Raw genomic sequence first — 72,089 nt, forward strand, 5'->3', positions numbered from 1 at the left:
CAAATACCTTCGTTGCTTTCGACCTTGCCATGGAAGGATGAACAATAAATGACCACAAATGCCTCTAGATTATGAGTAAGGGTGGTTCTATCTTTAGTGGTTTTTGTATCTGCATTGTTTCTCGTGTTGATTTCACTGGTACCTGATTTTGCTTGGAGCAGCCACAGGGACGAGGATGTTATATTGCTGCAACTTGGTTTGCTAACTAGCAATGTTTTTTCTTGTTAGATGGGCAAACTTGTATCTCAGAACCTTCATCATTTGATCAGCTTATGTGGAAACTACTAATTTGCATTGCCTCTGTACACACGCTTGTATATTTTTTCTTCATGGTGCTTATTGGCAATGGCCCTTTCATTGGCACAACCTAGAATAAAACTAGATTAAATATGTATTTTTCTTGATTAGATACAATGGTGACTCTAAGATCGAGATAACTGGCGTATTATGGCAGTTATATAGTTTAAGAAGTCATGGATGTGATAAATGAAAAACAATTTTGTCTATTATACATGTATATCTATATTGCACTGTGGATGCTGGCGAGTTTTGGTGATGACATTGGTTGTCGAGATGCACTAGCAAGGTGTGCATGGATGGCCATAGACCACAGTTAAATTTTCTTGATGAATTGATTTTATGTCAACTAGTTAATGATCAATTGTGTTTGCTAAGCAATGGACATGTGCCTATTAATTTAGAAAGCACAATATTTCCAATCATTTGTACGAGTCATTGTTGTCATCAATGATAAAAGAATGAAAGAATTATCTAACGTAAAGCGGCTGTAATAGACGTCAACTAAACAATGTGCATGCATATCATCCGGACTACACTAACAGCATCTACATCTACGCAGGCAGTATGTTACTTTATTTTTCCTACTATCACACACATCTGCATGCATTTCAGTATTTCCAGTTGATTGGGGGCGCTTCAGGTAGCTGCAACTGCAAGTGTGCTCATTTCACCTCTCATCTGCAACTACACCATGAGATTTCAACTGTTTTAAAAGTAAATTTATGTTATGATAGAATCATTAATATTCATAAAGAACATATTTAACCGAGACGTGTGTTGCACGTGCAAGCTTACTAGTGAAGACAAAAGAGAAAAGGCTGAAGATTATTTAGCAGAAAACGTGTCACTTAAAAGTTTTTTTTATTTGACAGACGGTGCATAGGAAAAAAAAAGGTAACACGCGCGGATGCAGCGCGCGTATCGTGCATGGATTATACACGATATTTACTTTTTTTTTTAGTAGTACACGATATTTACTTGACTTGACTGACGGTGCAATTAATCGGGCCCCAAGGTGATACTGATATGTGCGGTTATGTATTTTTGGAATATTACCCCTAAAAAAAAGTATTTTTGGAATATCAATCAAGAAACCCGTTCGTCGGCAACTATTTCCTATATATATATAGGGATCAATCGATCGATTTCGGTGTTAACCCTAGCATAGCTAGCTAACGCCATGAGTTTCTTTACGTACCTGGAAGCGAGCCATGCATCACGCGAAGCATCAAAGGCCGGCGCCAGGTGCGACGAGAGGCTCGTCATGCATCGCGTGACCAACGGCGGCTGCTTGGACGACTTCACAAGGCCATGGAAGTGTGCCGTCCCCAAGCCACGACCGTCGTTGATGTGGAGGCGTGCGTCAAGGCCACGGCCGTGCTGCGCGAGTGCTTCGCCGGCAACCCTAAGGCGTTCAAGCACCAGTACCTCCGCCGCATCGACGAGGGCCTCGACCAGGACACCAACCCATCGCAGCGGCAGATTTATAAAGATGAGAAAGCCGTCTTCAGGTGGTGGACTAACTTGAGGAGAAGCTAATAAGCCACAGCCACGCTATGCTATGCATCGCTTATTAGTACATAGATGGGTTAATTAGATCGATTAGTATCTTAGCATAGTTATATATATATACTGGATATAATAGGCACGAGCTATTTTGGTGTTGAATTTGCTTTTCCTTCTATATAGTATCTCGGTATAGACCTCGATTACATGAGCGATCAAGTCAGTATTTCTGGATGTAACAAGCACAAGCTATTTTGGTGTTGAATTATCGTTCTGTTTACTTGTGGATGGACGTCTCTGTGTTGAATTATCTTTCTGTTTAATTGTGGATGAAGTTTCTCATTATGTTCACGATCAGTACTTATACCTAGTTCATTGTTCACACTTCGTTCGTGTTCCCTCACTGCTAGTACAAAATCTTCCGGCCAAAATAGCATAACTGAGATATTTAATAAAACCCTTCACTAAGCATATGCAAAGAAGTTGATGCCGATAGATCTTAGTGGCCACGCGATTAGACCACGCTAGCTGTCCGTTTTTTGTGTTGGCTGGGTGTGTGAATTGGCCCCCACAAAAACGTTTTTTACAACAAGTTTCCAACATGCTATCTTAACTCAAACTCAATGAGAAAGTATGCTCTAACACTACATGTAACGGGTAAGTTTGTAGTAATTGTATGATAGCGAAGTTTCTGAATCTATACTTGAATCTTGTAATCAGGACACAAGTAGACACAGAAGTACGCATTCTGGTAGTTAGGCATGGGGGAGAAACCAAAAGCAGAAAATATTGTCATGGTTGTTGTACCCCTGTAAGGAAGACTATCGAACAAGAGTCCTTCGCTATTGGGACTGAACTCACTAACACTGGGTAATAATACTATAGTTCAAAGTTGGTAGGATAATCTCTAGCAATCACCTTGAAATAATTGGTACTGTTGAACCTATTAGACTTGTATTGCAAATATCCATTAATTCTGAAACTCAAACCTGAATGCTAACTTGCTAAGTTCATATGAGATTTCATTGAAATCTGAATGGCATACTGATGGACATGGCATTTAACTTTTTATTGCAGCTTTGTTGATTTCAAACCTAAAATTGGAGGCTGGATACTCAGTGATTGCTTGTTGTAATGGCTATACTTAGAAGCTTACGGTGTAAGATTCAGAGAATAATAGTTCCTGATGTCTACGACAGTTAGATTACTGTTTAAGAGTATGGCTTCTAGCTTCTTAGTGAATACCTGCTAAATGATTATTGATATTTGCATCCATTATTATATGTTAGGAATGGTATGGCTTCTGAGGTCTATGTCTTCTTTTAAGATCCCACGATTGAGTGTTGGTATAAACACTTTCTTAGCTCTATAATTTTGCATCCTACGTCTGACCTAGTTGCAATAATTTCTGTTTTTTGTATCCTCGACATTGTATGTAATGGTATACTTGAAAAGGCTGGTCTGCAACCAACACTCAAAGCTCTTAAAAATGGATGATAGTAAATAATGTGGTATATACATTTTGAAATTACCTGCTTCAGATTTAATAATAGTAAGGCTCTTTGTATTTGTTATCCATCTCATCCGGCACAAATCATATTGTTTCTGTGCGCAAACTGAATAACTTTATTTTTTATTGGCAAAAGGCTAGGATCATTCACAAGATATCTACAACTATTCAGGTTTTGTAGCATGCCGCTCTCCAAATCACCATAAATTGTACATTCGCATACACATTATAGCGTTCTAATACACTTCATTTGATATTAAAAACAACTTTGGAAGAGGATCTTCTTCGCGCTTGAACATTTTACTCCAAGGTGCTCTAATGAATAGATTATGAACTTCGAGTGTAGTGATGTGAAGTTGCTCGTGCTTGGAATTGGATTGATGAACCTACTATTCTCAATTGAAGCCATGCTTTCCTCGGTCAAGCAGTTACATCACCCCTTCTCCCTTACTCCCTCTCCAATAATATGGTGTGTCTATTTGATCCATGGAGTTAGTCGTGTTTGATTGCTAAGATACATGATGAGTCTAAAAAAACAGGTGCTTTTGAACATGCCTTCATGGAAATAAAAGGCTGAAACATTGACTCAATTTTCATGTGCTAGATACAAAAATAAGTCCAACTTCCCATATTCGTCTTTCAGAAATTCGGTATGCTATGCTTGGTTTCTGATCTTAATATAGGATATGGAAACTAATGGAAAGTACGATATTTGTGTTGAGTAAATAGGTATTTTTTTATTAATTTAATCCAAGAATAAATGATGACATGACGCAAACTGTACTAAGCACATACTGATATTTGGCCATATTATCGTGTACTAGACAGATTGTAGAAACATCCACACATATCACTAGTATAGCTTAGACAATAATGATCAGGAGCGAGAAAAACGAATTATACCCTCTGTTTGGTCAGTTGGCCGTTGCAGCAATAGTAGCGGCGATAGCGTCCTCGGGTGCCTTCTTGACGGCTTGGATCTTCTCGGTAGTGGCAAGTTCAGCATCGGGGGACATGGTGATGATGAACCTATCGCCCCTCTCTCATACAGGATCCGAAGAGGCGGGGTTTGGAAGGCCTGCTCTCCCGTTCACCGTGTATGTGGTGAATGGGAAGGAATCGTCGGTGACAGTAGAAGCAAAAGGAACGATAGAGGCGGTGCGCGTGGAGTAGATGTGATATGTTCTTGTGACGGCTAGGGCTGGAAGACGCCTCACATATATAGGAGCAGCCGCACAGAGAGACATGGACTGAACCCACACCCGAGCACATAACATCCCACGATCTCACGTCTCAGATCGTGGCCCATCTGTTAAAAACTCTATGTTCCTGACCATAAAAAATAAGTGCATATGTGTGAGATCGGCTAGGCTTAATCCCGCAACCCATGACACGTACTGACGAGGCGTGGCGAGGAGGGTGGCGAAGGAGGGGTGCACGAGGATCACTTCTATTCTCAAGCTCTCATATAGTACGTGGAAGAGAATCCCTTACAAGGAGGTCCAACTCCCCTCCAACTCCCGGGGTGGTATTAATGTTCCCACCATCCCCTTTTCATGACACCTACATTGGCCCTTAGAGATTTTCAAAAATTGTTGGATGGGCCTAAATCCCATTCCATACTTGAATAGTCGTCCACCAGATTTAGAGGGCTCATTATGTCTTTTTTTTCCAATCATTGTTTCAATATACCCGTATTTTAGTGAAGACCTATTAAGGTTGAACTTCACTTAAAGCAAGTGTAGCTACACTCCTTTAACAATTAAACAACGGACTATGCCTTGAATTGTCAATTTGGCATAAAGAAGTTTCACCACATCTCTTACTACTACAAGGATGCCGAAGGCGGACCTCTCGGGTGGAGCATAATAGTGGCACTCCTGGCCTATTCATGAGCTTCTCGAAATCACCGAAATATCATACAATGTGACCAGAAGTCGAACTCATCTACATTTGTTCCTCCAAAGATCGCTCCGTAGGATAAAATCTTGCTTATATAAGCTATGGAACGCGTTAAGACAATAGTCAACCTAACATATGTTATTTCCGAGAGTATTGCATCTTCAACTAAGTTGGGTAGTAAAGTTACTCTCGTGAGTTCACCACTAGCTTCTTTTTGCAGGGCCTACTTCGTTGGGTTTCCGATCACGTACGTTGGGTTAGCACAATGGAAACTTATGTGGGTCTCATACCCATCTCCATCTATGCATTTTCTATCACAACATGTGATACCCCTTTAATAAAGGGATCTACCATATTCTTGGCCGTTTGTATATAATCCAACACCGGCGCTCTAGAGTTTCTTAAACGTCTAACACATTTCAGTCTCATTCTTATATGTTTGTTGGACTTTATGTTGTCCTTTGAACTGTTTACTTTGACAATAAATGTCCAGTTATCACAACTCATAAGCATAGCCGGAATCCACATCTCAACAACTAGCAAGTCTATCAAAAGATCTCAAAGCCATTCTATTTCGACACGAGATGTGTATAATGTTGTTAATTCTGCTTTCATTGTCGATCTTGTTAAGATCGTTTGTTACAAGACTTCCAAGATATAGTACCCAATTGTGGTCTTCATCACATCAGCATCAGAGATCCAATTCACATAACTATACCCTTCAAGAACCGAAGGGTACCCAGTATAGTGAACTCTATAGTTCATAGTACCTTTCAAATAGCTTATATTTCTTTCAACAACATGCCAATGTATATCACCCGGATTATTCAAAAACCGGCTCAATTTTCTCACGGCAAACACGATGTCAGGCCTCGTTGCGCTCGCAAGATACTTGAGTGAACCAATTATTTGAAAATATCTCAACTAATCTTTAGTTGTTCCACCAAACTTTCGAATGAGCACACTAGGATCATATGCTGTTCGAGAAGTTTGGCAGGCCGAATATCGAAAACGACTCAAAATCTTCTCAACATACTGGGATTCCAGAAGTGTAATCCCGCTCTCATCATCTCTTAGTAAGTTGTTGTTTAAGATAAGATCAACCACCCCAAGGTCTTTCATCTCAAAGTTTTGAGATAAAAATAACTTAACGTCCTCAATCATCATGAGGTTAGTTCCAGATATCAGTTCATGAACATACAAGCACAATATAACTCCTTCGCCCCATCATGGAGATAGTATACACATTTATCAACTTCAGTAACAACGAAGCAAGAGATGTTAGAGTTGTATTAAATTTCTCATGTCATTGCTTAGGTGCTTGTATCCGTCCATATAAAGATTTCAGCAATTTAGAACCCTTTCCGTCTTGACAATCTATTACAAACCCATCTGGGTATTGCATATAGATTTCCTCGTGTATCTCTCCATTTAGGAAAGCTATCTTAACATGCATTTGTTGGATGAGAAGACCATGCAAGGCCACCAACGAGAATAATACTCTAATGGTGGTCAATCTAGCCACAAGAAAAGAAGTATCAAAGGAATCTTCTTCTTCTTTCGCTCTTGGCATAACCCTTGGTCACAAGCCCGACCTTGTAGTTTTCAATTGTACCATTGGGCTAAGCTTGTTTTTCAAGACCCACTTACATCCCAATGGTTTGCAACCATAGGGACCCTCAGTAATTTCCCATGTCCCATTAGCCATGATGGAATCCATCTCGTTGCAGACCGCATCTTTCCAGTAGTTAGCATCTAGAGATGCATACACTTTTGAAATGGAGTTGGGACTATCGTCCATGAGGTTGACCAGGAAATCATCACGAAAGGTCTTCGCATTCCTTTGTCTCTTACCCCTACCATGGGTTTCTAATATGTCTCCAATGTATCTATTATTTTTTGTTGTTCCATGCTACAATATTATCATTCTGGGATACTTTTTGCGTATTTATTTGCTGAATCATATTAATTGTTAGCACTAATCTGTTAACCGAATGGCAAGTGCTAGTTGTTTCTTTCTACATGTTTTTGGATTTTTAGGTTTACAATGCTAAACAATTCCAAATACCACGAAACCTTTTGATGATATTTTCTGTACCAAAAGAAGACCTCGAAGTTTTGTGGAGAAGTCTGGAGGCCGCATGAGGGCCCCACAAGCCAACAGGGCGCGCCCTGGGGGTGGACACACCCTGGTAGCTTGTAGGCCCCCTCGGCTCTCCTGACCTTGTTCTATGGCTTATAAATTCTCGTATATTTTAAAAACCCTAGGGGAGCTCCCACAACACTCTCTCCGCCGGTGCCCCATCAGAGGGGGGATCAATCAAGGAGGGTCTCTACATCAACCTTGCTTCTCCCATGGAGATGTGTGAGTAGTTTACCACAGACCTACGAGTCCATAGCTAGTATATATATGGCTCTCTCTATATATACCTTGTTCAATACAAAGGTCATCGCATCCTTGCGATAATCTATTCGATGTAATCACTTTGTGTGGTGCATTTGTTGGGACCCGATGAGTAGGTTAATGTTCGGATTATTCATGAAAAGGATTTGAGTATTCTCTAAATTATTAATTGATTCTTATTTGGATGATTATTATAGCTTTGTAAATCTCTCTGATTTATTGATTTGGTTTGGCCAACTAGATTTAGCTATCATCAACGAGAGGGGTACGTTGTAGTGGGGTTTAATCTTGCGGTGCCCAATCCAAGGGACATGACAGGTATTTGTATTTCTACCACTAAGAATAAAATTATAGGGTTGATTCATATTAATTGGATTATCTTTGTGTACATCATGTCACTATTTTCCTAACATTACTTTGTTTTACTTAATATTCTAGATGCAAGTTGCATAACGGTCGATAGGTGGAGTAATAGTAGTAGATGCAGACAGGAGTCGGTCTACTTGCTTATGGATGTGACGCCTACATACACATGATCATTGCCATGAATAAATATTGCATAACTATGCACTTTTCTTTCAATTGCCCAACACTAAATTGTTTACCCACCGTATGTCTTCTTCGAGAGAGATGGCACTAGAGAACACTATGGTCCGAGGTCTATTCCCATAAAAATTTACAAACGTTACTATTTGCTTGCTGCCACTATTTCCTTTTTATTTATTTTACAATTTATATTTATTCAACTATCATCTATACTACTTATTTACTTACAAGTAGCGAGTTCAGAGGATTGACAACCGTCTTGCTCGCATTGGGTGCAAGTGTTTGCTCTTTTGTGTGTAGGTCTTGAAGACGGGAGTTGTGTGGTCCTCTTATTGGTTCGATAACATTTTTTCCTACTGAGAAAAATACTTATCTATACTGTCTTTCTGTTGGGGAACATTGCATGGGAAACAAAAAATTTCCTACGCACACGAAGACATATCATGGTGATGATCATCTACGAGAGGGAGATCGGATCTACATACCCTTGTAGATCGCTAAGCAGGGAGCGTTAAGAAACGCGGTTGATGTAGTGGAACGTCTTCGCGATCCAAATCATCGCTGTCCCACGATCCGTCCCGATCTAGCTCCAAACGGACGACACCTCCGCGTTCAGCACACGTACAGCTCGATGACGATCTCCGCCTTCTTGATCCAACAAGAGAGACGAAGAGGTAGCTGAATTCTCCGGTAGCACGACGGCGTGGCGGTGATGATGGTGGAGCTACTCTGGCAGGGCTTTGTCGTGTCGTACCGATCTAGCTACGATGTGTCACGAAGTAGTGGAGGAAGAGAGGTTTGAACAAAGGCTTGAGGTGCTAAAACCCTCTCAAACCTCCACTATATATAGGAGGAACCAAGGGGTGGATGCCTTGCCTCCTTCTTATAGTAGGAGGGGTCGGCCGAGCCAAGGAGGAAGGTCTCCTCGTCCAATTCAGTTTGGTGGAGGAGTCCTTTCCTTCTTGCCCACCTCCTCTCTTATTTTTCTTTCCTTTCCTTTATTTTTTCTCTAACCGAAATAGCCCTATTGGGCTGGCCTCACCAGCCCACTAAGGGCTGGTGCGACACCCATGGGCCTATTAGGTTCTCTCCCGGGTGGGTGGCCCATCCCGGTAAAACCCCGGAACCCATTCGCCACTCCCGGTACTTTATCGGTAATGCCCGAAATCTTTCCGGAAGCCAAATGCAACAATCGTATATATCAATCTTCGCTTCCGGACCATTACGGAGACACTCGTGATGTCCGGGATCTCATTCGGGACTCCAAAAAACATTCGGTTACCAACATCAATAATCCAACTATACCAAAAATGTCGCCGAACCTTAAGTATGCAAACCGTGCGGGTTCGAGAAGTATGTAGATATGACCGAGACATTCTCTAGCCAATATCCAATAGTGGGACCTGGACGTCCATATTGGATCCTACATATTCTACGAAGATCTTATCATTTGAACCTCTATGTCAAGGATTCACACAATCCCGTATATCATTCCCTTTGTCCTTCGGTATGTTACTCGCCCGAGATTCGATCGTTGGCATCTCCATACCTATTTAAATATCGTTACCGGAAAGTCTCTTTACTCGTTCCGTAATACAAGACCCCGTAGCTAACTCGTTAGTCACATTGCATGCAAGGCTTGTTTGTGATGTTGTATTACCGAGTGGGCCCGAGATACCTCTCTGTCACACGGAGTGACAAATCTCAGTCTTGATCTATCCTAACTGAACAGACACCTTCGGAGATACCTGTAGAGGACCTTTATAGTCATCGAGTAACGTTGCGACATTTGATACACACAAGGCATTCCTCCGGTGTGAGTGATTTACATGATCTCATGGTCATAGGAATGTATACTTGACATGCAGAAAACAATAGCAACAAAATGACACAATCATATGCTACGTTTATAGTTTGGGTCTTGTCCATCACATCATTACCTTAATGATGTGATCCCGTCATCAAGTGACAACACTTGTCTATGGCTAGGAAACCTTAACCATCCTTGACCAACATGCTAGTCAACTAGAGACTCACTAGGGACATCGTTTTGTCTATATATCCACACATGCATTTATGTTTCCATTCAATACAATTATAGCATGGATAATAAACGATTATCTTGAAACAAGAAATATAGTAATAACTATTTTATTATTGCCTCTAGGGCATATTTCCAACAGTTGCATCATCCCCTCCTCTTCGGGGAAAAACGCAATGCAGATCACAAGTACTTATTTACTTGTCATCCTCCATAGGATTTTCATCATGTGTTTGTTCATAATATTCCATAGGAACCGCAGGCTCGGGAGTCTCCTCCGATTCCTATCTAGAAGTTCTTTGGATATCTCTGATTGAAAAATATCCTCAAAGAATGTAGCATCCTTAGACTCCCTACCTTCATGTCAGGTACCTTAAATTTCTCTACTAGAAATATATAGCCAACTCTTTTCTTAGCATAGCCCAAATTATCATAGTACATGCTTAGACTTTTTGGGGATCGACACATTGCTTTAACCAAACAGCCCCAAGTACGTAAGTACGAGAGTTTCATTTTCCTCTTCGCTCATTTCTCATAAGGAGTGATCTCATTATCTTTTGTCGGAACATTATTGAGGACATGACATGAAGTAAACATAGCCTCCCCCACCATTGTCTTGGATAAACCCGACGTATCTAACATGGCGTTAACCCAATCAGTTAGAGCACAATTTTTCTGTCCGACAACCCCGTTTGATGGAGTGAGTAGTGAGGCATTCTCTCATGAATAATACCGCGTTCCACACGAAATGAATCAAACAAAATTGAGAAGTACTCTCCACCAGGGTCTCACTAGACTCGTTTAATTTGCCTTTTAAGTTGATTCTCAACTTTTGTGTTATAGATTTTAAAATAGTGTAGAGCCTCATCTTTAGTAATTAATATATACATAGCAATATCTAGTGGAGTCATCTATCAGTGTCATGAAATGTTTCTTTCCATCATTAGCCAACACACACTTCATCTCACAAAGATCAGAATGTCTGAGTTCTAGTGGCGTCAAGTGTCTGTCCTCCACATCCTTGTGGGGCTTGCGAGGTTGCTTTTCTTGCACACATGAATGGAAGTGAGAACCTTTGGCTAAAGTGAAACTTGAGATTAAATTCAACTTAGCTAGCCGCGTCATAACACTGAAACTAGTGTGAAAAAGATGTCAACGCCAGACTTCAGATTCATAAACACTCAAATGAATATTGTTCACGACTTTATTACAAAAAATTGCGATAGAAAAGCGAAACAGTCCTCCGCATCCATAACCTTTTTCAACAAAAAGTCCATATTTCATAGCAGCTAGTTTATAAGACTCGAAGACCAATTTAATCCCTTCTCTACATTGAAGGGAGCCACTAACAAGATCCTTCTTGATGACGCGGACATGTTGCACGTTCTTCAGCTGCACGGTCCTCCCCGAAGTAAACTTCAGATCAACCGTGCCAACACCTAAACAGAAGCACTCGCACTATCCCCCATCAACACAGACCCGTGACCTATAGCCTGGTAATAGCCTGGTAAGAAGAAAACAGTGACATGTCAACACACATATGAATATTCGCACCTATGTCCATCCACCAACCGGTGGACTCACAAACTAAAAATAATTACCGTACCCATATGCACCACTCTCATTGTTGCTCACAATTATATTGGCAGACTTAGTGCCCTGTCCTAGCTTCTTTTACTCGATTGGCCACTTGTTGGCCCAATGCTCCTCCGAACCACAAGTGCAACAACCATCTCCCTTATTATTATTCTTGAAGGTCCTCTTGCCCTTACTCTTCAAGTCGGTATTCGGTTGTACATAATTATTTTCCTTGGACTTGTGGGAATTGAAGATCCTATGGTGCACCATATTGGCGACAAAAGTTCCTTCAGTCTCTTTTCCGAGCGAGTCATTTATTCTCAATTCTACTCAACACTCAGATGGCCAATGACATCCTCCACCGATAATTCACTCCTCTGATGTTTCAGAGTAGTAGCAAAGTTTCTCCAGGAATTCGAGAGATTAGCGATGATGCACCCCGCAACAAATTTGCCCGATAAATCGCACTTCAGAAGCTCAAGCTCCTTAGCAATGCACTATAGCTCATGAGCCTGTTCCGATATTGAACGGTTCTCGACCATCTTGTAATTGTGGAACTTCTAGATGCATACATCTGGCTGCCAACATTAGTATCACCCAATTTACATTTCAGGGCCTCCCGTTAGTACTTGGCAATCTGCATATGTAAATATGCGTGAACCAACTTATCTCCAATCACGCTTAGAACTTGTCGGACAAACTAGTATGCCTTCTTCTGTTCAGGGGTGATCGTTCCTATGGGAGTAGCACCTGCTATCAAGAACGCATTCATTGCCATGAGTTATAAGGTGATTTTGGTCTGCCAACGTTTAAAATATGTACCGGTAAACTTATCCGGTTTTAGTGCAGCAGTAAAATCATAACTCCAAAAAATCCTACAGATGTTAGGTTTTTGGATTGTTGAGCAAATAGGCTATTTTTCAATTAAATTAATCCAAGAATAAATCGTGAACATGACGCAATCAGTACTAAGCACATACTGATATTTGACCATATTATCACGTATTAGACGGATAGTATAAACATCTACACATATCACTAGTACTGCTAAGATAGTAACAATCAGGAGCGGGATAAACGAATTATATCCTCCGTTAGGTCAGTTGGCCGTAGCAGTAGCACTGACGGCGGCAGCGTCCTCGGCTTCCTTCCTGTCGGCTTCGATATTCTTGGCGATGGCACGTTCGGTCTCGTTAGACATTGTGATCACGAAGGCAACGCGGACATAGACAAAGAAGACGAACGACGGTGAGCAGTCGCGTGAGATCGCTCCCCAAAACCTAATCACCCCTCTCTTGTATAGGTTCCGGAGAGGCGGGGTTGGCCGACGCCTCCCATATATAGGCATAGTGCACGGAACGATCTGACGTCTAAGATCTTGGCCCGGCTATCAAAAACTCTTTATTCCTGACCGGAAAAATTAACATGCATGCCCACTTCTAAAAAACCTCACGGAAAAAAATAATATATTTGCCATCTTGTTTCAAGGGAGTGTGCATGAGTGAGAGAGAGGGAGGGAGAGAGATGCCTTAGAACTGATCACATTCAAATATGTATTCTTTGTGTGAACAGTGAGGCCACCGTCCGTAACATAAATATGATGTCATGTGAAGACCTGAACCTATTAAGGCCTTAAGCATGATTATTGAATTAAAAGCGTGTGTTATTTTTACTTACGTTGAAATTGCACGGACTCTTTTGATACTTCAAGTAAAAGCCAATGCCCGAACGACCAAAATCGCGTATTGGAGACCGTGTGTTCATAGGAAACTACTAGTAAAAATACCCGTGCGTTGCACCGGAAGAAAAAAGAACATCACATCCTGTAACCTATAACACGAGTAATTGTTTGATTTATGACCCACATTAACAATTCTCAACATGAAGAATTATGCTATCGGCCTTGCCATCTTTGTAAAATGGCTAAAAACGTTTGCATTGTTTGGTTTGCGGCGATACTATTTTATTCTCACCGTCTCTATTGTAGGTATTTCATTCAGTTAACATATGTCCGGCTTAATAAGACATATCTTAATTTAATAGAAAAATGGTCTTAAAAATGATATATTTTTTGGTTCAAAAAATGCCATTCATGAAAAGAGTTGGTGTGCATCGCAATAGGGCAAACATCTCACTTTCCCATTATTATTCTCTTTAAAGGTTCATGTTGTCTGGGATTACAGATTAAGCCATCTTATGTTCCTTGTCATATATGTATATTGAATGATGGACATGTTCACGTGTTGTAAGAAATTTTCCAATGAAATTGGTTGTAAGATACATAAGGATCCACTTTATGAAAATTCTATTGTATTCCAAAAGCTCGTAATCTTCTTCTGTGCTAATAAAACTTACTCCTTCAACTCACTCTAAATAAACTGGATTATTCGTAGTAAGTTGTTGATATTCAAAAATCCTAAATAAAAATAATTACAGAGATCTAAACAGTTATAGATCTGATAGATCAACAACTACTTCTTTGATGCGAAAGTAATTGTGCGTCATTCACATACCTGTAGCAGCTTCAAATAGACCATATATTAATATTTATATCTAGCAATTCCAATTAACATTAATTTATATTTATACTTTTCACTTCCAAAATATGACTGCCGGAAAGTAAAGAGTTTAGAAGGCTTGGCGCTCTTTTATTGACACATTGCTGCCAACATTAGGAGCAGACCCTCCACGCCAACATGACCACTTCCCCGGACATTATCATCGGGGCTCGATGTGAATCGGGATTAAGGCACTTAGAGCTGTCGGATAGATGGTACAACTAAGGGGAGTTCTCCCCCTTCTGAGTTGTCGTGCAAGGCTTGGTTCAAAGATTCTCACACCAAACAAAACTGGTTTTGCACATCTGACCTGACCAAAGTTGCTGAGCTAAAATGCAGTAAAAAAAGACAATACTCCATTGATGATTTCGAGCGCGTGTACAGCCACAAATCAGAGCTTATGTACCTACCTTCCTTTATCTGTCGGGCCAAACCCACTGCGACGAACGCCGAAAAGCCCTCCGACGACGAACGCCGGATGGAGGTAAAAGACGATGAACAAAACACACGTCCGACGACGAACGCCCGGGCCGACGAACGGTTTGTATGTTGGCTTCTATTCATCTCAACTTCCTCTAACATGCATACACTGAGGTACACACGCACACACTCGACACAGCCTAGGAGAACTATCACATTGACCGGGTACGTACACACCACAGTCCCAACAAAGACTACATCTTTCTTAGATCCTTCTTACTTGGCTCGACAACCCACCGGCGCCTACAGCTCGGCACATACCGGCGCTCGGTAACACACGCCGGGGCTCTTACAAACAGTACACACGGGAGGCTTTTATAATCAGGTACACAAACCAGCACACGCACGCACACATGACCTAGCCACCACAACGCCCACTAACCCATGCATGCATGCATCACACCCAGCCAATAACTATGACCGGTTTTGTAGCTAACGGGGCGTAGCTCCCACGCGATTAGCCTCCGCTGCCCACGCACACGCGCCCGGCGACTTGCTGTGTGCCGTTGCTCACCCGCGACCTAGAGCTGCTAGGTCATCATCGTGTGCGGGCATGGCTTAGTGTCGACATTATCTACATACACCGGCACCGGCACCGGCACCGACAGCCGGCGTCCAGAGAAGCAGTCAGTAGCCGCTGTTCATGTGAAAGCCGTAGGGCGGGGAGCCGTCCATCTACACATCGCTGAACCCGTTGCCACCGGCGAAGTACAGGTCCACGCTCGGCTCCGGCACCAAGGCCGCCTCCGGGCGCTGGTTGTTGCCGCTGCGGTGGTACGACAGCCCGTCGTCCCCCGCGCCGTCGCTGTCGAGGAGCAGCCGCGGCCTCTTGACCTCCGCGCCCTCGCCCGGGCCGCTGCCCGAGCTGTCCACGAGGCGGTGCAGCACGTCGGGGTCACCGACGACCCTGAGGACGAAGGCGAGCATCTGCTTGGGCCGGCGCTTCGCCTCCTGCACCTGGCGCCACATGGCCGCCACACGCTCCTCCGTGGCCCTCTGCTCGTTCCTCAGCCGGGCCACCTCCATCGCCAGCATCTCGCTGCTGCTGCTCTTGTCCTCGTCGTCGTCCTCAATGTCGCCCTTGCCGTGCTTGGTGTTGCTCTGGTGGCGCACGATGTGGCGGAGGATGTGCGTCTGGCCGCGGAGGAAGGAGGCGTGCGCGAACTCCCAGCGGTCCGGGTCAACCTTGCGGAAGCCGTAGGTGTTGAGCTGCCGGACGAAGCGGGAGAAGTTGGCGGGCTTGAAGTGCGGCGGCAGCAGCATCTTTGAGAAGGCGAATGAGTCAGCGGCGACGAAGCTGTTGCCGGCCGGCCCCCATGCGACGACGGCGTCGGTGGCCCGGTCGTCCACCATCCCATACGTCTTGGCCACGAACGGCGCCGCACCAGAGAAGAGAAGATGCTTGCTTGTTGCTGCTCGCTGGTTGGGGAGCGAGCGGCGAGTGGATGAGTGCGACTGGGAGATGAGATGTCCCTGTTGCTCTCTCTCTCTCGGCTATGTAATGTACGTATAAGAACACGCTGACCAAAACGCTGACCAAAAGTGAAAGGGGGAGGGGAGGACTGCGGGTTCAATTATCAAAATAAACAGACGCTTTTCTGTAAAACGTTTCTAACTGAACCATTTTTATACTTAAAAAGAAGTGCGGGTTGAATACTGAAAAACGCAGGGGCCTTTTTGGAGAAACACCGGCGACGTACGACAGAAGCGATCGGCGCTTTATTATTACTAGCAAAAAGGCCCGTGCGTTGTAACGGGAGAAAAAAATACCACACGCTTCTAATCTTTTTTATAATTATTTTGATTTATTATAAAATAATAAGCTAACTAACTAATCTAGTCAGTCCTATCCTATTTTGTTGAGAAGTCAACACGTCCATTGTTAATTCCACCATGATGAGAAATTGAGCGGGACAAGCAAAAGCAAAACAAAGAGGCTACGTGAATTGATCAACAGACTGTTATCTTATTTCACTCATGGGGTAGAGAATGTGGGATCAGATGACAAACTGAAGGTGGTGTTCCATTCTCTGTCTCTACAACAATACAATCTTACATTCAATACATTCATTCATCAGCAAACAAATCCCCATAAAACAAAATTTCTTGCCGGGCACACGTTTGGAGGCATGGGGAGGGGATCTCACCAGATGATGAGTTCTTTCCGGAGGAGGAGATACGATGAGGGGAGCAAGGATTAGGCGCCTCTATCCGGCCATAAGGAGTCGCTGTTGCCACGCCATAACCTCGGAGTTCTCCGTGTGAGCCATGGAGGCCCGCCTCCACCTGCAAGTACTTCGCTCCACCGCGCCTTATCTGCTCGCCGCCGTTGTTCTGCATCTAGCAGATGCATCATCCCCAGTCACTATAAATGTCGCGTTGATTTGATCCAGAAGTTGTGCTCGAGCGTCAAAACGGGGGCAGCAAGCGGGCAGAGGTACAGCCGCGGAGGAGGGTGACTTGAGATCGACAACAGTGGTGGTTGAGGTCGGCCGCGGCGGCGAGTGGTGTGGCAGCGGCCCGGGCATAGGCCAGGGTGGAACAGGGTCGATGCGATGCGCTCGAGCGCTGCAATGGGGGCAGTGAGCGGGGAGAGGTACGGCCGCGGAGGAGGGTGGGTTGAGATCGGCAGCGGTTGAGGTCGGCCGCGGCGGCGAGTGGTGTGGCGGCGGCCTGGACACAGGCCAGGGTGACCCAGGGTCGACGGGAGGAGGCGATGCGTACGGGTATAATTTTTGCAGCGAATCATTTTTTCCTTTTGCGTTGCAGATAATGATGTAGCGTGGGTTGAATACAAAAATTATAGGGTTTTTTTTATAAAAATGTTGTGGTGGGTTTTTCGACGAAACCAATAGCCGCTTATTATTAGGTATAGATTAGGGAGAGAAATCAAAACGCCTCTGGACATTCCTTGCACGGCAAGCCTCCGACCTGCACGCACGTACTTATACAGTATATGCTTGCAACGGCGGGTGCACATTGATCCGAGCTATCGAGAGTAGGTTTAGAAGATATGGTTAAGTTTGCGTGCATTTCCATAACACACAAGGTTTAAGGCGTATTGCATTTACTCCTAACAGCTAATTAGTACTTCATTATACTATTTCTATATGCATGCATAGTGTGAATGTTATTTTTCAACTCATTTTACAGTCAATCAATAACAACCTAGGGTCTAGAGAATTTTCATGCACACCTTTTAAACCGTAACGAAGGGAGTACAGTAAATTAATTATATATATCAACCGGTCGAGAGTAACACATAAGTTACCGCCGGCACCTCATGGGGACCGAGTGCGACTTCAACGTGGTCTTGCACCACGTGGAGAACGGCGGGTGCCTCGAGAAGTTCATCAAGGCAACGAACGAGTGCAACCCCTTGGACAGGGAAAATGGACGTCCACGTGTCGTCAACGTCGAGGCGTGCATCAAGGCGACGGCGGCGCTGCGCAAGTGCTTCGGCCGCAACCGCCGGTGGTTCGAGCACCAGTACATCGTTCGCATGGACTACTTTCTCGACGAAGATGTCAAGCCGTCGCCGGAGGAGGTGGAGGAGGAGGACAGTACGCGGTACAGGTGGTGGACCGGCATGAGGAGAAGCTAGATTGCTTGTAGTAATTCCATGCATGTTTGATAGTGATAGTGATTCTTGCAAGTTTGATAGTGATAGTATTGCATCGGAATCGGATACGATAGATCGATCGTTTTTTTCGAAAAGAGATCGATTGTTTGGTACCATCCATGCTGCCTCTCGGTCCACTGTAAGGAATCAATTAACTGAACACATTAGGGATGAAATGCTAGCTCATATCTGTTTGAGGTATAAGACAGAAGGTCTCAAAGACTGAAACAGAAGGAAACATTGGATAATATGTCCAAGGTGTTAGGTTGAACTCTCGTTCAATGACTCAACGGTCCATTGGAACCTTGACCCACGCCTTGATCGGGGGCGTCCAGCCCAAACAAGGCTGGTGGGCCCCTGTCGCGCAGTGCTATATAGAGAAGGTGGGGACCATGACACAAGAGACGAGGTTCGCCGCCGCCACTGGTTCCCCACTCTCAACCCTAATCCGATCCAGAGGGTAGCACTGAAGCGATGGGAAGTCCATCACCGCCGCTACCGCATCTCTCTCTGCTTTCCCACCGTCGCCACCACGTCACGATGGACGCTGGAGGGAGCTCATCGAGTGTACAACAAGGTAATAAATCACCACTCACACCGAACTCATCTAGCCTTGACGATCAACGGGATCTATCAATGGTATCATGAGCCACGAGGCTTTTGATGTGTTTTCGGTTTAAATATGTACAAGAAAGCATTCCCCTCCCCGACATGAACCCGAGAGGGGCAAAATTCAAAGAGAAGAAAGAATTCACCGGAGTTATCTCCGGCAAAGAAGCGCCGCCGCAAAGCCGTGCCTGTTCCTCTCGATCCCCACACGCATCGGCATGCCGAGGTGTGGGGAAGAAGAACCAACCTCTCCAGTGGCAAAGAACGGACCTGATTGATCCAAAAGGCTAACAAAAAAAGGGGGGACATGCAAAGGAAAAACCCCAAACAGGGCAAAGGGCACCACCACCACGCCCTTGACGGTGGCGCGTTCACCTTGAAGGTGCTTGCGCGCGCCGGCAAAGGAACGGAAGTGGAGCCACCATGACATGTGATTGCGGGACCGAAAGAAAAGTGGCACCACGGCCGACCCACTCGATGGCGGCGCGCTCACCGCAAAGGGAACGCGCAACCGGCGAAAAGGAAGGCCACAGTGCCATGAAGTGTTGCTCCACCGATGCCCATTACTCTCTCTGTCCACGTTTCAGAAGGGGGGAGGGGCTGGTCGAGCTAAGGCAAAAGAAAGGGAAGAAGAGAACCGGCTATGTGGGGTTGTAGCCCCATGCCGGCGGCCAGATCCGGGATCACCTCGGCAGGGCAAGAAAACCACCACGCAATGGAGCGCCGAAGATGCAAGGAAAAGGGCTCTGGGAGCCAAAGAGCGCCGCTCGAAAGACAGAGAGCAGCGCGAAGGGAAGGGGGAGGAAGAGCCGGCGTCACAGGCAACAGAGGTGCGCTCGGCGCGGCGCAACAGGTCCCTGCCGGCGCCGGCGACCAGAGCCAGCCGCTCGAGCGCAACACCTCGCGAGACGAAAGCGAGCAGGGCACGCTACAGAGAAGAAAGGCCAGGAAGCCGCCGGCGCAAGGAACAACGGCCACCGCCAAGGGGCGCGAGGGGGAGAGCCTCGGCAGACGTCCTCTCCTGCCAAGGGACGCGAGGGGGAGAACCTCCTGCCAAGAGACGAGCGACGAGAACCTCTCTGTCTCGCAAGCAGAATGGTGCAGCCAGATGAGAAAGCGGCGTGGAGGAGAGGGATTTTATCCCAGCGATAATAGCGCCCGGCCGTCGGATCTAATCCGACGGTCCAGGGCAATGACCTAATGCAGATGCGGGCCACCAGGTCGACTCGGGCCAATGGGCCACACAGAGACACGCAGCGCCAGGCCTCAGGCCGGCCGACGTGAGGCCCCTAGGCCGGAGGTAAGGCTAGCCCAGGCCAGGAAAAGGTGGGCCTCACGGGCTGCAAGGGGGCGCTGCCAACAGCGCCAGGCCGCCAGCTACACAATGTTTTAAAGGATTTTTGATTTTGTGTCTACTTTAGGGAGATTTAAAAATGCTTTTTCTATGCATTTTTTCCTTACGAAAATATGTTTAGAAAATAGAAAGGAAAATGTTCAAAGTTTATGTAAAAATAGATAGAATAGTAACACTATTTTTCTGAAAAGAAAAGTAAAAGGTTCTGGAAATAAAAGAATATTTTCAGAATAAGAAAAGTTCATGAATTTTATGAAAGGGATTATAAAGTTCATGAATTTTATTTTATTTTCATTTTAGCATAATATTCTTCTGTAAAGGTGCATGAGTTATATTCATGTTTTTCCGCTACAAAGTAAAAAGGTTAATGCTCCAATTAAATTGGAACCAACGGAAAAATTTAATTGGAAGAGCTTTTCAAAGCAATGTTTTTTCCCTTTTGGGTAAAATAAGATTAAGATAGTTTTCGCTATGACAAAAGAAAAATGTTTGTTTTAAAGTTAAAATATGGTATTGTTGTTTTCTGACCAACGTTGATGATAACAATGCTATAATTGTATGAGTCATCTTATGTTCAAAGCTTAAATCTTTGATAAATTTTGTATCAAAGTGATCAATTTTCATAGCACAGATAGAGAAATGCATATTTATTTTTCTACTGTAATATGGTTAATGCTGATGATTATTTCTTAGCAAAGTTGTTCAATAGAAATAATATCATCACATTGTTTATGAGTTACATGCATTATTTCCATTTCTGCCCAACGGTGACATGGAATTAATGTAGAAGGATGATGTTTTATTCTAATTCTGCCACAACGGTTATTTAGAATATACAAGAAAGTTTTAAAAGGTTTAATGTACATAATATTAACCAGACCAACGTAGTGTTATTTTATGCTCATTATTGTCTGTTTATTGCCTAAGCTCTCCCAGACTAAAAGTTTTTTTTTCATGCTTTCATTCATGAAAGCGAATGGTTGGGTACTAGTGACCCGAAAGATGAAAAAGAAAGGTCATAACTTGAGGGAATATATTCTCTCTAAAGAATGGATTCACAAGAAAATAACTCTTGGATATTAATTCAAGAAAAGAAAAGAGATATATCATTGAGAGTCTTGATTGACGAATGTCTTTCATGTACTCTCTATGAAGAAGTGTCATTTTCCAGTCAACATGATTGAGATGAAACAAGCAACATGCATGTTTAATTTGACCAACGTCAGATCAAGCATGTGTGTCGAACATAATTCAGATTTATTTCTGAATTTGATGATTGAATATGCAGTCAAAAGAGCCAATTATGGCATTTATGTCCCTTACAGTGAATTACCCGCATGGCGCGAAAAGTCTGGGAAAAATACCTACGTAACTGGGTAAAATTGACATTGTATTATGTCAACAATCCGTGTATGGCGGGAGAAATTTTGGCAAAGGCCTTGTCCTGTATGACAGGAGAAAGTTATGATGACTCATGTACGGTTAATGTGTCCCACTATGGGAGAAAAGTATGGAGTAGTTATTAAGCTTTCCTAGTATCGACCGTACACCTTATGTGTAACGGTCATTAGGCAATCACTAAATCCAAAGAAAATAAAAGTAACAGACGAACCTATAGACAAGAATGATATGCAAGTGTGACTTGCAAAGGTGACAATTATAAAGAACTCTGTTTGAGTTTCTGAAATGAAATGAGGAAAAAGTACTCCCATACTAGTTAACATATAACTTCATTTTGCATGAAGTGATAAGATGAATGAGCTAGATAATCGAAGTTTCCTCAATTCACAAGAGCTATGAATGGGTTTCGAAACTATGGCAGAAAAGTTCTTGCCACATTTCGAGGGGGAGAAACAGACATGAAATACATTGTAGTGTATTTCATGTCTCCTCTGTACTTTAGATGATGTGATGCACATTACTCCTCTGTACTTTAGATGATGTGATGCACATTATGCATCTAAAGTGATCCGTTAATGAAGAATGTGATTGTCAAGGGGAGTACGACAATCATTAGAATACCGTCATTATGATACCCCTAAAGAAAAGAAACAGTTGCATTTCCGGATCGATTAGAACAAGAGACAAAAAGATTCGATTGCAAGATCTAAAGATATACCTTCAAGCGCTAACCTCCCCGGCAACGGCGCCATAAAAGAGCTTGATGTCTAGTACGCAACCTTCTCCTTGTAGACGTTGTTGGGCCTCCAAATGCAGAGGGTTGTAGGACAGTAGCAATTTTCCCTCAAGTGGGTGACCTAAGGTTTATCAATCCGCGGGAGGCGTAGGATGAAGATGGTCTCTCTCAAGCAACCCTGCAACCAAATAACAAAGAGTCCCTTGTGTCCCCAACACACCCGATACAATGGTAAGTTGTATAGGTGCACTAGTTCGGCGAAGAGATGGTGAAACAAGTGCAATATGGATGGTAGATATAGGTTTTTGTAATCTGAAATTACAAAAACAGCAAGGTAACAAGTAACAAAAGTGAGCACGAACGGTATTGCATTGCGTGGAAACAAGGCCTAGGGTTCATACTTTCACTAGTGAAGTTCTCTCAACAATGATAACATAATTGGATCATATAACTAGCCCTCAACATGCAACAAAGAGTCACTCCAAAGTCACTAATAGCGGATAACAAACGAAGAGATTATTGTCGGGTACGAAACCACCACAAAGTTATTCTTTCTGATCGATCTATTCAAGAGTTCGTACTAGAATAACACCTTAAGATACATATCAACCAAGACCCTAATGTCACCTAGATACTCCATTTTCAACTCAAGTATCCGCGGGTATGATTATACGATATGCATCACACAATGTCAGAATCATCTATTCAACCAACACATAGAACTTTAAAGAGTGCCCCCAAGTTTCTACCAGAGAGTCAAAACGTGTGCCAACCCCTGTGAATAGGTTCCCAATGTCACAAACCCGCAAGTTGATCACCAAAACATACATCAAGTACTCACATGAATCCAACGTGTGCCAACCCATATGCATAGGTTCCCAATGTCACAAACCCGCAAGTTGATCACAGCAGATAGACACGTGCAAGACATACATCAAGTGTTCTCAAAGACTCAATCCGATAAGATAACTCCAAAGGGGAAACTCAATTCATTACAAGAGGGAGAGGGGGAAGAACATCAGAAGATCTAACTATAGTAGCAAAGCCCATGGTACATCGAGATCAAGACATCTCAAGAACAGGAGAGAGAGAGATCAAACACATAGCTACTAGTACATACCCTCAGCCCTGAGGGAGAACTACCCCCTCCTCGTCATGGAGATCGTCGGGATGATGAAGATGGCCACCGGAGATGGATTCCCCCTCCGGCAGGGTGCTGGAACGGGCTCCAGATTGGTTTTTGATGGCTACAGAGTCTTGCGGCGGCGGAACTCCCGATCTAGGTTTCTTTCTGGAGGTTTCTGCATTTGTAGGAATTTATGGCGGTGGAATTACGTCGGTTGGGCCCACGAGGAGGTCACAAGCCTGGTCGCCACCACCTAGGCGGGTGGTGGCGGTGTCAGGGCTTGTGACTCCCTCGTGGCTCTTCTGGCCTTCTTTCAAAGCTTCGGGGGTCTCTTTTGGTCCCAGAAAAATCATCGTAAAGTTTCATTCCATTTGGACTCCGTCTGAAAATGGGCCAAAAATGCGGAAAAAACAGAAACTGGCACTTGGCACTGAGTTAATAGGTTAGTCTCAAAAAAGATATAAAATAGTATATTCATGCATATAAAACATCCAAAGTTGACAAGATAATAGCATGGAACCATCAAAAATTATAGATACGTTGGAGACGTATCAAGCATCCCCAAGCTTAACTCCTGCTCGTCCTCGAGTAGGGAAGTGATAAAGAATGAATTTTTGATGTTGCATGCTACCTAGCATAGTTGTCCTTTGTAACTTCTCTCACGTGACATGAATGTTCAGATCCGTTAGATTCAAAACAATAGTTTGCTATTGACGTGGAAACAATAATAATTCAAGCAAACTAGCAAGGTAATCATGAACTTTCAAAATAACAAGGCCAAAAGAAAGTTATCCCTACAAAAGCATATAGTCTGGCTATGCTCTATCATCATTACACAACGAATTTAAATCATGCACAACCCCGGTATTGGCCAAGTAATTATTTCGCACCTTTACTTTCTCAAACCTTTTCGACTCTCACGCAATACATGAGCGTGAGCCATTATTTTAGCACTATAAGTGGTGTGGAGTGTGGTGGAGGTTGCAAGGCAAACAAGGAGAAGATGGTCACATTGACTAGGCATATCAATGAGCTATGGAGATGCTCATCAACAGGTATCAACGTGAATGAGTAGGGATTGCCATACAAATGATGCACTAGAGCTAGGAGTATGTGAAAGCTCTTAAAGAAAACTAGTGGGTGTGCATCCAACTTGCTTGCTCACGAAGACCTAAGGCAATTTTGAGGAAGCCCATCATAGGAATATACAAGCCAAGTTATATAATGAAAATTTCCCACTAGCTATATGGTCGTGACAAAACGAGAGACTCTCAATCATGAAGATCATGGTGCTTAATATGCACAAGTGTGGAAAGGTGGTAGCATTGTCCCTTCTCTCTTTTTCTCTCATATTTTTTTTTGGTGGGCTCTTTGGCCTCTTTTTTTTGGTGGGCATCTTTGGCCTCTTTTATTTCCTCACATGGGACAATGCTCCATCAATGATGCTCATCACACTTTCAACTCAAAACTTAGAGCAACGATGACTCTATATGGAATGCCTTCGATAGTGTACCGTGGCAATGATCTAGCATGGCATAGACATTAATGGAAACATCATGCTAGCTATCTTACGATCATGCAATGGCAATGTAGACGTGATGGCACATGTCATGGTGGTAGTTGCATGGCAATATATCTCGGAATGACTTTGAAAAAGCCATAGTAGGTAGGTATGGTGGCTGTTTTGAGGGAGGCTAATGGTGGGTTTTGTGCACCGGCGAAAGTTGCATGGCACTAAGAAGATAGTCATTGTGGAAGGTGAAAGTGCATCTACACCATGGACTCAACATTAGTCATGAAGAACTCATATACTTGTTGCAAAAGTTTTATTAGTAATCAGAACAAAGCATTCAACGCATACTCCTAGGGGAAGGGTTGGTAGGTATAAACCATCGCGCGATCCCGACCGCCACGCAAAGGATGACAATCAATAGACTAATCATGCTCAGATTTCATCACATAGCGGTTCACCATACGTGCATGCTACGGGAATCACTAACTTCAACACAAGTATTTTTAGATCCACAACACCTTACTAGCACGACTTCAATATTACCAAAACCACAACTCAAAACTAATTGAGATGAATCAAACTTCTCTAACTATTCAATGCACATGAAGGTGGAATTTTTCGTATCCCTTTGGATAACTACCCCTTTTGAGACTACTTTCAAATCATAGATCAGCCACGCACCGTTGTGCTCTAAAAGATATAAGTGAAGCACATAGAGCAAAAGTATCTAGCTCAAAAGATATAAGTGAAGCACATGTGAGCTGAATTGTCTATCAAAAGATATAAGTGAAGCTCGACAAAATCACGGTGAGTGCATGTATCTCTCTCTAGGTGTGCAGCAAGGATGATTGTGACACAACAAAAATAAAAGACTCCTACGATACAAGACGCTCCAAGCAAAAACACATATCATGTGGTGAATAAAAATATAGCTCCAAGTAACATTACCGATGGATTAAAGACGAAAGAGGGGATGCCTCCCCGGGGCATACCCAAGCTTAGGCTTTTACGGCATCCTAGAATCTCTTGGGGTGCCTTGGGCATCCCCAAGCTTGAGCTCTTGCCACTCTTTATCTCTTTGTCCATAAGAACTTCACCCAAAACTTGAAAACTTCACAACACAAAACTTAAACAGCAACGCGTGATAACATTAGTATAAGAAAACAAACCAGCACTTCCTTAGGTACTGTAGCAAACTTAAATTCTACTTATGTTGATGTTGGCTTACTGTATTTTAAATACTCCATGGCTAATACCCCGCGATACTATCCATAGTTTCATCAAAATAAGCAACCAACTCAACAAAAACAGAATATGTTAATAGCAGACTAGTCTGTAGCAATCTGTATACTTCGTATACTTCTGGTACTTAACAAAATCTGAAAAATTATGACAGTCCGAAGACTTTTCGTAGAAATCAGAAGCAAAAATAATCAACTCAAAAGCTCTTACAGAAAAAAAAAATGAAAATTCTTTTCGTGAGCAGAAAGTTTCTGTCTTTTCCAGCATGACCAAACAATCATCCCCAAGACTAATCAGAACTGTTTTGCTTAGCACAAACGGAAAAAGAAACACAAAAAACACAATCATAACAGAATTATGAAAGTGTGGAAAACACAAAACATAAAGAAAAAGGATAGATTCGTCGGGTTGCCTCCCAACAAGCGCTATCGTTTAACGCCCTTAGCTAGGCATTGATTTCAATGATGCTCACATAAAAGGTAAGGATTGAAACACAACGAGAGCATCATGGAGCAAATGGTAGCACATTTGAGTCTAACCCACTTCATATGCATAGGGATTTTGCGATCAAACAATTTATTGGAGCAAGAATCAACTACCATAGGAAGGCAAAACAAGCATAGCTTCAAAAATTTCAACATATGGAGAGGAAGCTTGATACTATTGCAATAAGTAGAAGCATATGATCTTCTCTCATAGTAATTTTCAGTAGCATCATGAATGAATTCAACAATATATCCAGCACCTAAGGCTTTCTTTTCATGATCTACAAGCATAGAAATTTTACTACTCTCCACATAAGGAAATCTATTCTCAATAATAGTAGTGGGAGTATCGTAAAAGACTTGAGCACTACAAATTGTGTCCACAATGAAAAAGCAAGGTTTAGCAAAGGGGTTTTCGAAAGTATGACAAGTTTTATCATCCCTCTTCTTCAAAGCATAAGTATCCTCACAATAATCATCATAGATACGGGGCATGCTTTCATCAAAATGATTTTGATCATTCAAAGTGGAAGAACTAAAATGATCATCTTCATCAAATATAGCATCCCCAAGCTTGTGGCTTTGCATATCATTAGCATCATGGGTATTCAAAGAATTTATGCTAACAACATTGCAATCATGCTCATCATTCACATATTCTATGCCAAGCATTCTATATAATTCTTCTTTCAGCACTTGAGCACAATTTTCCTTCCCATCATGCTCACGAAAGACATTGAAAAGATGGAGCATATTAGGCATCCTCAATTCCATTTTTTTGTAGTTTTCTAGAGAAAGAACAAGAAACAAAAAGATTCGATTGCAAGATCTAAAGATATACCTTCAAGCGCTAACCTCCTCGGCAACGGCGCCAGAAAAGAGCTTGATGTCTACTACGCAACCTTCTCCTTGTAGACGTTGTTGGGCCTCCAAGTGCAGAGGGTTGTAGGACAGTAGCAATTTTCCCTCAAGTGGATGACCTAAGGTTTATCAATCCGCGGGAGGCGTAGGATGAAGATGGTCTCTCTCAAGCAACCCTGCAACCAAATAACAAAGAGTCTCTTGTGTCCCCAACACACCCAATACAATGATAAGTTGTATAGGTGCACTAGTTCCGCGAAGAGATGGTGAAACAAGTGCAATATGGATGGTAGATATAGGTTTTTGTAATCTGAAATTACAAAAACAGCAAGGTAACAAGTAACAAAAGTGAGCACGAACGGGATTACAATGCGTGGAAACAAGGCCTAGGGTTCATACATTCACTACTGAAGTTCTCTCAACAATGATAACATAATTGGATCATATAACTAGCCCTCAACATGCAACAAAGAGTCACTCCAAAGTCACTAATAGAGGAGAAAAAACGAAGAGATTATTGTCGGGTATGAAACCACCACAAAGTTATTCTTTCTGATCGATCTATTCAAGAGTTCGTACTAGAATAACACCTTAAGATACATATCAACCAAGACCCTAATGTCACCTAGATACTCCATTGTCACATCAAGTATCCGCGGGTATGATTATACGATATGCATCACACAATCTCAGAATCATCTATTCAACCAACACATAGAATTTCAAAGAGTGCCCCAAAGTTTCTACCAGAGAGTCAAAACGTGTGCCAACCCCTGTGCATAGGTTCCCAATGTCACGAACCCGCAAGTTGATCACCAAAACATACATCAAGTACTCACATGAATCCAACGTGTGCCGACCCATATGTATAGGTTCCCAATGTCACAAACCCGCAAGTTGATCACAACAGATAGACACGTGCAAGACATACATCAAGTGTTCTCAAAGACTCAATCCGATAAGATAACTCCAAAGGGGAAACTCAATTCATTACAAGAGGGAGAGGGGGAAGAACATCATAAGATCCAACTATAGTAGCAAAGCCCATGGTACATCGAGATCAAGACTTCTCAAGAACACGAGAGAGAGAGAGATCAAACACATATCTACTCGTACATACCCTCAGCCCCGAGGGAGAACTACCCCCTCCTCGTCATGGAGATCGTCGGGATGATGAAGATGGCCACTGGAGATGGATTCCCCCTCCGGCAGGATGCTGGAACGGGCTCCAGATTGGTTTTTGGTGGCTACAGAGTCTTGCGGCGGCGGAACTCCCGATCTAGGTTTCTTTCTGGAGGTTTCTGCATTTATAGGAATTTATGGCGGTGGAATTACGTCGGTTGGGCCCACGAGGAGGTCACAAGCCTGGTCGCCACCAACTAGGGGGTGGTGGCGGCGTCAGGTCTTGTGACTCCCTCGTGGCTATTCTGGCCTTCTTTCAAAGCTTCGGGGGTCTCTTTTGGTCCAAAAAAATCATCGTAAAGTTTCATTCCATTTGGACTCCGTCTGAAAATGGGCCAAAAACACGGAAAAAACAGAAACTGGCACTTGGCACTGAGTTAATAGGTTTGTCCCAAAAAAGATATAAAATAGCATATTCATGCATATAAAACATCCAAAGTTGACAAGATAATAGCATGGAACCATAAAAAATTATAGATACGTTGGAGACGTATCAGTTTCCTCATTCATGAAAATGGTGTGGAGATTGATCCCAAGAAGATAGAATCTATACAAAAATTGTAGGCTCCAACATGCAAGAGAGATATGCAAAAATTCCTTGGCAAAGTCAACTATTTAAGGAGATTCATAGCCAACTTATCAGGGAAAGTTGATGCATTCACTCACATCCTTCGGTTAAAGAATGATGCCAATTTTACTTGGGAGTCAAAGCAGCAAGAAGAATTTGATATGATCAAGAATTATTTATGCACTCCTCCAGTGATGAAAGCACCCTAGCATAGGGAGCCATTTAAGCTTTACATTGCAGCGGAGGGAGGTGTTATTGGTGTTGTTTTGACTCAAGAGACCAAAGGAAGCATGCTATTACATATTTGAGCTGACATTTATTGGCGGCCGAGACAAGGTCTACATTTATTAAAAAAATATGCCTTTGTTTATATTATGCTTGCACGAAACTGAGACATTACCTAGTGTTGAGTGCTTGCATAGTAGCTTGTCAAACCGATGTCATTAAGTACATGTTGCATAGGCCAATTCTAAGTGGTAGAATTGGCAAATGGGCTTATGCTTTGATTGAATATTATCTGGCCTATGAATCTTTGAAATCCATGAAAGGCCAAATAGTTTCTAATTTCATTGTCGAGCATCGGATTAATGACAAGCACAACATTGATATAAACATTGTCTCGGTAATACCTTGGAGATTATATTTTGATGGTTCAGTTTTTAGCAATGGCCAAGGTGTTGGTATTGTTTATATATCTCCTCGTGCTGCTGTTTTTGAAGACTCATGTCGATTAGAATACTTTTGCACAAATAATCAAGCCCAATATGAAGCATTGTTATTCGACCTAGAGATGTTGAGGCTTTTGGTGATTCGTTATTAGCGGTACAACAAATATCCAGAGTTTTTCAATGTTTTGTCGTATCACTTAATGTTTATCTTGATAGATGTCTATATATAAATTCTTATTTGGATTCTTTTAGCATTGCTCATATATCTAGACATGACAATTTGAGAGCGAATGAATTGGCACAACAAGCATCCGCCTATCATGTTTATCATGGCATGTTTCATATTTCTCAAAAGCTGATGTCTAGCTTTGCCAATATGAGAGAGGCCGAACTAGAACATACATCTTCGGCCACTAACAAAAATTCAAGTACAAGTGAAAATCTAGACTCGAGGAAGCCCATTGTTGATTACTTGCGTGATCCGAGTGAAAGGGTGGACAGGGTTGTTTGGCGTATGGCTTTCAAATACGTGACTAGGGATGACGACCTTTATCTCTGAACAATTGATGATATTCTTTTGAAGCGCTTGGACAAAGACCAAGCTCGAATTGCTATGGGAGAGGTACATGAAGGTATTTGTAGAACTCATCAGTCAGCTCCCAAGATGAAGTGGTTATTGCGACCTGCTGGGTTTTATTGGCCGACGATGATTAACGACTGCTTCAAATATTATAAAGGATGTGAAGCCCTTCAAAAGTTTGGTGATATTCAATTGGCTCCTATTGCCCGTTACATTCTATTATCAAACCGTGGCCCTTTATAGGATGCGGTTTAGATTTCATTGGAGAAAGCCATCTGTCTTCTTCAAAGGGTCATCGGTTCGTATTGGTGGCAATCGATTACTTCACTAAATGGTCTGAAGTGGTACCTCTCGAGAACATGACACGTACGGAGGTAATTCAATTCGTAACCGAGCAAATTATTAATAGATTTGGTATTCCGCAAACATTAACTATGGATCAAGGTTCATCTTTCGTGTCACATCAAGTTAGAGAATTTGCCGAATCTTATAAGATAAAGTTGCTCAATTCCTCTTTGGTATTATGCCCAAGCTAATGGACAAGCTGAGTCTAGCAATAAAATATTAATCAAGCTTATCAAAAAGAAGATTGAGGATAATCCAGGGAGATGGCATGAGCTGCTGTTTTAGGCCATGTGAGCACATATAATCTGAAAATGCGGTGCAACAAAAGTAACCCCTTATGAGTTAGTATATGGCCAAGAAGCCGTTTTACCAGTGCAATTAATTTGAGTGCTTTGCGAATAGCCAGATAAAACGATTTATCGGTCGTGGACTTTTATAACTTGACGATGGACAATATTGATGAAGTTGCCGATAAAAGTTTGGCTGTTTTAAAGGCCATAGAGAGAGACAAGCTAAGAGTTGCAAGACCTTATAATAAAATGTCAAATTGAAGAATTTTTTAGTTGGTGATCTCGTGTGGAAAGTGATCCTACCGATTGGTTCAAGAGATAGAAAATTCGGGAAGTGGACTCCAAACTGGGAAGGTCCTTTTAAGATTGCAAGAGTAGTTCCTGAAAACTCGTATTTGGTGGAATCAATTTAAGGGATAATGCTACCTCGATCTATCAATGGCAAGTATATGAAAAAATACCACCCGACTGTGTGGCAAGAACCTTAAGTAAGCAATGCCCGATATACGATGATCGCCCTTAGCATAAAACATGGCTGATATATGATTATCGTCCTGAGAAGAATAAATGGCCGAAGGAGTGTTGACATCGTCCTTAGAACAAATACATTACGGATTTTTTTGGACATACAAGCTTTGCCGAAAAACAGGGGCCATGTGTTGACACCATATTTTGGCATGCAAGAAAACATAATTAAGATAGCTTAAATTAAATAAGTGCCTTACATGAAAAAGTTCCATAGTGTTGATATGAGCATCTTTCAAGTTTGGGCCATCGCCTTTCGAACTCATCTCGAAGGCCGAAATTATGCTCAAAGTACAAAGATTTCATATTCAAAGTATTGTTCGAAAGATTAAGCACCTAAGACGACTTCGTATGAGAAATTTTTCTACACAGAGTTGTCTTCCTCTCATCGAAGCCATCTACTTTTATATAACGATTATCTCAATCGAAAGTCGTATGCAACCCGTGGAGCTAAAACTAGACCAACAACAGAAGCTGCAGAGTCATTTCGGATCCACCGAAATATTTGACTCGGTGACACCGGGTTGACTCGATAATTCCGAGAAAAATCACTTGGAAATTCCGAGTGAGATGCAGAATATTATAGAAAGTTGCTCACGTTAACTCGATGGGACCGAGAAAAATCACTTGGTGGCTCCAAGTTGGTTCGGAAAATTCCTAAAGTTTCCTGTCCGAAATAGGTTCGGGTTTTTGTTGTTTTGAACGGGATTTTTAGTCCTTTTCTCGTACGGGAAGTGCAGCCATCTCATATATATGTGACAGGTGACGGCCGAATTAACAACACACAATCGACAAACCAATATGTCATATTTTACCTTTACTTTTACCTTCTCCCTTGTTCTTCTTCCTCCTCGTTCTTCGTTTGGAGGGCAGCGATCCACGAGGCCCTAGGGGTAGTCACGCCGACCTAGGACAGCCCATAGCCGTCGTGCGTCCAGACGGGGTCCCTCCCAGGCGTGTGGGGTTTCGGGTCCTCAAAAGCACATGCTGGATTGCTTGCGTACCGCATTTCCGGATGGTTCTCCTTCGACGTGAGCTGTTGTGCATCACCCTCGGCGTTGGAGGTACACGGTGACGTGTCCGTGTGCGAACAAAGATGTCAGATGGAGCAATCTATGGTAGAGGGCAGGGCTATTTGACAACGAATCGAAAGAGTACTTGATTAGGGGAAGGAGGTAGATGTGCCATCTCTCATGCGGTGATGCCTCAAACGTTGAAGATGCGAAGAGAGATGATAGGGGAAGGGAATATCACCGTTGGTCGGAGCAGCTCTTCGAATTCGGAATTGCACGGCAGCGACGACGCTGTTCTCTCGGATTGGAGATTTTTTCGGGGGGAGAGGAGAGCCGAGGAGGGGTGGAGACTGGACACGAGATTGGAGGAGATTGATGGAGTGTTGCAATAGCGTAGCGAACTCGAAATTATTTTCATCCATGAGTGCTACCTACATGGTGGGCTTGGGCCTTATTTTTTTCTTCTTTTATTTTTCTGGATCTAAAGAAGAAATATTCTAATACATATATGTATTGTACTACTACCTGGACCGAGGCCCCAACCAACTCGGGGCCCAGGGCAGTGGCCCTGTTGCCCCAGTTATGGGCCGGCCCTGTATGCGTTTATATATAGGTATAAGTATATGCGAACGACTTTGATGATACTACATTAGAAAGGGAAACTAGCCAAGGCAGGAGTACGTCCATACATTACCAATCGTGTCTACTAGTAGGGAAACGAAAGGCCTGACCGTACGTCTTGCCCGCGCCTTGAAAGAAAGTATGTTGGTGGTGTAGGCTTTGCTTGCACGCCAAGCTAGCACGTTCCTACGTCTGTCTTTCAACCCCGGCAGCCCCCTATATAGGAGTACATATAGAGCCTTATATATATAGGAGTATATACGTAAAGTATATATAAGTAGGCAGGTGCAATCGACTCTGGCTAGTCGATCAAGCCAACCAGAAACTAACGTCGGCCCATGGGGAACTTTTTGCCCGGACGTGCGTCCCTGAAGGACGCCCTGGACGAAAGCATGCACCTCGTCGACACCAGGATTGTCTGGCATCACGTGTTCAACGGCGGGTGCCCCAAAGAGTTCATGACGGCGATGGACGTGTGCAACCCCGATTACATGAAGCAGCGGCGCCCCCAGTTTTACACGAAGCAGCAACGCGCCCCCACCCCGGTCGACAAGGAGGCGTGCGTCAAGGCCACGGCGGCGCTGCGCGAGTGCTTCGCCGGCAACCCGGTGATGTTTAAGCACGAGTACCTCCACCGCATGGACGAGGGCCTCGACCAGGACCTCGAGCCCTCCCCGGCCGAGATCAAGAAGCAGTGGGCCAGCGAATATAGGTGGTGGACTGGCATGAGGAGAAGCTAGTAAATTTTGTGCACATGCAGTACGTGATGATCAATGGGAGGCGCCAGATAGATACTCCATAGATAGATCGGCTCATCTTATGATGCGGTCTTTTGTTTCGCAAGTTAGCTTTTTCATTGCCATTCATTATTCGTAACCAAGTGTAACAGGTGATGTTAAATCTGGGTATAAGAGCAATATTAGCAGATTTTGTACAATTATTGCATCCTGTGAAACTATCAACCTACAGATTTTCTGTGCTTATAACATAACATGTCGCTCTCTAAAACCGCCTGCCTCATTATTTGTTGCATATACAGGGAATATTACTTCTGTCCGTCCGTTATTAAGACTATCGTCATCAAAGTTCATAAAAATTACCCACTAAGCCAAAAAGAAACGATTTAGCCCAGGCGCCAAGCTCTTGCTCCACCACCTGGGCGACTCCAACCCTGCCCTTTTTTCTTTTTCAATTTTTTTCTCAATTCAAATGCTTTTTAAAACACTCATATTTTTCAAACAGTAACACCAAATCTAACATGTTCATGTTATATATGAAAATCGCTCAGAAAAATGTGTATATTTCAAATATGCTATTATCTTGCATATTTTTACAATAAAGTCTATGGTGCAACCTTAATTAATACCTTCTCTATATTGGTTATTTTGAAAATGCCTATTACATGTGTTTCCTATGCCTACATGCAAAAAAACAATACTATGCCATTCGACTTGAGTAGATATGATAGTTTAATCTTCTTACAAAAGATAGTGTCACTATAGCGGCCGTTGATTCCAACTAGCTACCATGTCAAGTGAGAATTCAACGCATGTGAACTAAGATTACAACTTGTCGGTGACGTAAGATTATGACGTGCGTGTGTGGTAAAATTACAACATCGAACAACAATCATGTCTAAGGGGAGTTTACACTGGGGCGACCCTGAATGGCATATAGAAAGTCTATTCATCACCGAGGATGCAGAATAAGTTATTCTTCATCCGAGGTAATCTTACAATCATTTCATAAATAAATTACATTTGACATACAAATGGTTATTCTTATATTCATTCCTTACGTAAAATTTGACATAAGAAAATAAAAATATAGGTCATAAGACCACAAAAAATGCATTTTATGTATAATTTACGCTATGTTTTCATGTTTGTAATTTTACGTGACATAAAATATTTTGTTGGTGATTTTATATTTTATCACGGTCTCTTTTTACGTTTGAAATAATATAAAATTTATGGAAATTAAAACAGTATGTTCATGTTATATAGGGTAGGTCTATTCTAACAACACCTTTAAGATCTTACTCTAACAAAACTATCGCTTATTCTACCAACACTTCAGCACTGCCTCCGCACCCCAAGGAGTGGACGAGAGAAGGTGCTCTCCTTCCATGGCGCATCCCCGCGGCAACGAGATTTTCCTTGTGCAACTAATTTTTTTGCTGTTTTTTTAAAGAAAATTTTCAAAAGTACAATGTAGTCCTGTATTGTTTCTCTTGAAGTTCAGTTTACAATTTTTTGCACGAAGAAAGCAGTGCAGTTAGGTTCTATGTCGGTTTGCATGTTTTTGTAGTTTCCACACACATTCAGTATGAAGGGCGAGCCTCCCTCTGCACAGTCCGCCAGCGTGTCCATGCAGTATGACCAGTCCGTGTGTGTAGTCCTTATATAGGTCAGTTTACTTTTTTGAGTTAAAATACAAAAATCAAAGTGCACTTTAGTCTCTTGCGGTTAAGTTTACGTTTTTCCACATGAAAAATGAACATCAAAGTAGAGAAAAAAGTGCATTGCAGTCCATTGTTCTCTTTTGTTTCAGTTTACTATTTTTCAAGTGAAAAATTTGAACATCAAAGCTAGAAAAAAGTGCACTACACAAACTATATGAAAATAAAAACAATTAGAGAAATTGCAGTTCGCTTGTTTCTTCCAGCAGAACATTCCTTCACTCGTTGGCTGTAGTTTCTCATCTTTGTAATTTCAGTTGGAATTGATCATAAATGAGAAAATAGTGCACTTAGTGAGCACTTGCGGTCAATGGAAAAATATAAAATACTGAGAAATGTAGTCCATTCCTAAGGGCTCGTGGTTCACTTCTTTAAAAACAATGTACTTAGAGTTCGGCAAAAAAATGTGTTGCTTTGTTGGTCACTATGGGGGGGGGGGTCCCCATTAGACTGGAGCAAGGGAACATCCAATGCGGTTCACTAATTTGAATGTTGATGTGTAAAACAATGAATGGATGTTTGTCTTTAGAAGCTCACTTTGTTCTCTCACGCGATTCACTATAAACTTCTATGTGGTTCACCTAGTAAACGACAAAAATATATGTCAAAGAAGTTTGTTTCTTACTATATGTAGTTCACTAGTGTTGTTGAAAAAGTTTGATTTAGGACACAAAATTGATACAGTTCACTTACCCTCTTATTTTTTTCCTACACAAGATATTGTCAAGTGTGGACTTCCCTTCATGACTCTTTTCCAAATCTTTCTTTAAAGAAGTGACTTAGGCCTTCAGCTCTTTGATTTCCTCTACATTGTTAGTATCAACACAATTACTAGAGGAATTACAAGTTTCATCGTTAGAGAAACAAGGCAAGGAAAGTAATTCATCACAAGATGTAGCAACATTATGAGCAGATGAATTATGACGACTAGCACATAGCAATAAAGCATTTTGACTAGATGTAGTGCTCATGTCGACATAAGGCTCACTAGATGTTACCTTAGTAGTACTAGCCTCATGAGCTATCTATAGCAAATTATGGGATACTAGAAGATCATCATGAGAGCTTATGAGCATTATATGAATTTTTTTGAAATTTCCCATAATTGCTAGATAGCAACTCAAGTTGAGCCCTTAGCTCAACATTCTCCATTAATATGGATGCTTCACAAGAAATAGAGTTAATAGCACAAGCATCATCATTGAAAACAAGAGGAGAAGGCAGCTTGGAAATCTCTTCTGCATATGAAGCTTCAAGTTGAACATGAGACTTGGTGAGTTCAATGAGCGAACTCTTAATGACACTTGACCCATTTTCGAGGTGCTCAAAATCCTCAAGTAGTTTAGCATGTGCAACTTCAAGCTTATCATTTTTAGTTCCAAAATCGTTAGCCACCTGTGGGATTCCTTTAATCCAGATAGTTCTAGAGCAAAGGTCTCCTCAAGAGATTCCTCGGTGGTTTGTTCATTTTAAAGAGCTTGAGATAGCTCCGCAATCTCATTAGCCTAATCACACTCATGCCCTTCCATTTTCACAATGGTGGCCTCATGCTCCTCGAGATGATATTTCAACTCCTCAATATATTTCTTGCCCTCAATGGTAATAGACATGATTTCCATGAAGTTGGAATGAGCAAGTTTAGTCTTATGAGGAGCTTTAAAAATCATTTCACGTTTAATTTGAAGGAAGCAATATTATCACTGTCTTCATTATTATCCTTATCCTCATTATCATCAACATCATCATCATGAGATATATTGAGATTCAAAGTAGGAGAAACCTTTGAAGCCTTAGCCATAAGGAAAAAGTGAGAAACAATAGATATTGATGTTTGATCCCTTGAAGCATCATTCAAGACCACATCTTGTTCCATGAAGTTTTGAGTTTCCTCTACATTGTTAGGACGACAACTCGAGGAAATATATACATTTTTATCATGAAAACAAGATATACCAAGCATATCAACATGAGTTTTGGTCAAGCAATTTCTACATGATATGCAAGGACTATCAACAGAAGCGTGTAAAACATTTAGACTGCTCGAAGTGTTACAGTCCAAAGATGAAGCATTGCAATAAGATAGTGATAATGGATCATCAACAATAAGCCCAATGTCATCATTACAATGATCACCACTACTCACCATGTCATTACCTTGTGGAAATCCACATGTAGATGAAGTAGATGAAGTTGAGAAGACAACACGACCGGAGGTGGAGGGAGAACAATCATCCCTACAGATCCTGGACACACCAAATTTACCTTGAACCTTTGTTTACAACACATGAGCATCCCATAACGAGATGAGTTGAAATATAACTACATTGCTCAAAGCATCAAAAAGCACATTAGAATCTTGAGCATTGAGATAAGAGTTTTTCTCATCCTCTAAAGATATGTTTTGTGAATCCCTTGAAGGATACAAATCCATATCTACAATTCTCTCTAAATCTGGGTCCATGACCCTAAAGAGATTAAGCATGCGAATTATCCAAACATCAAAATTGTGCCATTGAAACTAAAAGTGTCAGGGAATCCTAATCCCCTAGTTGATGTCCTTACTCTCTAGGTGGTAAAACATAATAATGAGAGACCTAGCTCTGATACCAATTGAAATGACGTGGATGTCGCTAGAGGGGGTGAATATGCGCTTTAAAATATTTACGATTTAGGCTTGAAAAAATGCGGAATAAAACTAACGTTTAATTAGTCAAACACAAAACCTAAAACAACTAGATTCACCTATGTGCACCAACAACCTATGCTAAGCAAGATAAACAACTAAGTGAAAGCAAGAGATATAACCAAAAACAATATGGCTATCACAAAGAAAGTGCATAGGTAAAGTTCTCGAGTAAGAGATAACCGAGGCACACGGATACGACGGTGTATCCCAAAGTTCACACCCTTAGGGATGCTAATCTCTGTTTGGAGCGCTGTGGAGGCACAATGCTCCCCAAGAAGCCACTAGGGCCAACATAATCTCCACACACCCTCGCACAATGAAAAATGTCGTGATTCCACTAAGTGACCCTTGAGGGCGGTCACCAAACCCATAAAAACAAGGTTGGGGCAGTCTCCACAACTAAATTGGACGCTCCCAACAACACCACCAAGCATCACCATAATGGCTTTTGGCTCTGAGGTGACCTCCATTGCTCAGGGCAATCTCCACAACCTAATTGGAGACCCAAACATTTGCTCGGAGCTTGACACCACAATGATGGAGCTCCAAGGCACCACCAAGCTTCTAGGGCGCCAAAGCACCCAAGAAGAACAAGCTCTAGGGTATCAAGCATCCAAGAGTAATAAGCTTCTCAATCTTCACTTCCACGTATCATCGTGCAGAACTCAAACCCATGGACCAAATGCAATGGCAAGGGCACACGGAGTGCCCAAATACTTCTCTCCCAAATCCCACCACAACAACTAATGCTATGGAGGAAAATGAGAGGAAAAACGAAGAAGAACACGAAGAACTGCAAAATCTTGATCCAAGGGGTTCCCTTCCCAAAGAGGATAAAGTGATTGGTGGAAATGTGGATCTAGATCTCGTCTCTATTTTCCCTCAAGAACAAGCAAGAATCGTTTGAGGGATTGAGAGTTAGCAAGCTCTAAGAAGGTCAACAATGGGGAAATAACATGAGCTCAAGAGTTAGGGGACATTGGGGAACAAGATGTACAAGCGGTAATACCGCTCAGGCAAAATCTCGGGGCGGTAGTGCCGCTGGAGCGGTACTACTGTCCGACCTAGCGGTACTTCAGTTGGCGATGCATAATCAATAACAAAGTGCTCAAATAATCGGAAAGTGGGGCCAGAATTGGAGGGCGGTAGTACCGCCCGAGCGGTACCACTGGTCCGCTCCGAGCGGTACTTCCGCTGAAAATGGGCAAGGGCAGCCAAGGACACCAAAGAGCTCAAATAAGCGGTAGCAGCAGCAGTACTGGCAAGCAGTAGTACCGCCCAAGCGGGGGCGGTACTACCGCTTCCACCGCAACGGTACTTCCGCTAAGATGAGTTCTATCCAAACAGTGGTATTACTCATGTATACACATTTGTAGGATTTTGAGGTGGGCAAGCACATCACTCCTCCAAAATATGATAATCCATTAATCTCTCAAAAGAGCCATCTAAGATACAAACAAAATGCAAAAAGGCTCAACACAAAGACTCACATGTACACGATGTGCAAACCAATATACACATACTTGATTACTCAAGATAAGAAAGTTGGAAACACAACATATACGAACACATGCAAGGTATAATACCAAAACATGCAAAGGAGAAAGTAACTAACAATATAAACAAATGAAGTATAAGTTACCATAAGGAGAGGCACATTGGTTATAAGATAGAAACTTGACAATCCAAATGACTTTGCTTGAAACAAGATGAATGATGGATACCCCTTAAATCTTCATAATGTAGCCAACTCGACAATCCCTGCAACGTCACCTATTAATCAAGTTTGAGCATGTTGGGTCCTAAGAGGTTAGTCACAATAGGCTTGGCTACGCAAATGGTTCTTTTCTTGACACCACTTTGAGTACCAACACATTAGGCAAATAGATTACCAATCTTATCCTTCCCAAGAGAATAGGTATCATCAATAATAATTGGGTTGGATAAGTTGCCTTTCATGCAAGAAGAAGCGACATGACCCTTACCATGACATAAGTAGAAACATCTACCCTTTACTTTATTCTCAACTGATTTCTCAACTTGAGGAACGGTGACCTGGGTCTTCTTGGGAAGAGGCCTTTCTTCAACTTGTGGTTGTGCATGAGATTGAACTTGTGGCTCCTTCTCTTGTTGCATGTTACTTTGATGCTTCTTCTTTAATGGGCAAGATCTTACATGGTGCCCTTTTATTCTGCGCTTGAAGCAAATAATCTTTGCCAAATTCTTGACTTGTTCTTGGCCCTTATTTTTGTAGCTTTTGGACATCTTCTTCTTATTGGAGTTGAATCCAAGTTCACCCTTGTCATTTGGGCATTTTTTCCACACAAGATATTGTCAAGTGTGAACTTCCCTTCATGACTCTTTTCCAAGTCTTTCTTATATTCTTTGGGCCGACAGCACTAGTGGCGGGCTCAGAAGGTTTGTGTCTTCAGTTGTTGCTAGCTTTAGATATTTTCCAATCCTTCCAATCCAAATTAGTTGATGCAGACTTAGAACGACTTTAGTATAAAGTTGTACTTTTTCAGAAGCAGTACAAAGTTTTATTAAGTTCGCGTCAATTAATTTGGATAGGAGGGAGTAGAATTTTTGTCTGATGTATATTGTTTCTCTGGGTTTTCAGTGGTTGCTATTTTTGCCACTTTATATTATTTTCTTATATTCTTTATTTTACATTTTTTTTCTTATATTTTCTTAACAGGATCACTCCAATTTTTTATTTAATTTTTCTCTTCCATCTTTTTTTCAATATTTATGTAAAATTAAAATATATTAGAAAATGATAACACTTTATAAAAAACATCAAAATTAAAAAATATACTCGTACTTTCAGCAAAACAAAATGTCCGAGAAATTATCATACTTTTCAAAATATTTAAAATTGGGAAAATTGTATGTGTTTCACATTTAAAAAAGTTACAAATTTAAAAAAGAAATCATACTTAAAATACCGTATAAAAATACTTTCTGAATTAGAAAAAACCAATTGTTGTTTTTTAATTAGCCCGATCGATCGAGGGGTAGATTAACCCTAAATTAGAGCAATTCCAATGGGGCAACCCAAACGGACGGCGATTTCGTTCCCTTTTTGTCCGTTTGGGTCGGACGCCCGTCCGGCGTCCACCCTGTTTTAGATATGGGTCGGCAGCGCGCCCAACACGCCGACCCATATGTGCCGGCGTGGCTGGCTGGCCGCTCTATTTTGCATGAATTTGCATAGTTTGAATCAAATTACATAATTTGGACCGAACACTAGTGGAAAACGGGCCTTTGGCCGAGACCCTTTAGTCCTGGCCTGCCTTTAGTCCCGGCCACGTCGCCCCAATTCTCAATGCCTCCCTCGAGGCTTTAGTCCCGGCCCGTAAGGAGCCTTTAGTCCCGGTTCGTGTCCCAAACCGGGACTAAAGGGCTACGCGGTGGGCAGACCGCATGTGCGCCACCTTTAGTCCCGGTTTGTGTCTCAAACCGGGACTAAAGTCCTCTGCCTATATATAGCACAACCCCCTTCTCCCCTCTTCGTTGCATTTTTCTTGTTGGAAATATGCCCTAGAGGCAATAATAAATTAGTTATTATTATATTTCTTAGTTCATGATAATCGTTTATTATCCATGCTATAATTGTATTGATTGGAAACACAATACTTGTGTGGATACATAGACAAAACACTGTCCCTAGTAAGCCTCTAGTTGACTAGCTCGTTGATCAAAGATAGTCAAGGTTTCCTGGCCATAGGCAAGTGTTGTCACTTGATAACGGGATCACATCATTAGGAGAATCATGTGATGGACTAGACCCAAACTAATAGACGTAGCATGTTGATCGTGTCATTTTGTTGCTACTGTTTTCTGCGTGTCAAGTATTTGTTCCTATGACCATGAGATCATATAACTCACGGACACCGGAGGAATGCTTTGTGTGTATCAAACGTCGCAACGTAACTGGGTGACTATAAAGATGCTCTACAGGTATCTCCGAAGGTGTTCGTTGAGTTAGTATGGATCGACACTGGGATTTGTCACTCCGTGTGACGGAGAGGTATCTCGGGGCCCACTCGGTAATACAACATCACACACAAGCCTTGCAAGCAATGTGACTTAGTGTAAGTTACGGGATCTTGTATTACGGAACGAGTAAAGAGACTTGCCGATAAACGAGATTGAAATAGGTATGCGGATACTGACGATCGAATCTCGGGCAAGTAACATACCGAAGGACAAAGGGAATGACATACGGGATTATATGAATCCTTGACACTGAGGTTCAAACGATAAGTTCTTCGTAGAATATGTAGGATCCAATATGGGCATCCAGGTCCCGCTATTGGATATTGACCGAGGAGTCTCTCGGGTCATGTCTACATAGTTCTCGAACCCGCAGGGTCTGCACACTTAAGGTTCGACGTTGTTTTATGCGTATTTGAGTTATATGGTTGGTTACCGAATGTTGTTCGGAGTCCCAGATGAGATCACGGACGTCACGAGGGTTTCCGGAATGGTCCGGAAACGAAGATTGATATATAGGATGACCTCATTTGGTTACTGGAAGGTTTTCGTGCATTACCGGAAAAGTTTCGGGCTCATCGATAGTGTACCGGGAGTGCCGGGAGGGGTGCCGGGGACCATCGGGAGGGGTGTCACGCCCCAAGGGGTCTCATGGGCTATGGGAAGAGATAAACCAGCCCCTAGTGGGCTGGAATAAGTTCCCACTAAGGCCCATAAGGTTTGAGAAGGAAAAAACACAAGGTGGAAAGAGTTTCCAAGTGGGAAGGTGGAATCCTACTCCAAGTAGGATTGGAGTAGGACTCCTCCACCTCCAATTTCGGCCAACCCTTGAGGGTTTGAGGCTGCCTCTTCCCTCCCCCTCCCACCTATATATACGGAGGTATTAGGGCTGATTTGAGACGACTTTTCCACGGCAGCCCGACCACATACCTCCACGGTTTTTCCTCTAGATCGCGTTTCTGCGGAGCTCGGGCGGAGCCCTGCTGAGACAAGGTCATCACCAACCTCCGGAGCGCCGTCACGCTGCCGGAGAACTCTTCTACCTCTCCGTCTCTCTTGCTGGATCAAGAAGGCCGAGATCATCGTCGAGCTGTACGTGTGCTGAACGCGGAGGTGCCGTCCGTTCGGTACTAGATCGTGGGACTGATCGCGGGATTGTTCGCGGGGCAGATCGAGGGACGTGAGGACGTTCCACTACATCAACCGCGTTCACTAACGCTTCTGCTGTACGATCTACAAGGGTACGTAGATCACTCATCCCCTCTCGTAGATGGACATCACCATGATAGGTCTTCGTGCGCGTAGGAAATTTTTTGTTTCCCATGCGACGTTCCCCAACAGTGGCATCATGAGCTAGGTTCATGCGTAGATGTCTTCTCGAGTAGAACACAAAAGGTTTTGTGGGCGGTGAAGTGCGTTTTGCTGCCCTCCTTAGTCTTTTCTTGATTCCGCGGTATTGTTGGATTGAAGCGGCTTGGACCGACATTACTCGTACGCTTACGAGAGACTGGTTTCATCGTTACGAGTAACCCCCTTTGCTCAAAGATGACTGGCAAGTGACGGTTTCTCCAACTTTAGTTGAATCGGATTTGACCGAGGAGGTCCTTGGATGAGGTTAAATAGCAACTCATATATCTCCGTTGTGGTGTTTGCGTAAGTAAGATGCGATCCTACTAGATACCCTTGGTCACCACGTAAAACATGCAACAACAAAATTAGAGGACGTCTAACTTGTTTTTGCAGGGTATGATTGTGATGTGATATGGCCAACGATGTGATGTGATATATTGGATGTATGAGATGATCATGTTGTAATAGAAATATCGACTTGCATGTCGATGGTACGACAACCGGCGGGAGCCATAGGGTTGTCTTTATACTAACGTTTGTGCTTGCAGATGCGTTTACTATTTTGCTAGGATGTAGCTTTAGTAGTAATAGCATAAGTAGCACGACAACCCCGATGGCAACACGTTGATGGATGATCATGGTGTGGCGCCGGTGACAAGAAGATCGTGCCGGTGCTTTGGTGATGGAGATCAAGAAGCACGTGATGATGGCCATATCATGTCACTTATGAATTGCATGTGATGTTAATCCTTTTATGCACCTTATTTTGCTTAGAACGACGGTAGCATTATGAGGTGATCTCTCACTAAAATTTCAAGACGAAATTGTGTTCTCCCCGACTGTGCACCGTTGCGACAGTTCTTCGTTTCGAGACACCACGTGATGATCGGGTGTGATAGACTCAACGTTCACATACGACGGGTGCAAAACAGTTGCACACGCGGAACACTCGGGTTAAGCTTGACGAGCCTAGCATGTGCATACATGGCCTCGGAACACATGAGACCGAAAGGTCGAACATGAATCGTATAGTTGATATGATTAGCATAGAGATGCTTACCACTGAAACTATTCTCGACTCACGTGATGATCGGACTTGAGATAGTGGATTTGGATCATGTACCACTCAAATGACTAGAGAGATGTACTTTTTGAGTGGGAGTTCTTAAGTAATATGATTAATTGAACTAATTGTCATGAACATAGTCTAATGGTCTTTGCGAATTACGATGTAGCTTGCGCTATGGCTCTACTGTTTTTTATATGTTCCTAGAGAAAATTTAGTTGAAAATTGATAGTAGCAAACTTTGCAGACTGGGTCTGTAAAACCGAGGATTGTCCTCGTTGCTGCACAGAAGGATTATGTCCTTAATGCACCACTCAGTGTGCTGCACCTCGAGCGTCGTCTGTGGATGCTATGAACATCCGACATACACGTTTCTGATGACTACATGATAGTTCAGTGCAAAATACTTAATGGCTTAGAAGCAAGGCGCCGAAAACGTTGTAAAACGTCACGGAACATAAGTGATGTTCTAAAGAGATGAAATTGTGATTTCATGCTTGTGCCCTTGTTAAGAGGTACGAGACCTCTGACAAGATTCTTTGTCCACAAAGTAAAGGAGAAAGGCTCAATCGTTGAGCGTGTGCTCAGATTGTCTGAGTACGACAATCGCTTGAATCAAGTGGGAGTTAATCTTCCAGATGAGATAGTGATAGTTCTCCAAAGTCACTGCCACCAAGCTGTGAGAGCTTCGTGATGAACTATAACATATCAAGGATACATACAATGATCCTTGAGCGATTCGCGATGTTTGACACTGCGAAAGTAGAAATCAAGAAGGAGCATCAATAGTTGATGGTTTGTAAAACCACTAAGTTTCAAGAAAGGCAAGGGCTAGAAGGGATACTTCGTGAAACGGCAAAACAGTTGCTGCACTAATGAAGAGACCCAAGATTAAACCCGAACCCGAGACTAAGTGCTTCTGTAATGAGGGGAACAGTCACTGAGGCGGAGCAACTCTAGATACTTGGTAGATAAGAAGGCTGGCAAAAGTCGAAAGAAGTGTATTTGATATACATGATGTTGATGTGTACTTTACTAGTACTCCTAGTAGCATGAGGGTATTGGATACCGGTTCGGTTGCTAAGTGATTAGTAACACGAAATGTAAGCTACGGCATAAACGGAGACTAGCTAAAGGCGAGGTGACGATACGTGTTGGAAGTGTTTCCAAGGTTGATATGATCAAACGTCGCACGCTCCCTCTACCATCGGGATTGGTATTAAACCTAAATAATTGTTATTTGGTGCTTGCGTTAAGCATGAACATGATTGGATCGTGTTTATTGCAATACGATTATTCATTTAAAGAGAATAATGGTTACTCTGTTTTCTTGAATAATCACCTTCAATGGTTTATTGAATCTCGATCGTAGTGTTACACATGTTCATGATATTGGTGCCAAAAGATACGAGTTGATGATGATAGTACCACTTACTTGTGGCATTGCCGCTTGAGTCATGTTAGTATAAATTGCATGAAGAGGCTCCATGCTGATGGATCTTTGTACTCACCTGATTTCGAATCACTAGTGACATGCAAATCATACCACATGAGCAAGGCCTTGTTTTCATTGAGATGAAATAAGATAGTAACTTGTTGGAAGTGATACATTTTGATGTATGCAGTCCAATGGGTGCTGAGGCACGCACTGGATATCAATATGTTCTTACTTCACTGACGATTTGAGTAGATACTAGAGTATTTACTTAATGAATCACAAGTCTGAAATATTGAAAAGTTCAATTCTGTTTCGGAGTGAAGTTTGTCGTAACAAGAGGATAAACTGTCTGCGATATGATCATAGAAATGAATATTTGAGTTACGAGTTTTGGTACGCAGTTAAGACAATGTGGAAATTGTTTCGCAGTTCATGCCACCTGGAACATCGTAGTGTGATGATGTGTCTGAACGTCATATCCGCGCACTATTTGGTATGGTGCATACTATCATGTCTCTTATCGAATTACCACTATCGTTTATGGGTTATGCATTAGAGACAACCACACTCACTTTAAATAGGGCACCGCGTATTTCCGTTGAGATGACACAGTATAGACTGAGGTTTAGAGAAATCTAAACTGTCGTTTCTTGAAAGTTTGGAGCTTCGACACTTATGTGAAAAAGTTTCAGTCTGATAAGCTCGAACCCAAAGCGGATAAATGCATCTTCATAGGATATCCAAAACAGTTGGGTACATCTCCTATCTCAGATCCGAAAGCAAAGTGTTTGTTTCTAGAAACGGATCCTTTCTCGAGGAAAGGTTTCTCTCGAAAGAATTGAGTGGGAGGGTAGTAGAACTTGATGAGGTTACTGAACCATCACTTCAACCAGTGTGTAGCAGGGCGCAGGAAGTTGTTCATGTGGCGCCTACACCAATTGAAGTGGAAGCTGATGATGATGATCATTGAGCTTCAAATCAAGTTACTACAAACCTCGTAGGTCGACAAGGTCGCGTACTGCTGCAGAGTAGTACGGTAACCCTGTCTTGGAGGTCATGTTGTTGAGCAACAGTGAACCTACGAGTTATGGAGAAAGCGATGGTGGGCCCAGATTCCGACAAATGGCTGGAAGCCATGAAATCCGAGAGAGGATCCATGTATGAAAACAAAGTGTAGACTTTGAAAGAACTACTTGATGGTCATAAGACTATTGAGTAAAGATGGATCTTTAAAAGAAGACAGACGATGATGGTGATAAGTCACTATTAAGAAAAGCTCGACTTGTCGCAAAGATGTTTTCGATAAGATCAAACAGTTGACTATGATGAGACTTTCTCACTCGTAGCGATGCTAAAAGTCTGTTAGAATTATGTTAGTTGTTGATGCATTATTTATGAAATATTGCACGTAGGATGTCAAAACATTGTTTTCTCGACGGTTTCCTTGAGCAAACATTGTATGTGATACAACCAGAAGGTTTTGTCGATCCTAAAGATACTAGCAAGTATGCAAGCTCCAGTGATCCTTCAATGGACTGGTGCAAGCATCTCGGAGTTGGAATATACACTTTGATGAGATGATCAAAGATTTTGGGTTTGTACAAGGTTTATGAGAAACTTGTATTTCCAAAGAAGTGAGTGGGAGCACTATAGAATTTCTGATAGGTATATGTGGTTGACATATTGTGGATCAGAAGTAATGTAGAATTTCTGTAAAGCATACAAGGTTGTTTGAAAGAAGTTTTCAAAGGAGTACCTGGATTACGCTACTTGAACGTTGAGCATCAAAGATCTATGGAGATAGATCGAAAGCGCTTAATAGAAGTTTCAACAAGATGCATGCCTTGACAAGTTTTGAAAGAGTTCAAAATAGACCAGCAAAGAAGGAGTTCTTGGTTGCGTTGTGAGGTGTGAATTTGAGTAAGACTCAAAACCCGACCACGGCAGAATAAAGAGAATAGACGAAGGTCGTCTTCTATGCCTTAGCCGTAGAATCTAAAGTATGCCATGCTGTGTACCGCACCTGAAGTGTGCCTTGACTCAAAGTATGTTGAGAGGTACAGAGAGTGATCCATGATTGAATCATTAGCAGCGGTCGAAATTTATCCTTAGTAACTAATGGACTAAGGAATTTTTCTTGATTATGGAGGTGGTTAAAGAGTTTGTCGTAAAGGGTTACGTCAATGCAAGCTTTGACACTAATCCGGATAACTATGAGTAGTGAAACGGATTCGTATAGTAGAGTAGATATTTGGAGCATTTCCGAATAGCACGTAGTAGCAGCATCTATAAGATGACATAAAGATTTGTAAAGAACGCACGAATCTGAAAGTTTCAGAACCGTTGACTAAAACCTCTCTCACGAGCAAGACACGATCAGACCCCATAACTATATGGGTGTTGGATTCGTTGGAATCACATGGTGATGTGAACTAGATTATTGACTCTAGTGCAAGTGGGAGACTGTTGGAAATATGCCCTAGAGGCAATAATAAATTAGTTATTATTATATTTCTTAGTTCATGATAATCGTTTATTATCCATGCTATAATTGTATTGATTGGAAACACAATACTTGTGTGGATACATAGACAAAACACTGTCCCTAGTAAGCCTCTAGTTGACTAGCTCGTTGATCAAAGATAGTCAAGGTTTCCTGGCCATAGGCAAGTGTTGTCACTTGATAACGGGATCACATCATTAGGAGAATCATGTGATGGACTAGACCCAAACTAATAGACGTAGCATGTTGATCGTGTCATTTTGTTGCTACTGTTTTCTGCGTGTCAAGTATTTGTTCCTATGACCATGAGATCATATAACTCACGGACACCGGAGGAATGCTTTGTGTGTATCAAACGTCGCAACGTAACTGGGTGACTATAAAGATGCTCTACAGGTATCTCCGAAGGTGTTCGTTGAGTTAGTATGGATCGACACTGGGATTTGTCACTCCGTGTGACGGAGAGGTATCTCGGGGCCCACTCGGTAATACAACATCACACACAAGCCTTGCAAGCAATGTGACTTAGTGTAAGTTACGGGATCTTGTATTACGGAACGAGTAAAGAGACTTGCCGATAAACGAGATTGAAATAGGTATGCGGATACTGACGATCGAATCTCGGGCAAGTAACATACCGAAGGACAAAGGGAATGACATACGGGATTATATGAATCCTTGACACTGAGGTTCAAACGATAAGTTCTTCGTAGAATATGTAGGATCCAATATGGGCATCCAGGTCCCGCTATTGGATATTGACCGAGGAGTCTCTCGGGTCATGTCTACATAGTTCTCGAACCCGCAGGGTCTGCACACTTAAGGTTCGACGTTGTTTTATGCGTATTTGAGTTATATGGTTGGTTACCGAATGTTGTTCGGAGTCCCAGATGAGATCACGGACGTCACGAGGGTTTCCGGAATGGTCCGGAAACGAAGATTGATATATAGGATGACCTCATTTGGTTACTGGAAGGTTTTCGTGCATTACCGGAAAAGTTTCGGGCTCATCGATAGTGTACCGGGAGTGCCGGGAGGGGTGCCGGGGACCATCGGGAGGGGTGTCACGCCCCAAGGGGTCTCATGGGCTATGGGAAGAGATAAACCAGCCCCTAGTGGGCTGGAATAAGTTCCCACTAAGGCCCATAAGGTTTGAGAAGGAAAAAACACAAGGTGGAAAGAGTTTCCAAGTGGGAAGGTGGAATCCTACTCCAAGTAGGATTGGAGTAGGACTCCTCCACCTCCAATTTCGGCCAACCCTTGAGGGTTTGAGGCTGCCTCTTCCCTCCCCCTCCCACCTATATATACGGAGGTATTAGGGCTGATTTGAGACGACTTTTCCACGGCAGCCCGACCACATACCTCCACGGTTTTTCCTCTAGATCGCGTTTCTGCGGAGCTCGGGCGGAGCCCTGCTGAGACAAGGTCATCACCAACCTCCGGAGCGCCGTCACGCTGCCGGAGAACTCTTCTACCTCTCCGTCTCTCTTGCTGGATCAAGAAGGCCGAGATCATCGTCGAGCTGTACGTGTGCTGAACGCGGAGGTGCCGTCCGTTCGGTACTAGATCGTGGGACTGATCGCGGGATTGTTCGCGGGGCAGATCGAGGGACGTGAGGACGTTCCACTACATCAACCGCGTTCACTAACGCTTCTGCTGTACGATCTACAAGGGTACGTAGATCACTCATCCCCTCTCGTAGATGGACATCACCATGATAGGTCTTCGTGCGCGTAGGAAATTTTTTGTTTCCCATGCGACGTTCCCCAACAGGATTGTGGGTGGGTGCTAGCTCTCCACTTTTTTTTATGCACTAGAGGTGTTTGTTGAAATGTGTGTTAGAGCGATGCCGCTTCAGTTCACCGAACACAACTACGATATGAGATGCCTGAGCCACGCTTAAACCTCTTCCTCTTTATTTGTACTTATTCTAAAAGGTTAGCACTCGTTTAGACCGTGCGGTACTAATTTTTAGGATCGTGATTGTATTTGATATACTGTCGTATAACACAGATGAGCCATCCATGGATGTACGGTGATCGACGCACAGACGCTTACAGAGAAGGTGTGCATTCTTTTCGAGATGCAGCCGATGCGAACAAGCATGGTGGTGGCTATATGTTTTGTCCATGTGTTGAATGTCGGAATGAGAAGGATTACACTTCCTCAAGAGTCATTCAGAGCCACCTGCTTCGGTCCGGTTTTATGTCGGGCTATAATGTTTGGACCAAGCACGGAGAAAGAGGGGTTATGATGGAAGACGGCGATGAAGAAGAAGAGAACGATGATGACAACTACCGATCTATGTTCCCTGAGTATGCTGATACCGCAATGGAAGACAATGAAGAAGAAGATCAGGATGAAGAACGGGAACCAGATGAGCCCGCTGATGATCTTGGCCGGGTCATTTCTGATGCACGGCGAGGTTGCGACACACAAAAGGGGAGGTTGTAGTTCGAGCAGATGTTACAGGACCACAACAAATTGTTGTACCCAACTTGTGAAGATGGCCAGAAGAAGCTGGGTAGCACACTGGAATTGCTGAAGTGGAAGGCAGAGACCGGTGTGACTGACTCGTCATTCGAAAAGTTGCTGGTACTGATGAAGAAGATGCTTCCAAGAAAGAACGAATTGCCCGCCAGCACGTACGAAGCAAAGAAGCTTGTCTGCCCTCTAGGATTAGACGTGCAGGAGATACATGCATGCCCTAATGACTGCATCCTCTACCGCGGTGAGAAGTACGAGAATATGGATAAATGCCCGGTATGCACTGCATTGCAGTATAAGATCAGAAAAGATGACCCTGGTGATATTGAGGGCGAGCCACCCAGGAAGAGGGTTCCTGCCAAGGTGATGTGGTATGCTCCTATAATACCACAGTTGAAACGTCTGTTCAGAAATAAAGATCATGCGAAGTTGTTGCGATGGCACACGGAAGATCGTATGAAAGACGATAAGTTGAGGCACACTGCTGATGGTCGGCAGTGGAGAAAAATCGAGAGAGAGTTCCCGAGATTTGCAGCTGACGCAAGGAACTTATGGTTAGGTCTGAGTACAGATGGTATGAATCCTTTTGGGGAGCAGAGTTGCAGTCACAGAACCTGGCCCGTTACTCTATGTATCTACAACCTTCCTCCTTGGTTGTGCATGAAGCAGAAGTTCATTATGATGCCAGTGCTTATACAAGGTCCAAAGCAACCCGGCAACAATATTGATGTTTACCTAAGGCCATTAGTTGATGAACTTTTACAGCTGTGGGCCGAACCAGGTGTACGTGTGTGGGACGAGCACAAACAAGAGGAATTTGACCTTCGAGCGTTGCTTTTCGTAACCATCAATGATTGGCCTGCTCTTAGTAACATTTCAGGACAGTCAAACAAGGGATACAATGCATGCACGCACTGTTTGGATCAGACAGAAAGTATATATCTCGACAAATGTAGGAAGAATGTGTATCCGTACAATCGTTGTTTTCTTCCGCCCAAGCATCCCTTAAAGAAAAAAGGCAAGCATTTCAATGGCAAGGCAGAACCCCGGGGGAAGCCTGTCATCCGTACTGGTGCTGAAGTATTTGATATGGTCAAAGATTTAAAAGTAATCTTTGGAAAGGGTCCTGGCAGCCAACCTGTTCCTAACGGCCCTGATAAGCGCGTACCCATGTGGAAGAAAAAATCTATATTTTGGGAGCTACCCTACTGGGAAGTCCATGAGGTCCGCTCGGCAATCGACGTGATGCACCTGACGAATAATCTCTGCGTGAATATTCTAGGCTTCCTGGGCTTGTATGGGAAGTCAAAAGATACACCGGAAGCACGAGAGGACCAGGAACGTCATAAAGGAAGAGATGGCATGCATCCAGGGTAGTTTCAAGGGCGTGCCAGCTACTCTCTTACTAAGGAAGAGAAGGAAATCTTCTTTGAAGTCCTTTTCAGTATGAAGGTCCCGACTGGCTTCTCGTCGAATATAAAGAGAATCGTAAATATGAAAGACAGAAAATTCCAAAACCTAAAGTCTCATGACTGTCACGTGCTTATGACGCAATTGCTTCCGATTGCATTGAGGGGAATTCTACCGGAAAATGTTCGCCTGGCAATTGTGAAGGTATGTGCATTCCTCAATGCAATTCCTCAGAAGGTAATCGATCGAGAAAGTCTATCAGGGTTACAGATTAATGTGGTCCAATGTCTGGTCAGCTTTGAGTTGTTGTTCCCGCCATCCTTCTTCAATATAATGACACACCTCCTAGTTCACCTAGTCGAAGAGATTAGAATTCTCGGTCCTGTGTTTCTACACAATATGTTCCCCTTCGAGAGGTTCATGGGAGTCTTAAATAAATATGTTCGTAACCATGCTAGGCCAGAAGGAAGCATCTCCAAGGGCTATGGAACAGAGGAGGTCATTGAGTTTTGTGTGGACTTTCTTCCTGACCTTAAGCCGATTGGTGTTCCTGAATCTCGGTATGAGGGTAGGCTGACAGGAAAAGGCACACTAGGAAGGAAAGCAAAAGTATGTATGGACGGACATTCTTTCTCTCAAGCACACTACACAGTTCTACACAATTCCACCGTGGTGGCTCCGTATATCGTGAGACACAAGAATATTCTACGCTCCGAAAACCCGGGGAAGGCTGACTCTTGGATTAAAGGGGAACACGAGAAGACTTTCGGCAGTTGGTTGTAGACACATCTCATGAATGACGACACCGTTGGAGATGAGCTGTACTGTTTGACCAGGCCACCATCTTCGACTATATGTACTTTCCAAGGGTATGAGATAAATGGGAATACATTTTTTACACGGTTGCCCAAGATAAAAAGAGCACCAACCAAAATAGTGGTGTCCGCTTTGATGTAACAGACGAGAATGGGCACTGTTTGGAAACATATTACGGGTACATAGAGGAGATATGGGAACTTGACTATGGACCTACTTTTAAGATCCCTTTGTTTCGATGCAAATGGATGAAGCTGACAGGAGGCGGGGTAGTTGTAGACCAAAAGTACGGCATGACAACAGTGGATCTCAACAATCTTGCGTACATGGACGAACCATTTGTCCTAGCAAATGATGTCGCTCAGGTTTTCTATGTGAAGGACATGTCTACAAAAACGAGAAAAAGAAATCAGCAAAAGAAGATATCGTCCGATGAGCCAAAACGCCACATAGTTCTTTCAAGGAAAAGAAATATCGTGGTAGTAGATGACAAGACAGACATGTCAGAAGATTATAATAAGTTTCATGAAATTCCGCCCTTCAAAGTGAAAACTGACCCAAGCATCCTGCTGAATGATGAAGATTCTCCATGGCTACGACCCAGAAGAAAACAGAAATAATAGATAGGAATATTGGTGCAATAATGTAATAATGTATTAAACCTTTTATGTAATGCATGTATGGAATGTACTAAATTTCAAACACTTTTCATTTTCATAGTATCCATGTAAGAGATGAGTTCTCGTTCGAAACCCTGATACTTCGAGAGAGATTGTCCGTTTTGTACACGAAGTGCATCCAGTTTTTGTCGTAGCCCTCTCAACTTTTTAACACATGCTATGTGGGTGAAATGATGATAGCATGCCAACTTTCAACATTTTGAGAGTTCATTTGTAGTGCTTTTCAATTTCAGGGTCAACTAGATCAAAAAAAAATAAGTAAATGCACGAAATATACCAAATGAAGTCAGAAATTGTTGAAATTTTGTGATGTGCCTTTGAATGGTGCATTTTGAACACACAAAATGTATGGAGTTCAAATAAGTTCAAAGAAATGAAATCCCTTTGTAAGAGATGAGTTCTCGTTCGAAACCCTGATACTTCGAGAGAGATTGTCCGTTTTGTACACGAAGTGCATCCAGTTTTTGTCGTAGCCCTCTCAACTTTTTAACACATGCTATGTGGGTGAAATGATGATAGCATGCCAACTTTCAACATTTTCAGAGTTAATTTGTAGTGCTTTTCTATTTCAGGGTCAACTAGCTCAAAAAAAATAAGTAAATGCACGAAGAATACCAAATGAAGTTAGAAATTTTTTGATGTGCCTTAGAATGATGCATTTTGAACACACAAAAAGTATGGAGTTCAAATAAGTTCAAAAAAATGAAATCCCTTTGTAAGAGATGAGTTCTCGTTCGAAACCCTGCAACTTCAAGAGAGATTGTCCGTTTTGTACACGAAGTGCATCTAGTTTTTGTCGTAGCCCTCTCAACTTTTTAACACATGCTATGTGGGTGAAATGATGATAGCATACCAACTTTCAACATTTTCAGAGTTCATTTGTAGTGATTTTCAATTTCAGGGTCAACTAGCTCAAAAAAAAATAAAGTAAATCCACAAAATATACCAAATGAAGTCAAAAAGTATGGAGTTCATCATCACATTAAAGCCAAAGAACAGTAGTGATCAAATGTTATTATTGCAAAAAATAAATACATAAAGTTCTCTCATAAAACAACATACAACTATGTAAAACATTTAAATGCAACAACAAACGCGATCAAAATCGCAACTAAGGTAACAATTGACCCAACAGCATAATGATACCAAGCCTCTTTATCAATGACATATTTTCTAATATTCCTAATCTTCAAGCGCATTTCATCCATCTTCAAGCGCATTGCATCCATCTTCAACCGCATCGCATCGATCTTCATCTTGCGATCATCGATGACATCGGCGAGATGCAACTCCAGTTCCATATTCTTATCCTCAATTATTTTCAATTTTTTCTTCAAGTATTTGTTTTCTTTTTCAACCAAATTTAACTTCTCGACAAGAATTTTTATGTGGGTTGGAATTTCCGGTTCACATACCTGCTAGATTAAAAATATATATGTCACATTGGTCGTCATAATTGTCATAAACACTAAATAAAACAAATAGTTATAAAAGATAATATATACCACATCTGAATCATAGACAGGACGAGGGCCGACGGAGGCGGATACCAAAACCATCGCACTATATAATAATAAAAAATAATGAAAGTGAGTAATTTATACAAGTATGTATCTAAATCATACAAGTAAGATTTTTTTTCTTTTTAAAAAGAAGATAAGAACAAGAGGCTCACCACGGTGGTGCTCGCGACGAGATCGGCACGGGGCGATCGACAATGGTGAGGACGGGCACGAGACGATACCCTACGCATGTGCAGACTCTAAGAAGTTAATTTGAGCATTTGAAATGAGCTACACTAGCAATGACAAATGAAAGGATGAAGTAGCTAACCTTTTAAAACACTTGTGCAGTTGGTGCACGGCCAAACCTAGACAAATATTAAGGAAAATGGAGCTTGGAGGTCGAGCTTGGAGAGGAGAAAGCTTAAGTAGAGTGGCTCGGGCATTTCATCGAACACGTCATGTGCATGAACTAGAGTGGCAAGAGCATGGCATGATCACACTTCAACAACCAAAAAACAGGGGATATGGTGGGCAGTGGCGAGGGTTTATATAGGCAACACTTTAGTCCCGGCTCTTGCCACGCCCCGGGACTAAAGGCCCCTGCTTCCCGCCTTCTGGTCTGCCGAAAAAGGGCCTTTAGTCCCGGATCGTGGCTCCACCCAGGACTAAAGGGTGTCTTTAGTCCCGGTTTGAGCCACGCCCCGGGACTAAAGGCCCCTGCTTCCCGCCTTTTGGTCTGCCGAAAAAGGGCCTTTAGTCCCGGGTCGTGGCTCCACCGGGGACTAAAGGGGTCTTTAGTCCCGGATCGAGCCCCGAACCGGGACTAAAGATCCACCTGTATAAGCGGGAGTTAGAAATTTTCCAACCCAAATCGTCCATTTCTCTTTTTCTTCCTCTCGTTCTCCTGCCCGGCGCGGCACAGCGACGAACTCGACGACGCCGTCAGGCTGCCCGCTGTCCTGCTCGCCGCCTCCTGCCGTCCTCCTCGCCGTCGTCGTCGTCCTGCTCGCCGCCCCCGTCCTCCTCGCCGAGCGCCGTCGTCGTCGTCCTGCTCGCTGCCGCCGTCCTCCTCGCCGCGCGCCGTCGACACCGCCGGCCGGTAAGCCCACGCCCCCTCCTCCCCAACACTCCGGCCAGCACAAGCAAAAAAGAAAAAGGAGAAGAAAGGAAGAAAAAGGAGAAGACAAGAAGAAAAAGGAGAAGAAAGGAAGAAAAGGAGAAGAAAGGAAGAGAAAGGAGAAGAAAGGAAGACAAAGGAGAAGAAAGGAAGACAAAGGAGAAGAAAGGAAGAAAAAGGGAAGGAGAAGAAAAGAAGAAAAAGGAGAAGAAAATAAGAAAAAGGAGAAGAAAAGAAGAAAAAGGAGAAGAAAGGAAGAAAAAGGGAAGAAAGGAAGAAAAAGATTTTTTTGTCATTTAATTCCTATTGTTATTAGGTTTGTGCTAGATTATTAGGGTTAGTAATATGTAGAATTAGGAAAAAAAAATAAGAAGAGGAGGAGAAGAAAAGAAGAAAAAGGAGAATAAGAAGAGGAGGAGAGGAGAAGAAGAGGAAAAATAGAAGAAGAGGAGAGGAGAAGTAGTAGAAGAAGAGGAGAAGTAGAAGTAGAAGAAGAAGTAGAAGAAGAGGAGAAATAGAAGAAGAGGAAAAATTAGTTTAGGGTTACAAGAAGAAATATTTTTTTTGTCATTTAATTTTGCTATTGTATAGTGTATATGCTTAAGTGTTAATAATGTTTCTTAGATTATTGCTTAATTTTGCTATTGTATATGCTTAAGTGTTAATAGTTTAATTTTGCTATTGTATATGCTTAAGTGTTAATAGTTTATTTTTAGCAAGAAAATTAATAGAACTAGTTTAATTTTGCTAAAGGTCCTGCTATATAAAATAACACTTCGAAGTTTCCAACCCCTCTTATATAGTTTGTTAGTTTATTAGTTAATCAAATGTTCGTTTTTTGCAGAACTATGGATCCACCTATCAGGAACCTCGAAGAGGAACAACTTCTCGAAGATATAATCAAAGACGGCCCCGACGTTGAACCAGCTGAATCTCCGATGTCATATCTAAACGACTCCGGATATGGAATGGAGGTCGAGCGACACGAAGATGAAGCCGATGGGGCAGGAGATATGTCCAATGACAGAGAAGGTGATAACTCCACTGATGGAGAAGCCGGTGGAGAAGCCGGTGAAGAAATAATAAAGTCCGGCGAGGTATACATATGAAGTTCGACAATCACTTGTAATATGTGAAAAATATTGGAGATAGCTCTATATTGTATACATATACATTCATTTGACGAATGTTTCTCCCTCTTAGGCCTCCACATTGAGAAAATCTACGAAACGAGGCCCGACTAGAAAGTTGGATGCACGGACGCATTACACCTTTGAGGTGATAATGCCTACGGGCGAACCCAAGCTTCCTAAGAATGCTGCTGACACATTCAAGAAGCAATGCGGAGTTCTCGTTAGGGATCACGTCCCGATCAGCGTTCGGGAGTGGAACAAGCGCAAAGGGGCAGCCGATAGTGACTATGTCGCTGAAAGGTACGAAGATAATCTTTGGAATGATCTCATGTCACATTTCAACCTGCCAGAATGTGAGAATGAAGACGCCGCAGACAAACTGAGGGCCAAAGTCAAGCAGTGGACTCTAAAGAAGATGGCGGAACTGTTCCGTAGCTGGAAGAAGAAGCTATGGAAAAACTATCTGAAGACAAAGAAAGTGCCAGTATTCGAGGGGTATCTAGCCAAGCAGGCGAATCACTGAAAGGAATTTCAAGAGTACAAGGAGTCAAAAGATGCCCAGGCATTATCAGAAAAGAACAAGATAAATGCCGATAAGAAGAAATATCACCACAAGCTGGGGCCAGGGGGCTATGAGACTGCCATCCAAAGTGGGATAAGAAAGAGCAAGATCTTCTAGATAAAGGCATCGTACCTGAACCACTCTGTGATGAGTGGGAATTGAGAGCAAGAAATTGGTTCCTTGCGCATGGTGGGTCGTACGACGAAAAACAGGGGACCTCATCTGCAATGACGGTCTTAGGATACCCAGGGAGAATTGGAAAAGGATAGTGAAAGAAATTAAGGAGGGAATAAGAAAGTTCACTGCAGATAGAGATAAAGATTTGCTCACACTAGTCCTCGGCAATGACGAACATGGAGGACGAACGCGAGGCTTCGGTCCTTCTTACCCGTGGTGGCTTGGGTTTGCCAGAGACCAAGACACTTACAGAAGCCGAGTGAGAGCAAAGAAGCGGCAGCAGGATGAGGAGAATGACAAGTTCAACCAGTTGCTTGACAGGATTAACGAGCAACAAAAGCAGATTGATGAGCTTAGAGGAGTACCGCGCCAGGAAGATCCTGCACTTGATATTACCGACGCCCCATCTAAGCGGAAAAGCAGCGTGGCTGAATCTGAGGCCCCGCCCGACGATGCACGAAGAATGATAGAGGGCGGTCCCAGCTACCCCGTGGATGGAATCAAGGAGTCAACATCATGTGAACTCCATCAGAAATTCAAGAACATATCCATGAAGGTGGTCGTCGGACAAGCTTTACCTTCTGGCCCTGATGCACGCTGGCTTGGCCGTGAGATTCGAGCTGGCTTTGCTAAAGTCGGGGTGGATGAAATCCTGACGGGGTTTCGTGATATGCAGCTCGACATAGCTGGACCCGAAGATGAGAGGATAGTCGCAGAAGTACTGGGTGGAGTCATCCTATGGGACAAGAACTATATCAAGCTTCCAGGCTCGGCCCCAAGGACAACACCGCCTCCGAGTCGTCGCAGGTCACCTACACCTCCATTACCTCCAAGCCCTCCACATCACGTCGGCCAGCACAACACGAGTCCATCTCGATCACCGCCGCCGGACTTGGGTCATCCGTCTCCGCCGCCGCCCGCTCCGGATACAAAGCGGGAACGTGCCACCAAGAACGCTCCGCCGACGATTCCTAAGCCACGGAGCACCCCAATGCGCAAACGGTCGCCCCTCCCAAAGGTACGTCATGCTAATCTTCCTATCAGATCTAATGATCGTAACCCCGAGGTAAACGCCAGGATAGCAAAGCAACATCACGATGCGCAGATGAAAAAGAAGGAACCCGAGCCCCGCCCAGAATACACCGAGAAGCAAATAGCATTTGCAAAATACTTCACGACCCTTCCATCACAGTATGACTTACACCATAAGCCTGATGACTATACACGCACATTGCAGAAGGAAGTGAAAAAGAGCAGATCACGTGCAAGCCCTCCACATGACGTCGGCCAGCACAACACGAGTCCATCTCGATCACCGCCGCCGGACTTGGGTCGTCCGTCTCCGCCGCCGCCCGCTCCGGATACAAAGCGGGAGCGTGCCACCAAGAACGCTCCGCCGACGATTCCAAAGCCACGGAGCACCCCAAACGGTCGCCCCTCCCAAAGGTACGTCATGCTAATCTTCCTATCAGACCTTATGATCGTACCCCCGAGGAAAACGCCAGAATAGCAAAGGAACATCATGATGCACAGATGAAAAAGAAGGAACCCGAGCCCCGCCCGGAATACACCGAGAAGCAAATAGCATTTGCAAAATACTTCACGACCCTTCCATCACAGTATGACTTACACCATAAGCCTGATGACTATACACGCACATTGCAGAAGGAAGTGAAAAAGAGGATATCACGTGCAAGTGCAAGTGGGAGCAAATCAAGTTCAACTACAAGCAAGAAAAAATCAGACATTCCTCAGCTTGGACAACAGGCCAAACAGTCGATCCCACCCCTCAAGGTGTTAACCGAGAATGTTCCCCCTCTGGTGCAGGGGCTAGCTTTTGAAAGAGCAAAGGAGTTGGCGGCTGAATGTGGTGTCTCGGTTGAAGATTTGCTGGCTTCCCAAGACGACAGGATACCCAAGGCTGTGGTAGCCCCTAAGCCACAGTTTGTCATGGGTGAGCCTTTGGTCAGCAAAGATGATCTCCCAACAAATATGTGTTACTTGCATCAATGGTACTTAAGTGAATCAAAGAATGGGAGAACGATGATCGTGCTGAGTGTCCCACAGGAGTACTATGGCCGCCCCGAACAAATCCATATCGACTTTGATGAACTCTTCCAGATGTACAATGTCGACGCCCTCGACAAATCGCTTATGAGTTGCTATTGTGTGTAAGTTTTTCAATTCGTTGTCTACATATAACTTGTTTAGTTATTTCAATTCATTGTCTATATATAACTTGTACTCTATTATGCAGAATGAAGATTCTGTATTGTAAAAGTAAGAGCATCCTAAATATTGGGTTTATTGACCCAGATAAAATACATATAGCGACGCTAACTGATTATCCCAAGGAGACGGAGGAAAACCTTCTAAGGTTTCTAATAGATCAAAATTTCTGTGACCACATACTGTTTCCATACAACTTTAGGTGAGGGTCTTTACTGTGTTGTGTCCATTCACTTATAAGTGTAATTAATAAGTTACTGACGTTGAGCCCAAAAACGGGCGACAAGGCGTGGGGATGACCAGCAAAGGTGTACAAGATGTTGGGTAGCCATCGGCGAAGAAAATCCGAGGCAGTTTCCGATGAATCATGCACGACAAATGCATGGCGCGGTCAAACCATTGAGCTCTCAGTGACATAAGTGTGTAGGCCACACCTCACTATCGGTTGTGCGGCAAATTCTTCAAAATAATAGCCTTCTATATTCTAGTAAACAAGATCATAATTCACTCTGTGATCCATCAACTAGGGACTCTAAATATCCTCTTGAGCTTCTTTTTCAGTTGTTTGGGGCCATTGCCCTGTTTCTGATGGGACACAAAAATACTATGTTAACTTTATTGATCATTTTAGCAAGTTTAGTTGGACGATATACTAGTACAAATGCCCTGCATTGCAACGGGCCAAAAAAAAAAGCAAAATATGCTTCGTGTCCGTCATTGCGCAACATTTCCTATATCCAGTTCTGATTATCTCTTTTTGGAGTATGAAGTATGAATTTGAAAAAGCCACCTTAACATCATTCATTTGTGAAAGAGTAGTTGTGCATGAAATACTTTGTCATTAATTTTTTACTTTTCGAGAGAACATGGTTATTTACTTTTTTTTAAAGGAACATTTTTGATCATTTTTTAAAAATGGATTTATTTTATAAGATTCACATTTTTTCACACACTATTTTTTTTAAATGATTTATTTAATTTTTTAGATTTTTTATAAATGTAAACATTCTTAAAAAGGTTGTTACATTTTCGGAAATATTAAATATAAAATGGTGAACATATTTTAAAATGCTCACATTTTTTGAAATAATTTCTTTTGAAATAGTCTTTCACTTAAAAAACACACGCTGTTTGGATCATGTAGTATATAGTTCAGAAAATCATAGTCATGTCCTTGGATGGCACCTCCTTCGACTTATCACTATAACCGGGTGAAAGAGAAGTGGTGGATATGTTCTCATTGGGATATACAAATGGTGAAATTGTTGTATACAATTTAAAGTTTAATAAATAATCCAATATTTTATTTCAAATTGTCAGAAGATAATAAATGTAAAAGGATTTATAGGACGTTGAATATTTTAAAACATAACGTTCTATTTTCATTATTTGGGCTTGGCCCAAAAAACACTTGATGCACACAAACATACAATGCACATGCTCTTTCCCTGAAAAACATGCACGCATGAACTTATGTCCCCTCTCTTTCCCCATGTTTAAGTCTCCCTGCTGCTCGAAGTGCCTAGCACTGCTGTCACCTGCTCGTGTCTGCTCGCAGTTCTTGGCATACAAAGCACTTCATCCGTGTTCTTCCACCATGAGCATCAAACTCTATATTTTTTAAACCGAATGGGCAACATAACAGTTGTGGGTATCATCAGTTGGATCGGTTCATCGATTTATTTGTGACAAAAAAACCAAGTTATTAAAAATAACCTAGATAAAATGAGTACACATAATATCATATGTAATATAAAAATAACCAAGCATAATTTATATGTACCCCACAAATTAAAAATAAAAATATGGATGGTCATTGCGAGCCAACCTTTTTGTGAGCATAGAAGGGCCACTCAATTAGAGCATGTGCAAGTGCACGCACGCAGCCGATGTTATTTATTTTAATTGCTCCTTCCTCGGCCCATGCACATCCAACAACATCATCGTTGGAGTGATCGAATTAGTCTGTGTTTATTGCCAATTTGAGATGTCCTTGTCCATGAGCTAGTGATAACCTGACTTCTAATATAAATAAAAATCCAATTCTTTTGGAATGGGATACCCAAATTTAGCATACTGCAGATTCATCTCTCTTATCGTCAGTGTTTGGTTCTGCAAAAATAGGTTCAACATGTAAAATCAGGGCAGCTTATCTTCATAAAATTTCCTAGGCAGAGACAGAAGACCTTTGCATCATTCAAATGTCACAAGTGAATTGTTTCAGTTCGAGGTCTTGAAAAAATCAAACCAACATACATCTCCCAGGGATAGCCATCAATGGTATGCATGTGATGCTGGAGCCTGACCAACTTTCCTTGACCCCATTTAATGTATCATATCCATGGAAACAAAGGGGAAAAAGGTTTCAACGGACTTAGGCGGGCATCCATGATCACGTTTCAAAGGGAGAAGACTCACCGCCTGCTGGTAAGGCCCGGACCGTGGTGGTCCGTCTCTACTTTGTCGATCGATAAGATCATTGAGGTTGACCAGCCCACTAGTTACTCATCACCTTGCTCTACTGAATCTACTTGAGGCTGTCGTTGGTGCTCTGGTGGTCAGCAGCCGGGCTCTGAAGTCCTCTATTTGTTGTTCGATTCAACACAGTGAGCGGGGAACAACGTCAGGAGAACAATGTCGATATCCAATCAAGACGGTAGAATAGATCAAGATTGTTTCAAAATAAAATGAATAACAAACATCATGCATCTATGTGAACAAAATAATAATCAGCAAGGACATAAATATATTTGACAGAAGCCTCACACCCGATTGAAATCACAACCAGTACAATTTTCTTAATTTGGTCTTCACAACTACAAAAAAAATAAGAATAATAAATGTGCACCGTCATTTCAAATCCAAGATAATATTATCAAGGTTAAGGATTGTGCAACGCTTCTATCTTGCTCGTAGATGGAAAAATTCAAGATGAAAGGTTAGGCAGATGCAAATGAGTTACAATACATTAGGAAAATTCACTGCTACAATGAACCTGTTGTTGGTAAACTTATTTTCATGACTGTATATCACAATATATTCGGATCGTAATCTAATCAAGTTTTGTCCAGCCCATGGTTGGGTCGACGCTGCCTATTGCCAGCTTTGAAAGTATAGACAACAACAATGCAACATCATATCAAGTTTGTAGTTGACCGGACTTGATCACTTGGAATCTTGGTTGATGGCACTACATATGAGAAAAATGATTGCCTATAGTTTATACCAACATTTAACATCATCAGCTAAACTAACATAATTGCTTGGGACTAAATGAAGCAAGGATGGTTCGGGTTTCAGACTAAACTTTTCACAATAACTTGCAAGTGGCTAGACAACATAGCCTGAAGCAGTAAAATGGCATAGTAGACAGTAGACAACAGAGGTAAATTTATCTAACCAAAGACCAATTATAATTTATTTTACATTAGAAGATGAGGAAGACAACAGGAATGGATTCAATTAAGACTCAAAAGGTAGACACATAACAGATCCGTAAGCAACATATGGGTCAACCCAACGCAGCATGTTAATGGTGGCCTTGTTGACCTTAAGGAACACACCATTAAATATCTGTAGAAGTAAATTTTAGAAGTGAGCATATGTAATCATTTACATAAGTAGATGTATCAAGCAACATGTTTATTCACATAACCAAATAATTGATCAACCCACCTGCCTCAAACGCAAAAGCTGCAAGATCTTCTTGGTCTTCGGGTGCATAGCATTGATACTGAGGTGAAACGTTACAGAAAATTAGCTTAAACACATGTCCACATAAACCCAAATGAATGTAGATAGCAAGGAGCAAATGACAGTGATCCCTTTTCCACAGATACGGACGACAAACAACAGCTTTGCCTCAGGACTGATATAGAACCCACCCTTCATCCGAGCCTCACACTTAAGTTGCACCAACTCCTTGTCCTGCTCCCAAATATCCAGATTAGCATATTGAGTTGTTGACAGTATTCGTTCATTACTGAGAGCACGTTTATCAATTATTCCATCAGATAGAAACACCAACATGTCAACGATCAATCGGGCTAGATTAGAGCTATGTGGTAGTAGCACATATGTCGAACTAGAGCAGAACAAACTGAATCTGAAGAATTTATACAAAACTAACGCGGCTCTACACAGATATCAAGATGACTCGCAGTAATGCATAGCACAAAAGCATACAAAAATGGGCCGGTATGAACAAATCTTGCATATAGAACTGCTAAACTCCAAACACTCCTTCCCTATCAATCGAAGATAAGAAAATGAGTAGTTGATAAAGTCCCAATTCGACTCAGCACCGCCCCAAAACCTAATCAATGGAACTACCGCAAATCTTTGTAACCCCAGAACACAATCCACAGCCATGAATGAGCAAGGGGCATTGGATCGAGCAAGACATGAGAAGCGATCTGACCTGAGCCTCGTACTCACGCCGCTCCTGCACCGTGTGAGGGGACACAAAGGGGGAGGAGCCATGCGGCAGAAGCCGTCCCTGTCGCCACTCGGGTGAGCATCATGTTGCCGGTGACCATCCGCCTCGCCTCGGATTCTCCTGCCCCATGCCTCGCTGGAGCGTCGCGCCGCTGGTGGCAGCGTCGCGAGAACCTGCAGCCCCGAGCATGGTCGATCCCGTCGGCCTCCCTTACTACTTCAGGTGGAGATGGGGAGATGGGGTGGCAGCATGTCGCGGGATAGGACGAGCGCTGGAGGTGGAGATGGGGTGGAGGCATGCGGCGGGGCGGGGTGGCCCCGGACAGCGCACTAACGCATTGGAGGTGGAGATCGGGTGGAGGCGTGCGGCAAGGCGGGGCGGCCCGGGACGGTGCGCTAGAGGTGATGATGGGGTGGCGGCGTGCTGCGGGGCGAGGCGGCCCGGGACGACGCGCTGGATGTGAAGGAGAGCTGCCAGCGGCGCATCGAGTCGCCTGGGAGTGGATAAGAGGAAGGGGATGACCACGGACATCGGGACTGCGGGTCGAATACATAAAAAGGCAGGGGCCTTTCTGCAAAAAAGCCACGACGGGTTTTCCGACAGAAGCGGTAGCCGCTTTATTATTAAAAAGTAAAGATTTGGTTAAAAATAATTGTGATGTGCTTCAAAAGTTTAATCTTTTCCAACAAAAATGTTGAATTACTAGGTTATCTAAAGATTATTGCTATGGAAGCCGACTAGGGGAGAGTATCAAAGTCTCAACTCCTTCTTTTAAGCGTATATGCATCAGCTTCATGTGGTGTGCCCCCATGCTAATCATAAGAACGTATCCACTGAATGCAAGCATAGACATATTGTGGAAATTGATGTTTCCTTGGTTGATCATGCTTTAATGCCTCTCGAATTTGGGGATGAGGCATTCCTTGCTATAGTCTACCTCATAAATAGAGTTCCTAGTCGACTCATCAAAATTAAATTCCTCTTGAATGTCTATTTGGAAAAAGCCAAATTATTCTTCCCTTTGCATCTTTGGTTGTGCCATTTGGCATAATTTGTGCCCCTATAGTAAGCAAAAAGTCTCTCTTCCGCTTGAATCAGTATGTTTTTCAAGGATATAGTAGTCGCCTCAAAGGATACAAGTGTTTTGATGTCTCTTCCAGTCGTGACTATCTCTCCAGAGATGTAGTTTCTGACAAACACGTATTTCCTTTTGCCATCCTTCATTCAATCACTGGCGCCCAACTCCGCAAATAACTCATTCTCCTTCCTGCACCCCGTTTTGATCAATGGAGAGTAAGTGACCATACTGATCCCTGGTCAATATTTAATACTTCCTCCGTTCGAAAATACTTGTCACTAGAGGGAGTACATTTGATTTAATTGATTCAAATAGGAGAAAATGTTGATGAAATTGGAGCAAATGCAGTTGATTTTATGCAGGGATTTGAAAACTCGACAATAACCACAAAATATCCAGCCGGTGCAGCGTACGGAATTGATTATCCTGCCTGATCTGCCTCAGGATCACCCGTGGCAGCTGTAGTCGAAGACTCAGGATACACGCACGTACTCCCTCCGTTTCAAAATATAAGACATTTTAGAGATTTCACTATAAGACTACATACGAAGCAAAATAAGTGAATCTATACTTTAAAATATATGTCTATGTACATCCGTATGTAGTTTATAGTGCAATCTCTAAAAGGTATTATATTTAGAAACGGAGGGAGTAACAAAGACTTTTGTGACCAAACTGATCAAAGCTGCCTGTAAGGGCATGTACATCAGTTCAGACATCTACAGTTTGTAACAATCCTCCACGTCACCTATAGACATCCGCAAAAACGTCCTGTACAACAAACTGTCTTTTTTCCATCTTTATCTCCACAAAATTAGTAACCAACAACTAAATCTTGCCCACAATCTTCGCCTAGACGTTTTGCATTCATGTCATTTACATATATTTTCATTCATGTCATATTATCTTATGATGATTATATCTTTTAGACAATAGCTCCGTCGTAGAGGATCTATATATATAAATCGACTGGAATGACATGTAGAATCACATGTTTCACTTTATTTCCCTGTTTATTAAATATAAAATATGTTTCTTACAGATCTGTATCAATTTCGAAATTAAAATATGGGATCATTTCAGAAATGCTATATGTAGTTTCCGACCTTATTTAAAATGCCTAGGTAGTTAAGTATATTTATGCTTCACCTCTTGCCATGTTTAACAATATTTAATATTGTCGTATACCTAAACGGGAGTGTACTAAGTAATTCAAGTGTGGAGCTTCGTCAATATGCAGTTCGTTGCATATTGAGCTTCATTTAATGTGTAGTTATAAATTGTTATTCTTTGTCGTGTCTTGCATAATTAAATAGACATGAATCATATTTGATTGTGCATCATGTCATGCATATGTTGTGGTGTTTATCGTGTGTTCATTGTTGTTTTTGGATTGTTTCTTCTCGATAGAATTTCGAACCGCTTCGGAGTGTGAAGATTCGTTCGACTACATTGGTTCGTCTACTACACAAATCCGTTTTTCTTCCAAGTGGGATCACATGCAAGATAGTCATTTCCCTAGATACCACTATTATCATTGTCATGCTAGTTGTCTCGTTTCTAGCGTTATATCTCGCTGCCTACCACCTGTTAATGTCAGCCTCCCTAAATTGCTATGAAAAACCTCTAACCCCCTTCACATCCCATCAAACCACAGTTTGGCCATGTTACCGCTTGCTCAACCTTCTTATAATGTAGCTAGTTGCAGGTGCAGGTGCTTCCATGTGAAAACATGGGTTCCTTGTTATATCATCATATTATTGTTATTTAATTTAACGCGCCTATATACTTGGTAAGAGGTCTCGGTGTTTTTTTCCAGTTTTGCCGCCCTAGTTACATGTTTACTAGTGTTATGTTTCATAATTGAGCGCTCCTAACATGCTTAGGCTAATTATGGGGACCCGCTAGATTTTCACTTTGAGATAAAAATCTTCTGCAAGACCCAACATTGGTACTGCATTTGCCTAATAACGAATAAAAAGCATAGGGACCTGCTGAGACCCACGGATAATTAATCAACTGTCGGGCCGGTGCTCCTCATGAGTGTTGATCCAAACTAGAGTCTTGCGGGGCCAACCCGGGGAAACTCGGGTGATTTCTATCAGGCCATTGTATGTTGTGCTCATCCGGTCGTGTCCTGAGAACGAGATACGCGGCTCTTATCGGGTTTGTCGACACGTCGAGCGGCCTTGTTGGACTTGTTTTACCTTTCTCAAATGTCTTGTGCGAGGGATTCTGATGATACTTTGGGCTATCTCGAGGTTAAGGTTTTCCACTAGGAAGCCGAGGAGATGACCGGTTTTTCGTGGTCGAGGTTTCCGATGGAGCTTGTGGTAGTTTGTGATGGACGAGTTGGAACATCCCTGTAGGGTTAAATCTTTCTGAGAGCTGTGTCCATGGTTATGTGGCAACTTGGAAACTTTGTATAACACCCGGTCATAGCAAACTTGAAGTAAACTTAATTAATATATGTCAGCTATGTGTGTAACCGTGATTATCTCTTCTCGTGAGTTCTACACCCGGGAGAGGACACGATGGGGTTATGTTTGACGTAAGTAGGTGTTCAGGATAACTTCGAGAACATTATTAATTCACGTACGTTGATACGTAGATCACCCCCCTCTTACCCTTGTACTCGTAAGCTAGTCACTCAAATTAATGCTTAGTATGATGTGTAGCCTCATCACTTAGCCATATATCACTCTTTAAGCTTTGCAAGTCTTGATACCTTTGAAAATGAGACTGTTGAGTCCCTGTGGCTCACAGATTAATACAACAACAGTTGCACGCATAGGTAAAACAATACTTTGACGTGAGCGCGATGGTTGTTCTATTTGAAGTTTCTTCTTCATCATCGATCTAGGATGGGTTTCAGGCCGGCAGCCTCGGATAGCAAGGATGGACGTCGATCTTTTATCGTTCGTAGTCGGACCCTACTCTTCTACATGATGTTTGAAAGTATTGTTGTATTGAGATGTGCATGTTGTAGTTTGTGGCGAGTGTAAGCCAATTCCACATACTAATCTCTTCTATACATGTACTTGTAAGGATATACATTCATGCGAAACGATGAGATACGCTTCTATCCCTGTCGAGGTCCTCGTATCAAAATAAGAATAGAATCGCATCTTGGGATTTACAACACGACGGCATCAACATGGATGAGTACATCGCCGGATGATGCACGTTGTGGTCACCGTTCCCTCGTGGAGGCACCTCCGCGGGAGCACACTGTGCCACCTGTGTTGCCTGGTCGTCCCCACGTCTCCCTCCATGGTGATATTCATCTCTATTTTACCACTTGATATTTTACTTGAAGACAAAATATTACTTGTGGTGTAATTGATTCTATTTTTTTTGTAACTGAAGTCGACCTTTGTGTTTGGTGCGCATACATGCACTTGCGCGATCGTGAGGCGAGGCGAGGCGAGGAGCGCATGTATGCATGTGTGTTTTGTCTTCAGATCCATACTCTGGCGCACACGTCTATGAATTGTTTCCGTACCGCGTGGAAAGTCTCGGATCCTTCCATAGACTTGTGTTCCATCTCGGCAGGAGCAGCAGTTGACATTGACAAACAATGGTGTTTGAAAAGATTAAGGCTCTGCAAGAAATGATGCCCTTCCATAGACTTGTATTCCATCTCGGCAGGAGCAGCATGTTGTGCTTAATTACATGCTTATGTTTTGTGTGCTTCCGTTGTAAGTTGACCATTCCACACTCTTCTATCATGTGGTCGTTTGAGGCTTTATTAATTTAGAGATAGGCATGTTGCATGTTGTCTAAAAAAAACTTGAGATATTTCACGGTGCATCATAATACATTAGAGCAGGCTACTGTATGGATGAAACAAACTGGGCGTTTTTAGAGCCCAAGTGTATTTTTGACCTAGAAAATTATTTAACTTTAATTGTCCCAGTTCGGTCCAGTGGTCTTATCGTCCTAAAAATTGGAATTAACTTAATTGCATTTACATAGTTGTTAGTTATAATTAAACAACATTGTGCCATGTATTTTGATTAATTTTGGGTTAGAACGATTCCACATCTCTCACCACGAGCCCTAGTCTTTGGCGAACACATCGCCGTCACCCCCATAGAAGTCACGTGCACTCGCCGTGGTATTCCTTCCTCCTCGCTGCCGTCCCTATCTCCACTGCACAAACTCGCTGTGGCACGCTCTCCTCTCCATCCCCTCCCACACAACATTATCCCCCCTCCACCTAACGTGACCCCCCTTAGGGCTAGGCGGCGCCGGATCATCCGAGGAGCCGCCTAATCCGCTCTTTCCCTGACGTGACGCCCACTTTCCCGACGCGACACCAGATCATCCTCATCGCCGCCCATCTACTTTATCGCGCCGGACGTTCGGATCGACTCTAAGATCTAAGTGTCTAGCCATCTCCTGCATAGTACCGATAGGGCCAAATTCTCTTATGGTTTAGGTTATTGTGACATGGGAAAGTTGTGCCTAGATTTCAATTGCAAGGAAGTGTATTTCTGCTTCAGTGAGGACATATTTTGAATTTATTTAGGGATCTGTGGTATGAGAAAGTTGTGTCGTGTATCTGTGTTAGGTGTTTGTTCTGCTGGCCGCATCTACAATGGTGTTGAGGGTTGTAGGATAAATGAAGAAGAATACACCTGACTCATTGAGGTCGACAAAGAGGATAAGTAGTGTTTTTTTGTGTTTGTGTGTGTGTGTGTGTGTGTGTGTGTGTTATTATGTCGATTTGAAACGGAAGCACTTTCACAATGCTGCAATTTAACAACATTTGAACTGACGTATTCTTTCAAAGAAGAAATAGCCAAAATCGCGTAGTGGAGACCGCGTGTCCGTTTCTATTACGACATGTATATGGTGTCCGGGACAAAGTCGCATATTGTTTCAAATTAATTAGCCCGACAGCAATACTTGAGGTCTTGAGGTACTATACTATTTCAATCGATGCAACTTGTACCGCAAGCATAGGATCTCCAACAGCTCAAAAAAAAAAAAAAAGAGCATAGGATCTCCAAGGAAATCGTGCGGCAGGCTGTGCTATTTAATTAGACCGATCGATCATCGAGGGCTAGATTAATTAACCCTAGTAGCTAAATCACACACCAACCAATTAGATACGTAAGATTTAGCGTTGCCGGCCATGGGGCTCACGGCGTCGATGCTCGGCTTGGGGTTCCTCGGCGCCGCGGCCGTCTCCCACAGCGCCGAAGTCGACAACGACAAAACGGCGGTGACGCACTACGTGGCCAACGGCGGGTGCCTCAAGGAGTTCCGGGAGGCCATGAGGAAGTGCGACCGCTACGAACCAAATTCCGCCAGGCGGCGCGTCGTCGACGTCGAGGCCTGCGTCGGCGCCACCAAGGCGCTGCGCGAGTGCTTCGGCCG

The 72,089-nt window shown here is 42.7% G+C and overlaps 1 protein-coding gene across 1 annotated transcript; it reads right to left on the reverse strand.

Moving 5' to 3' along the window:
• Positions 1 to 15,500: 15,500 nt before the first annotated feature.
• On the reverse strand, positions 15,501 to 17,165 carry LOC123409604 (heat stress transcription factor C-2a-like). Its single transcript, XM_045102460.1, has 2 exons — positions 17,112 to 17,165; positions 15,501 to 16,319 (listed from the first exon to the last, which is right to left on the reverse strand). Exons 1-2 carry the CDS (start codon positions 17,163 to 17,165, stop codon positions 15,501 to 15,503), a joined length of 873 nt encoding a protein of 290 aa, XP_044958395.1.
• Positions 17,166 to 72,089: the final 54,924 nt, after the last annotated feature.

This window comes from Hordeum vulgare, chromosome 7H, assembly GCF_904849725.1.
Source record: "Hordeum vulgare subsp. vulgare chromosome 7H, MorexV3_pseudomolecules_assembly, whole genome shotgun sequence".
Classification (NCBI taxonomy): domain Eukaryota; kingdom Viridiplantae; phylum Streptophyta; class Magnoliopsida; order Poales; family Poaceae; genus Hordeum; species Hordeum vulgare.

Excerpts from the sequence above, each read along its gene's own strand:
- LOC123409604 (XM_045102460.1), bottom strand. The coding sequence starts at position 17,165 with ATGCAGAACAACGGCGGCGAGCAGATAAGGCGCGGTGGAGCGAAGTAC. Across the intron at positions 16,320-17,111 it reads GTGGAGCGAAGTACTTGCAG|CCGAGAGAGAGAGAGCAACA; the intron begins GTGGAGGCGGGC and ends TACATTACATAG.